At 41.3% G+C, this 72,089-nt stretch overlaps 3 protein-coding genes across 3 annotated transcripts in view; 2 read left to right on the forward strand and 1 right to left on the reverse strand.

The window, feature by feature from the left end:
- Positions 1-19,950: 19,950 nt before the first annotated feature.
- LOC134819043 (uncharacterized) lies at positions 19,951-59,659 on the forward strand. Its single transcript, XM_063828806.1, has 26 exons — positions 19,951-22,731; positions 23,400-23,458; positions 23,811-23,902; positions 24,890-24,988; positions 29,451-29,591; positions 30,394-30,549; positions 41,961-42,054; positions 42,794-42,886; positions 43,653-43,781; positions 43,886-43,992; positions 44,148-44,262; positions 44,398-44,601; positions 45,047-45,189; positions 45,300-45,362; positions 53,791-53,853; positions 54,019-54,126; positions 54,286-54,401; positions 54,660-54,746; positions 55,633-55,736; positions 56,200-56,309; positions 56,572-56,731; positions 57,358-57,548; positions 57,739-57,789; positions 58,110-58,194; positions 58,683-58,799; positions 59,232-59,659. Exons 1-26 carry the CDS (start codon positions 20,429-20,431, stop codon positions 59,333-59,335), a joined length of 5,094 nt encoding a protein of 1,697 aa, XP_063684876.1. The 5' UTR covers positions 19,951-20,428; the 3' UTR covers positions 59,336-59,659.
- Positions 47,868-50,479, reverse strand: LOC134819044 (tubulin alpha-3 chain). The gene is made up of 3 exons (XM_063828807.1): positions 50,327-50,479; positions 49,989-50,146; positions 47,868-49,276 (listed from the first exon to the last, which is right to left on the reverse strand). Exons 1-3 carry the CDS (start codon positions 50,327-50,329, stop codon positions 48,082-48,084), a joined length of 1,356 nt encoding a protein of 451 aa, XP_063684877.1. The 5' UTR covers positions 50,330-50,479; the 3' UTR covers positions 47,868-48,081.
- A 5,722-nt stretch (positions 59,660-65,381) lies between the features above and the next one.
- Positions 65,382-72,089, forward strand: part of LOC134818064 (integrin beta-1-like) — a 16,053-nt gene continuing 9,345 nt past the window's right edge. Inside the window, exons 1-9 of the mRNA XM_063827477.1 lie at positions 65,382-65,601; positions 66,902-66,999; positions 67,468-67,562; positions 67,778-67,854; positions 68,029-68,123; positions 69,055-69,216; positions 69,584-69,745; positions 70,394-70,956; positions 71,049-71,160. Coding sequence (XP_063683547.1) covers positions 65,465-65,601; positions 66,902-66,999; positions 67,468-67,562; positions 67,778-67,854; positions 68,029-68,123; positions 69,055-69,216; positions 69,584-69,745; positions 70,394-70,956; positions 71,049-71,160 — 1,501 coding nt within the window. The 5' untranslated portion in view covers positions 65,382-65,464. The remainder of the gene's footprint in view (positions 65,602-66,901; positions 67,000-67,467; positions 67,563-67,777; positions 67,855-68,028; positions 68,124-69,054; positions 69,217-69,583; positions 69,746-70,393; positions 70,957-71,048; positions 71,161-72,089) is intronic.

Genomic DNA, 72,089 nt, shown 5'->3' on the forward strand with positions numbered 1-72,089 from the left:
CAAGTACCGGCTATTTTCTCATCATTAACACGAAGCATTAGAAGGTCTAAAATTGCAAAAATGCGCTTTGAAATGTTGTTCCGACTTCCGTTCAACAGAATATTAGAATTAGATTGGCGTTCAGGCAGATAAATATAGTTCAGGGCAAATAAATATTCAACACCTATTTATGTAAGATAACATTCTGTTTGCAAACTGCAATAACATCGCCTCAATATTGCAACAAAATTAAAGCTTTAACTCGGCGAGTGGTAGCATGTATGTATGTGGTTAATCTGTCAGTCAATAAGCAAAATACTTATCCAAAAACGATTTCATAATAACTTATTAAAGCATGTTTTGTAATTAAATTTCGCGTGTCAAATATTTTTTGAGTGCGACAACTTTTAGGTCGCGTGCAGATTTTCTTCAGTGCAGTTAAATTTAACATGTCGAGATGGTATCCCAGAACTGATTACTAACCACGCAGTCAAAAACCTGTCATCATTACAGGCAGTCACTAACACACAAGGCTGTAGTCACTAACACACAAGGCGTGGATTGTAGTGTTGCTCTACGAGTACTCTACTACAACACTATACTCTAATCCTGTAATCTGGCAAACTACTAAGACATAAGAGTAGAATGTAAGAATGTTAGAGTGCAGACGTCCCGACGTCCGCGTAATGAATTTTGCCAGGAACAATCCAAGATGAAAATATTTAAAGAATGTCTCATAATTTTACTTTGGGTTGGATAACATAGCAGTAGTGGCTTTTCAGATCCTACGGACGTGAGGTTAGTGAGATTAGTGAGGTTAGTGAGGTTAGTGAGGTTAGTGAGGTTAGTGACACTAACATACTACTTCAAGTAGTCTTCACATATAATGATACTCAATGAGAACTATCGTATTATTATTATGAAGGGTCTCAATAAGGGGTCTCGACTGCCTAGGCGTCAAACCTTGGCAGTCGGTAGTTTTCCTCTGGCCCGGGATCAGCTGACCCTAGGGACCAGAGGGTAAAGGTGTAGAGACTATGTGTATCTACAAATCTTTCGAGGTTGTTTTTACAAGAGACAGGGCTTGCTACGCAAGGAAAGAAAACCGGGAGAAACAATCACAAATTATACAAATAAATATTATAAAACCTAGCAAAAAGAAATTCAAATAATCCTACACTACTACAAATGTTATTATTATTATTATGTAGAACCCTTTACAGTTCCGTGGAAGACTACAGGACACTAAACCTATTACAGAATGAATTATCAGTATCTTAACATAACATCGGCACTTTCTATCAGATTTAACAAAGTCGGCTTCTCAAATAATTACTCCGAAGAAAGCATATTTTATATTTAGAGAGTTTCCAAGTAACGCATAGACAGTGGAAACCTTTAAAAAAGAAACCTCTCATAAAATTGATAATGAAAATAAATACTTTTTCGGTATGTTTTTACCACGTTGACTGGAATTTTCACACATGTAAAAAAAGAAGTGATATATTGTGTCTCATGAGTTTGGTAGCCATGGTTACTACCCCGTACACTCTCCCGACCCTTCGTAGCTGTGATTATCAGCACTGTCTCCTTGAAATGGTGTTTACCAGAAGTAGTAGTGAAGTAATACCAGTGAAGTAGTAGCGAAGTAATACCAGTGGAGTTCTGCTGTTTTTAGTTTAAACTATTGTCGATAATTTAGAGGGCTTTTCTGATACGAACTGGCACAGAATTATATATTAGCACTTAGTAGTGTAGTAGAGTTATTCTGTACATTTCTGCAGTTTCTCTAAGTATCCAGGATGGATGGGTGATCACTACTTATAGGTACAGCTACTAATATTGTAAAATCCGGATTGGAGTATTATTTATGAGTCGCATTGTTGTAATGTATTCTGTGTAAAATTATCTTTATCCCGGTATCTACTAATATTGTTACAAAACTAAATACAGCCAACACGAGAAAAAAATAAATCAATCACGCATTCTTCATAACTACTATTACTACCCCATAATACTCTGACGTTGAGTTTGGTAACCATGGTTACTACCTCATTAGTCAATTTGAAAACTTTATTAGTAATCAATTTTCTCTTTAAAAGGTTAAAAGGTGCGATGAGCTCCTACTCTTCCTTTGTAGTCCTTACCAGGAACAAAAGGAAATCGCGGCATGTACGGAATCGCGATTTTTCCATTATTTGCGACAAATTTTATGTATAGTTTAATATACCGCGAAATGTAATTCGCGGTATCGCGATTTTTGGCCAAAATAATCGCGAAATCCTTTTGTTCCTGGTCCTTACACGTTAAGTCGTTAAACAGGCAAATCTGAATGATAGGTAGGCAGGGGTGCTTTCACCACTCCTCAGCTCGTGCCCTAACATTTTCCATCTAGCCTCCGCGATCCTCCCTGTCTGTTTCTACAGGTTCTCTTACTAATAATACTCACAACAAAGTATCAGTTTAAGAAGCTGATTAGGGTTAGTAACCATGGTTACTGGGGGGTGAGGAAGCGTCCTTGACTGCTCTGAATCTAAGACAACTGTAAAATCGGAGGAATAATAAAGACGGATAATTATGCAATCTTAGGAGAAATACTTCGATAAAACAAAAGCTTTGAGGTATTCCGGCAACACTTCCACTTGCCTAACTATTGTCAAAGTGTCAACACTTATTAGGACCTGTAACTGCAGGCTATACTTGTCACCTTCCCGGCTATTTCACTATTTCTGAGCAGAGTGTTCAGTAGTACCAACTGAACACTGAGCTGAGTGTTCAGTAGTGGACAACTACTCACAACTACTGTTGTTGGTCGTGCATAAAATGTAGTGTCGAATAACAGATACTAAAAGATGGAACTACAGCATTACCAAGTTACCAGTGTTTATCGGCAGTATCCGAGTAGCCTGACATGTGTTCGCGAACAGGTGTTCCCGAACCCTAACCCTAGCCCTAACTCTAACCCTAACTCTAACCCTAACCCTAACCCTAACCCTAACCCTAGCCCTAACTCTAACCCTAACCCTAACCCTAGCCCTAACCCTAACTCTAACCCTAACTCTAACCCTAACCCTAACCCTAACCCTAACTCTGTTCAGGAACACATGTCGGGCTACTTGGATACTGCCAGTGCCTATTTAATGTATTCACTCACTCTTCTACCAGAACTAGTTGTGTCAGTGACTTTATTGACGGGAATAAAAATAGAATTAATAAAACAAAACAATAGAAAAAGCAGCATTCCTGATAAATATTCTGGTCGTGTCAAGAATGCATAAGGAATCCCGCTGTGGTAAGTAACCATAGTAAGGTAGTTTAGCAAGCCAGTTCTCTCTTTTAGGTGGCTTCAACCCAGTTAGCTTTATTTATAGGATGATACCTACAAACCTAAATATCAAGTATACGCTCTCCTAATTGATGTGCTGTTATAAGTGTGATGATGAGCACCCACAACCCAGGTATCAATCAGGGTAAGCAGGTAAGCAGGTAAGCAGGTAAGCAGGTAAGCAGGTAACCAGGTAAGCAGGTAAGCAGGTAAGCAGGTAAGCAGGTAAGCAGGTAACCAGGTAACCAGGTAACCAGGTAATCAGGTAACCAGGCAACCAGGTAACCAGGTAACCAGGTAAGCAGGTAAGCAGGTAAGCAGGTAAGCAGGTAAGCAGGTAAGCAGGTAAGCAGGTAAGCAGGTAAGCAGGTAAGCAGGTAAGCAGGTAAGCAGGTAAGCAGGTAAGCAGGTAACCAGGTAACCAGGTAATCAGGTAACCAGGTAAGCAGGTAACCAGGTAAGCAGGTAAGCAGGTAAGCAGGTAAGCAGGTAAGCAGGTAAGCAGGTAAGCAGGTAACCAGGTAACCAGGTAACCAGGTAACCAGGTAATCAGGTAACCAGGCAACCAGGTAACCAGGTAACCAGGTAAGCAGGTAAGCAGGTAAGCAGGTAAGCAGGTAAGCAGGTAAGCAGGTAAGCAGGTAACCAGGTAACCAGGTAAGCAGGTAAGCAGGTAACCAGGTAAGCAGGTAAGCAGGTAAGCAGGTAAGCAGGTATCCAGGTAAGCAGGTAAGCAGGTAAGCAGGTAAGCAGGTAAACAGGTAACCAGGTAACCAGGTAACCAGGTAACCAGGTAACCAGGTAAGCAGGTAAGCAGGTAAGCAGGTAACCAGGTAACCAGGTAAGCAGGTAAGCAGGTAAGCAGGTAAGCAGGTAAGCAGGTAGAATACTTGATATTTAGGTTTTATATTCGCATTATATTCAGGTATTCGGATAAGAAATATATGTACACTTTATATAACCATAATAAATAGGTTATATCGTTATTACTTACTCGTTAATCGCCCAATAAAAGCAAAATAAAGTAATGTGTGCTGAGTTTTGCTATTGTGAGATGTTGTTTAACAGCGACTGTTAAAAGTATATATTGGGTTTTACTGATTACTTGACTACTACAGGTTACTGGGACTGGAGAAAACCAACCCCTTGTATCCTAGCAACCCCTTGTAACCTAGCAACCCCTCGTAGTGTAGAAACCCGCTAACTAAAAGTTCATGATGAGATTAAACCTAGCTTCAATAAGCCAGCTAGCTTCATTAAACCAGCTTACCTGCTAAGCTTTATTCGAGGAAAGTTAAAATCGGTTACTGTCATGAAGATGCCAGCGAGCTAATAGGTGAGACCGAGCTAATAGGTGAGACCGAGCTAATAGGTGAGATCAGTGCGCGGTTCTACTTATAGACTAATGGCAAAGCCGCGCACTGGTGACGACTATAATTAGCTCGGTCCCACCTAGTTACATCTTTTGTTCTAATTTATTTTCATCATTCCTTTTGCTCCGTACTGTAGAAAAGTAGAAATTATGGATTTTATTTGACTGCAAATTTTTAAGTATTTCCTAAACAATACTTAAACTGCATCAAAATAAATCAATCACGACCAAAGTTATGATTATTCATAGCGTGGGCATCACAGTTATAGGTTGATGAGTGCGGAACCGCGCCATAAATATTATTAGTCTCTTATCTTATCTTATCTTATGAGTAGTAGTATTGTTTATATTATGTAGATAAGATGCGTAATAAGAAATTATCATATTGACACACAATATTCTACTTTAAGCTCACTGATTTCTCATTTTGTTTATAAGGTCTATTTATAATTATAGGGAACTTATAACGAAAAGAAAGAATGGTTCCTAGGATCCGATCAATACCTAAGATGAGAAGTACATGTCATACCTGGTACGGACTTGTACGGTTAAAATAAAGGTACGGACTAGTACCGGTGTACGTACTTGTACGGTATTTTGAAAAGTACGAACAGTACGTATTTCTCATCTTAGATCAATATGTATCTCATATTTGAGAATCAATCTTTAAGACTATAACAATGAGAACCTCCTTTATACTGAGTCACTATTATTATAAATCACAAACCACTAATAATACAGTTATTACACTGTGATAAATCGCTGAAGTTCAATAAAATATTGGTGATTTATATGTGAGGTGTGGTCTCACAAGTGTTTTCAAGCTCATGGAAAATAATTAATTTGGACTAATTCATCCACTAATCACCTTCCAAGCTCAACTTAAAAAAACTTTAAAGGTTTACAAGGTTTACAAGGTTTACAAGGTTTACAAGGTTTACAAAAAATAGATCTATATTACAGAGAGATAATGTCAGATCAGCATAGCTAAAGGTCAAAGTCCGAAATCCAAATAGAAAATCCGTTACCATTAAGGTGTTTGATGAGTGTAAAGAAAAAGTGAAAATGAAGGGGCTGTGGAGGAGATGTGATATCCCGTACTGAGACACTAATGTTCGTGTTTCTTCTTTATAGGGAATCGTGTTCTGCATAGCTGAGCGACGAACTTGGTGAATTCCACTATGTGCTCCGGTAGAAAGAGGCTCTTCATGTCATGAAATAGTAATGACTTTGTGGGCTCCTTCATGTTAGTCCTACTGGAATGGTACCTGGGACATGTTCTAAGGAAGTGTTCTTCATCTTCTATTATCGGATCAACACAAGGAAGATTAACAAAGAGCTCCATCATGGACTTTTCGCTGCAGAATTCACAAATTCTGTGATGTTGACTTCCAGTTCTGCTCCCATATCTTCCAGTTTCTACGTTTAGCTTATGTCCGCTCATTCGGATCCTAGCCACTAAGTTGCTTCCAGTTCTCGACGGTAGCGTGAGGTACGGCTCCTGCTCGAAAGCACCTTTAACTTTATTATAGAACGTAAGCTTCTTATTGCTTTGTCTTTCTGTTTCCCATAGATTGATAAATCGGTTATGTGCCCTTTCCTGACATAACAATGGGTTGTAAAGTTGATGTTCAAGTTTGTTCTCGTCGAGTATCATTAGCATTGATTCCAGTGCTCTGAACCAACCTAAATCAAGTTTCTTCTGCTCAGCAAAAGCGTGCCTGGCTAGGGCTGGTGAGTCTTCTAGTTCAAGTCTTGCAAGACGATTATGGAAATCGGTGACTTGTTTAACATATCGAACTACAATAGGGGTTCTTCCGCAGTCTCCCCAAACAGCTGCGTTGGATGTAGATTTGCCAACTCCAAGGGTCCATTTAAGGATGGCGAGGTGCATTCTTTCGAATGGGTCAGCTGCAATGCCTGCCAGTGGGGATTGCTTCGTATTGTCAGTTGTGCTGGCAAAAGCCTTAATTCCTGAGCTACTGCTGATCCAGACTTCCACTCCGTACGATACAACTGGCAGTATGAGGGAGTCGAGCAGTTTAAGAACTGCGACCTTGGATATATTGTTAAGGTCTACTTCACTTTTCAGTCCAAAGTATGCCCGGAGAGCTTTTTGTCGCAGAAGGTTTAGTGCTGTCTTAAAGCTGCCCGACAGTGAGAAGGTGATCCCTAAATAGCAATATGTTTTCGCTGATGGGATTGTTGCTCCCATGTACTGAAAACCGTAACTCTCTTTGAGTTGCCTTCCACTTTTATTAAAAATCATGATGGCGGTTTTCTTGGTGTTCACCGTGAGCCCCCATTCTCTGCAGAATGACTCAAGTTCAGAGATCATGACCTGAAGACTTTCTTTCGAAAGTGCGAGGAGGACAAGATCATCTGCCCACAAGAGGTGGGTCAGAATAGTTTCATTCAGCAATGGACTTGAGATGTCTTGAACACTGTTCAGTCGTTCCGAAAGTTCGTGGATGTAAGTTTTGAATAGTTCGGGGCTCATTGGGTGGCCCTGCTCCGTACCTGCAAGAATATCAAATGAGTCTGATATTTTAGCGATCAGCTTGATCTTAGCTTTGGAATTCTTGTACATATGTTCTAGACATTTTAGGAATTTTCCATCTATACCAAGGGTTGAGAGCTTGTACAGAAGAGCTTCACGACTGATGGAGTCGAAAGCTTTGCGAAAATCCACAAAACAAGAATAGAGTCTTTGTCCTTTGTTATTCACGTATTTGTCTACACAAGTGGAAAGGGTGAACAGATGATCCACAGTTCTAGCATTCTTACAGAAGCCAAGCTGGTTTACTGTGTCCGGGCAATGTTCCTTCCTGAATTTTAGCAAACGGTCCAATAGGATTGTCGCGAAAAGTTTACCAAGGTTGCTCCCGATCGCAATGGCTCTGTAGTTATCGGGGTCGTAGATACATCCTTTCTTGTGGAGTGGGCTCACAATCGTAGTGTTCCATGGGTAGACACCAAGGTCCAAGCAACCATTAAAGAGCTTAACTAACACTGAGAGAGCGCAGTGGTTCTGGGCGGCAGACTTAAGCTGCTCATTGAGTAAACAATCTAGTCCAACTGCCTTACCGTTCTTAAGTGTTTTCACCGCATGTACAACCTCTTTCGATGATATCTCATCATTTAGTATGCTCATTATTTGTTCATTTGCTTTAGTCACTGTTCTATTCTGTGGGAAGTTTGTATCCTTCTTTTTGTAGAGATCCAGAAAGAATTGGTAGAACTTCGCCATGTCGAATATGTCCAGCTTGGAGGGTTTTTCGTTAAACTTCTTCAGTTTCTTCAAGTTCTTCCACGAAATCTTATTTTCCTGCAGAATTTCCTGGTTTAACTCTTGGAAGAAAACAGCCTTTTTCCTTTTTAACAATTTTTTATAGTCCTTCTTCCTAGAGTAGAAGCGGATTCGTAGAAGGGCGTCCGAGGGGTTTTTCCCGTACTTCTTGTTAGAATATTAAGCTCTCGCTTAGTTGTAATGCACTCAGCATCGAACCACTTTTGTTTTGGGCGGAGTTTACTGCGTCGTTTCTTTTTAGAAAAACACCTTATCTTTTGCTCACTATTGGCACAGTTTGAGGGTTGATCGGTGCAAAGTGCGCTTTCAAGAATGTGAACGAACTTCTTGTTCGTGGAGTAGATGTTTTCTACTGTATCAAGAGTTGAGGTCGAAATATCCAATAGCTGATTTGTTATTTCGGCCTTGTTAAGATTATCAGTAAACTGTTGGGCCGTTGCATCTCCATCCCATTTCGGTCTTTTAGGTGCATCTTGATGAAGCTCTTGAATTAATTCAGCGGCTATCATTTGGATTCTAACTGAGAGTTGACAGAGGATAGGTCTGTGATCTGATAGGTTAGTTAAGGAAAGAACTTTGAACCGTTTCACCATATTCCTGATGCTCGGTGAAACTGCTATGTAGTCAACGACACTTTGTCCGTTGTACTGATAGCAGGTGAGCTCACCAAAAATGTCACCAATGACATTGCCGTTCAATAGAGTGAGGTCACAGCTGCCCAGAAGGTCAAGGAATCTATTACCTCTTTCATTTAGTACAGAATCTTTACTGGCTCGGCAAGGTCTGGGTGCATTCGATTTCTTCTTTTTCATCCAGTCTTTTGTCACTGGGATGAAGTTGACACCACCTGTACGAGCATTTAGGTCACCTACTAGCATGATGTCAGAGTGACCAAGTTGCTCTCCGATAAAGTGGAGAAGAGCTTCAAGAGTATTCTCCTCAACTCCAAGACTCTTCATCCTGACTTTATAAGAGGAATTTTCGGGTGAGTCGTATATGTTTATCAGAGTGATGTTCTTTTCGGCCTTTGTGTACGTTTTCGAAATGGATACTGCTTGGATGTCTGTTGAACCTGTTTCGATTTGGGTAATGTACTTTTCGAGCGACCGTTGAACACCGATGCATAGGCCTCCTGATCTTGAGGATACCCTGTTTTTGTTAAAGCAGCGGTAGTTGGGCACCACTACTTCTCCCTTTGTTTCTTGTAGACAAAATATCGGTGACATCTCGATGATCTCACGAAACTCATCAATCTCGGTCTTGTTTCCTAGTGAGTGGTGAGATATGTTATTGATGTTCCATGACACAACTGAGAGGTCCTGATCATGGTTTTGTGCTGCGGTGTGGGATAGTTCATCAACTTTATACTGCTATTGTCTCTCTGCAGTTTTCCCACAATTACGCTCCCTGTATTATTCATTATGATCGTTGCTTCGGGTGAACTCATGTAAAGTTTGCCTAGTTAGGGTTGACGTTCTATTAAGGGTATCTCGGCATCTGAGCCATAGTTTAGCTAAACCCTTGGGCGAAAGTCTCAGTGCTTCACCGTCTTTTGTAAAATATCTCTCCAAGTAGCCGCTGAGGTTGTCATTACCGACTGTGCATATTCGGTCTTCATAGTAGTTCTCTTCTCTGAGCCATTTTATAAAGTCACCCATATATTGGTTGGCAGCTTGAATCCTTGTGTTGAGGTTAGGGTTACCTGGTGTTGGTATTATGAGCGAGTAACATATCTTGCAATTGGTTTCTTCTAAGGCCAATCGAAGGATACTTTTAAAGTTTCTTATGAAAGTGGGGAACGTTAGCCCCCTCTTGATGTCATTTATTCCCAAGTGAATAAAGATTATCTCAGGGTTGAAGCTTTTGATTTCGGATATGAGCTTCTGTTTTTCCACTAAGTCACTAACTGAGCTGTATTGCACTTTTTTAATATCATAACTTCTGGAGAATTTTCGCTGGTCGAAGTCTTCATGGTAAGAATCATACACTAGGAGTACTTTCTTTTTTCTTTGATACTCGTGACTTGACTTTGTTAGTGATGCTTGTTGTGGTTTATGAGTTACTTCGGGAGATGTTTCATGCAAATTCCCTTCAGCCTCGCCTGGAGGTTGGTCAATTATCGACGCCGTAGGTTCCGCATTAACCTCTATTATCTCCGAGTACAACGTGGTAGATGATGAGCACTTATGAATGGTTTCATCGTGATTTGACTCAACTTCCTTTGATATCGCCTTTTCTTTATCTCTAGTTGAGCTTAAGAGTTGTTGCAGACAATTGATGGTATCATTTTGATTTGGCTCACAAGTAAAGTTGCTTAGCTGATCCATTATCATCTTTTCTTTATCTTTAACTGACTCTATAAGTTGTTGCAGGCCAAAGGTGATTCTTTCAATGTCGTCAGCAGATGGTTCCTCCATATCGGCTGTTTCATTTGCACTGTTCAGAGAATGAGGGATCATTTCTTCGGTTCGAGTTGCAATCTCGTACACAGTTGTTTCTGTCTGGGCGCAACTATCCGTCGTCGACGGACTTGTAGATAAACTGTTTCTTAGGGTTTCTGTCTGGACGCCGATATCCACTGTAAATGGACCAGTTTCTTCATGGGTTAAAATTTCATTTGTTACAGTTTCTCGTTGAGAGTCGGCATCCTGTGAGCGGCAGATGGTTGCTGTTTTAAGGGGACTATTCATTTTTAAATCTCGGCTTTTTTCTGCATCACAGTGGCAAGAGCAGAGGACAGGCTTTGGAGAGATGTTAACCAAGGACTCCAACCTATCAACCGTTTGGGCTATTGAGTTAAATTTATTCAGGGTCTCTTCAGAGCACCGTTGACTATCCGTATTTAGCGCTTTGATATTGATGAATAGGGTCTTATCATTTTCTTCCAGAAGGTGGAAGCGTTCAGCGATTTCAGTGTTGTTTTTAAGTGGGTTTTGTATTATGGCATCCATCTTCTTCGATAGTGCTGCAACCATACTTTCTTGCTTTAGTAACCGATCATCTAGCTTCAGCATACAATTTTCCAGCGTTTTTAGGGGGCTTTCTACAACACTTAGTATTGTTGCGTTAATATCATGAGACTCAGGTGTTTGCTTAATTATGGTTGTCTTTATTCCCGGGCCAGGTTGTGCACAGACCGGTTCTGTACTAGTATAGTCGTCTTTGTGGTTCTGGCCCAACTTCGTCTTTCCTTTCTTCCCATGTTTCCCCTTCTTAGCATTTTTGTTTTTGACCGGGCTTTTATTGGCACCGTATAGATCAATGAACAGACCTGTGAGCTTGTTCTTTCTCTTTTCAGGCGTTCCGGCAATAGATGCACCTCGAGCGCTAAGTTCTTTCACTACTGCATCGTCTGTCAGGTATACGATCAGTTCTTTGATAACTTTCGGGTGAAGGGCATATCTATCACTTGTAACACTGTTTTGCAACGGAGAGTTACTTGATGCCACATTGCCCAGGTACTCAATGAAATACACTCGGCTCCAGTCTGCCGTTTTGTTGTAACATTTTATGTTGCACTCTTTTAGCCAACCTTTAACCACGGCCCCGTTCCTTAATCTGACAACTTCTTCGTGGGCGTTGTTTTGTAAGAATGGGGTCGGAATGGTAATGTTTGTAATCTTACTGTTATTGTCATTACTGCCAGGTAAAGAGTCAGATTGCGGAGGGTTACCAACTCCTGCTGTTTCCTGCTCTGTCTCCTCTGGCAGATTGGTCACCTCTACCTTACCCATCTTAAGTTCGTCATTGACCTGTTTCTCATTTGGGGCCACAGCAATCTCAGCAACACTTCCCTCTCCTTTATCCGTTTCTGTTTCTGTATTGACTGCGATACCAACATATGAAGAACGTTCTTGGGCGAGATATCCATCTTCATCATCTCTGTCTTTGGGTACATTGACATCATTTTCTGAAATAGAGTCAGTTTCAGAGTGATTCATAATTCCAACTTTTTCTGTTCCAGAGTCCTCTGGTTCTTGATCGCATGAATCGTACTCACTGTCAGAGTCGGCATGATCAGGAGCTGAGAGTTTCTTCTCGTGAAAAGGTTCAGAGTCTGTCTTCTTTTCTTCATCTTCTGTTGTGACGTTCTTGCTATTTTCAGCTATCACACACTTTTTGTTGTCTTCCGCCATTGTTTCTTCTTGATGGCATGTGGTCTCCTTCCCCTGATCGTCACTGGCATCATGTATTTTTCCATCTTCAACAACTACGCAATTTTGACAAGACTGTGACAAATTGCAGCCTTCATCACTGATGCATGGAATGATAACTATGTGGTAATCAGGTATATGCATTTCAAACTTCCTTTCGGGAGCAAAACTTGGTATCATAGTTGCCCGAGTTTTCGAAGATATAGTTAAGAACGACCAGTTTCTCATTTCGACATCATAGACGTTGAGTGATAAGCGGGCAGCACGTTTAGGTAGCAGGTCAAGTCCCCTGCTCCTACCGATATGCAAGATTCCAAGCGGGTAGCAATTATCATCATCTAGTTTCATTCGTTTTGCTCTGTCCGACATGCTGGTGATTTTTAGACCGTTAAAGTTCTGATTGCATGATGTTGTGCGGGACATGTGACGGTTTATTTGACCGAGCAGGTAGAGGAGAGACTTTTGTTCGATCAGGTCACGTGGGTGTTCGTCCAGTGAACTGATTCGTGTTACTCGATCAACCTCCTCTCGGCAGAACGTTATGGTAACTGTCGGGTTTGAGTTGTCAATCTGCATTAGGTCAGTTGACAGAGCTCTTTCCACCGCTTTAGAAATATTGCTCATATTCAAGCGGAATGGGTTATTCATGTTCAGTAAATCATTTTCCAAATGTATACCGGCACCGTCGGTGCCACAGTCGTGAGTGCCACTTTCCCTTATTCTAGTGCATCCAACACCTCCCTGTGAAAAGGAGAGATTATGTGAATCATTTGAGGAAATCGTAGTGGTGGCTGGTTCAGAGTTATGTCTCATCCTCGCGACTGGTGTTTCGTTGAAAGCCGCGGATCTTTCGAGCGCAATCTTTTCTTTGAGTCTTCGTTTCAAAAGAGCTGTTGGTGTTGGTTTGTGGTACGGATCACGTCTGTATGAGCTCTCAGATTTGGAGCGTGACCTGCTTTTGAAATTCGTCCTCACTGGGGATGTGTAGTCCAGTTCGACATGTTTCCTCGGGGGTGTTCCTCTGCTTGTTGGTACTTTCGAGGTCGGTGTCAGGTAAAGGGGGGAAGGTGAAGGACTGCCTGCAGGCTCTGATTTATCATCATCATCATATTCAGTTTCCTGAGAAATATCAGATAGATATGAGATGTCTCCGATAGTGTTCCCAACTGAGATGTTCAGGTTAACAGTGGTGTTGACTTGAGTGGCGTTAAACCCACTCACGTTACGTGCGATGTCCCATACTCTGGAAATGCCTCTAACGATTGACATATCTCTGATATTAATGAAGTTTACCGAACCTTGGTTGATATAGGTAGAATTAACAGGTAGTGGTAAAGGAGTCCACTGATCTCTTTTATCGTGAAGGTCGTTTGTCAACTCTACTTTTAAACTGTCATCATTTTCATCGATTCTTTCCTTCATTAATTCGGTTGAAGTACGGCAAGGGGCTACTGCATCGTTTTCGCACTGCGTTTTCAGCTTCTCCCGTCTAAATCCCTCGTCTTCATCGTAACGGTGCAGAGGTCAAACAATACTAAATTAAAAACGTTAAAATCTAAGCAATTTTTCAACATTTCTATACTCGTTTCCATAAATATAATTATCCAGGGTAAAACGATTCCCTGACAAATACCAGCTGCAGCTATTTTTCTGCCGTTACTGCAACGGTGCCAAGAAATTTGGCAAATGACATTTTTAATGTTTCATCAAAAGTTTTGCAGTTTCGCAAATTTCACAAAAACAAATACTTCAAAAATGCGTTGCTAAATGAAACTGAAAATATTTTTGTCATCTACAACTGATTGAGAGCTTACGAAAATATCATCCAATCAGGAATATTATATTCTTATAGTGCTGACAGATCACTAAACTTGCATTTCAGCTCCACGACAACCAGCGCCAAGCCCAATTACAACTAGTAGTGGAACACAGCTGTTGTCAGGTCATCCCTGACAACATCTGACAAGCTGGCTCCCATCCCCGGCATGTGAACTTAAAGTCTTCGCAACCAGTGACCGCTCAAAGTGGCCACGTGCATTATTACCACTATTAACTTGAGGGTGACCCTCGGGTCTTTAAAAATAAAAGGAAAGTACTATTACCACAGATTCTTACAAAATAAACGATGGTTTATGGACTCACTAATATCGGGAGGCTGTGAACAACCATCCAAACCAAAATTAACAACACTAACGACAACGTTGTTCTACCTGATCGGCCGACGTTATTTGACCGGACATAATCTTTAGCGGACATTAAAATGAACGCTCGAAGGCATTTATTGGATTTAACTACTTTATCTGATTTTGTTTGAATGGACATTGATTGAACGCTATCCTCTCGTTGGCCACCCAGGCCCAGCCTCTCTCTGTCAAAAAAGGACCTCAAGCGTCCAATTAATGTCTGTTCAAATAGGCTTGACCAGGAATTTCCACCTCAAGCGTTCAGGAATTCTGTGGAGTATGCACATCGAAACAACATGGTTACTGGGCGGTGCTCAGCCTGTCATTCCTGTCATTCTGCCGAATATCTATTTGTTGTTATTTTTTGAACATAATAGCACTAGCAACATGGATTTCATAGCAGCAACATGGATTTCATAGCAAACACTGACAAAAATGCACATAACTCACATGGAACGAATACAATAACCAATGTAAAAAAGCCAAAGGCATACTTATACAATGTTGATGGATGATACACGTTTAAATGTCTACCAAGAAGCGCGTGCCTTCTTCGCGCCGGGTCAGTTCATTAACAATGAGCAAATGCAATGCGGGAAAGCTGTAATATATTAATATTTAATTGGACGTGACTTGGGGTTCATTCCGAAGACCATGAATTATGGATAACAGCTGACAAGCTGACTCGATTAGTCTACCCAAAAACCAGAACTTAACGATCCTAAGCAATGTAGTTGTACAACGGTTACCTGGTTACCTGGTTACCTGGTTACCTTGCTACCTTGCTACCTGGTTACCTGGTTACATGGTTACCTGGTTACCTGGCTACCCGGTTACCCGGTTACCTGGTTACCTGGTTACCTGGTTACCTGGTTACCTGGTTACCTGGCTACCCGGTTACCTGGTTACCTGGCTACCCGGTTACCTGGTTACTTTGCTACCTGGTTACCTTGCTACAGGTTGCATATCCCTTGTATGGTTACTGTGTCACATGGTTTGACTACTAGTACTTTGTAAAAGAGGCCAATACCATTGTCTTGTCAATTAGCATTTAGCCTTGAATAAAATGTATAATAAACCGCTGCTCCTTAAGCTTTACGCGGTAAAGTAAGGATTCTGTAATTGAATCTTACTGTCGTACAAAAGGAAATTTTCAGATTTCCACGGGCTCGGTAAGTCTTGAAGTCCTCGTTCGTTATACAAAAGGAATCGTTACACAAGAAGATGAAGGCTTACAGTTATAAAGTTATAATATACAAGAGTTATAGACGTGTCCATTCTTCCTTTTCTAAGGGGCTGTGGTCAAGATGACCACTGTAAGATAAACTTAAAGCATTATGTGCTTACTTCGGTAAAACTTTTGAATGTGGAAATTTAAAGTTAAACTTTTAGTTTTTTCTTCGCGTTTATGAAACCGATAATCCTTGGGAGTTGGTAGATATCACACTGCCATGAAAGGAATCAAATAATGGATGGTTACCCTTGTTATGAAAATGTTCCCAGGGTCCAGAAGTTGTACATTGCTTAGGTAACCAGGTAACCGAGTAACCGAGTAACCAGGTAACCAGGTAACCAGGTAACCAGGTAACCAGGTAACCAGGTAACCAGGTAAAATATGCACTAGGCAATACTGTACCATTGCAAAATTATGTGAGCCGCGCATACAAAATATACTTAATTGTATTGTAGCTTAGGTAGCTAAGCAGCCCCCTTATATTATGCAATGTTAGTGTTTTGCCCCCCCCCCCCCCCCCAATGTTAGTGTTTTGCGCGCACAGGTAACAGAACGCGTGGAAACTAGTAGTGTTACCATGGTAACAGAACGCGTGGAAAGTTTATCCAAATTATAATCATCTTTTTTTCAGTGTGGCGGATAGATGGCAGATTCTGGACTACATTAACAACAGCAGGTAACTATGGCAAAGTTATTCTCATGTAGTATCGTGTAGCAGGTAACTAAAAATACAAAAGCAACGTTTAAATGCAGTGGATGTAAAATTGCACTTTTTACCAATTTCAAAACTGTTTCGTATCATTCGTGATTCAGTGTTATTCGCACTTTTCTCTATTTTACGAAATTTGCAAATTTTGTGACACAACTCTGCATAATTTGTGTCAATTATGTAATAGATCTGAAATGTATGGAAGCGTTTTGTAAAACATTTCCCTTGAACGTTTTTTATTATTCTTTGACATACGTTGCATGCCACTTTCCGCCACAACGTGTATCAAATTATTCTAAACTGAACAATCATGTGACTTGTGTGAGGCACGTTAACTTGGTAATTATGGCAACGTTATTAATATTATAAACAGAGCATCATGTCTGATTGAAGAAAATTCTTCAAACTTTGCCGCACATTTTGCGAAGAATGTTGCAATCAAGCCCCAATAATTGCTATATTTTCCGCACAGCTCACTCTTGCTGCACATAAAGCAAATGTAGGCAAATGCAGAATCACATTATTCGCAAACTTTTACCGCACATATTATTGCATTTGGACAGGAAGGGCCGGAAACAGACAATGTTAGAATCCTTCGTAAATAAACTATTGAGAGCCTCAAATTATTTGTTGTATATACTTATATAAGTATATGTTGTCTTTCGGTGACTAAAACAACACTACTACAATGTATAGTGTATTATACTGTATATATATCAGCGTAATTAATATATTAGTTATGCTATTGCTAACATCGATCTAAGATAGCAATGCTTTAACTCCATGCACCAGCATCAGTGCCCGATATAGTAGAAAAGGGCTACTTTTCTGCTACAGATTTGGCGCCCCAACAAATCATTGAACAGAATAGTATAATATAAAAGGATTCTGAATATGAATAGGGCCTTGTTAGCAACGTCCTATACAAATGCGTTACCATGGTTACAAGAGTCCTATACAAATGCGTGTTTTAAATATTGACTGCAGAGAATCCCTGTAACAGCATCTGCTAATAAGGACCTACTTGTTCATGTACTATAATCTTATAATGGTAACCAGGTAACCAGGTAACCAGGTAACCAGGTAACCAGGTAACCAGGTAACCAGGTAACCAGGTAACCAGGTAACCAAGTAACCAGGTAACCAGGTAACCAGGTAACCAGGTAACCAGGTAACCAAGTAACCAGGTAACCAGGTAACCAGGTAACCAAGTAACCAGGTAACCAAGTAACCAGGTAACCAGGTAACCAGGTAACCAGGTAACCAGGTAACCAGGTAACCAGGTAACCTACTTGTTCATGTACTATAATGGGCTCAAAGATTTGTTAAGTGGGTCCGTTGTGTCACATGGTTTGACTACTTATAAATAATATAACGTTAATATAACGTTGTACCTTTTTTACTTGCCTGAATTCCACAAAATTTTCAAAATATTTTAACAAAATTGTATTTTCAAAGCCTCTTCGATATGCAAATCAACTTTAAACATAATATTATAACAAAACCTCTCTTAACATATGATTACATAGCACTAGCCCCACACTGAATGTCAGAAAGGGAAACATTGTTTTAAAATGCTCAGATGCTTATTAGCTTATTGCATATGACAGAAATCTAGGGAATAAGTTTGTAAGGTTGGAATAATCTAAAATGATGTCCATTCCATTATATTTCTGGTTCTAGGTTTGATCAAATCTACTGAAGTGACCAGACTATCCCACGAATCATGTTTTTCTGTGATTTGAGATTTGAGATTACAGAACCACTCTACCAGTGGTTCTGATACCTAATTGTGTTATTAACTACTTAAGTACAATTATTGTGGTGTCAACAAAAACTCCGAAAGGTTGAAGCACGAACATGCGATTTAGAAACATAGTTGCAGATTTAAAACTGACCAAGTACAGACAAAATAAAAAACCACAAACAAGGTAGTGGTGACACCATGCACTATCACCATGGTGACACCATGCACTCTAGTAAAGTAGTAAACAAGTTCCCACCGTCGCGCCTACCTTTAGTAGTCTCCACAAAGTTGTCAGATTAAATTAATTGCAAAGAACAATTGGACTGTCTATCGTTTATTTTTCTCTAACAAAACTTGCTGATACTTTCTGTAGTCTGTAGTTTCTGTATCCCCCCCCCCCCCTTTCTGTTATAGTCCTGCAACATTCCACGAACGTACTCTCATGGAAATTTCACGTGCGACAGGTTGCTAGGTGACAGTTGGTTGCTAGGTGACACTTGTTTCCCGATACTACTCAAGTCAGGTTGCTAGGTGACAGAATGCTGACAGTTTAACTGTTTAAGAAATATAAAGTCTGAAAGAGAACGTTTAGCGTGTCCGCATAGTGAGGAGCGTTCAACGTTAACCTGGTAACTATGGCAACGTTAACCTGGTAACTTTGGCAACGGTAACCTGGTAACTATGGCAACGTTAACCTGGTAACTATGGCAACGTTAACCTGGTAACTATGGCAACGTTAACTTGTTTCACTTAATAACCTGAATCTTAAAGTCGCCGTTGTGAACAGCGCTATCATTATAACAATATGTTATTATGAGAGATGAGACCCTACAAGTACTTCACCTGGCACTAAACTGCATTCCGACTGGATTCCTCTCTTTCACAATAGTGAGAGAGAAAGAAGTCTGTTTAGCTTAGTCTTATAAAAGACTAACACCAGAAGAAGGTTGCTTTAATTGTTGGTGCTTACTAATCACCAAATATTTCGTAGCTTCTCGTCATATATTATACTCGTCACCATAGCAACCTCTCGTCATATATTATACTCGTCACCATAGCAACCTCTCGTCATATATTATACTCGTCACCTCAAATGAATAAAATATAAATACAACTGTATACTAAACTGTATAGTGTTTAACTATATAATAATATATATTGCCTGCGAGGAATGCCGTATTTTAAAATTCTAAAATTGGCTTCATTCTCCTTGAATAAATCAAACAGCCTGAAACTCTGCTGGTAATATCGAAGAATTTTAGGAGACAATTTTAAAATAATATTCTCTTTAGAATTCTTAATTCGCACGCTTGTTAGGATTCAGCTTATTGCACCTCGTTACCATGGTAGCAACCTCTCTTGAGTCTCTTCAGCTTATCATCGAGTTTCTCCTCTTTACTTCCACTGCCAAGACTCTCTAACAGCGTTTAACTGATATCATGCATGGAGCACGTGGTGTCTGGTAACCTAGTGACCAGTATTAGTAACCTAGTAACCAGTATCACCTAGAAACCACGTGCTGTCTGGATTAACAATACCTGAGATCACACATAACATCTACAGCTTGACTAAAATCTGTGAAGTTATATCACGGAATTTACGGTATATCCTCAGACGATAACGTCACGTCACGTGATCAAACATCCCTCCCTCCCTCCTCCCTCTCTCCCTCCCTCCCTCCCTCCCTCCCTCCCAGTCTTCACTAAGATATTAGATAACATCTCATTATCTGGACTGATTTGAAATCAGCCACCCATTATGTGTTCCAGCCAGCTGGACACGAAACTACCGGGTAATTGAGGAGTACTTGGGTCCATTAAAAGGCTGGTATTTTCTAGAAGTTACGTAGGCACAGTAGCTGGCGTACTTTTCAACGCCTTGTCAGGCCGCGTTGCTAGGCAACATTAACTCCAATATCTAACTGTGTCGTCACTTCCATTCTATCAGTGTTTATTCAGGGTTAGGTTCTTCTTTATTGTGGGCTTCAAGGCCAACTCTCTAATAATTAAAGAAGAAACAGTAGTTGAAACACTGACAGTAGTCACACAGAAGTCAGCACTTCCAGCTCCCCAGGTATTATACAGAATATCAGACCGCTAGAAATAATAAATATTGCCAGCGCTTACACACAGCTATACAACTTGTCAACACCACCAGTCAGCTCCAGATTCCAAAACTCGGGCTCGTATCCGACCTCACTTTCTCCCGCCTGAATCTTATTTACTTGCTCCGCTCCTTCACCTCTTGTTGCTTGGTTACCGATCTTGTTGCTTAGTTACCGTTCTTGTTGATACGTTTTTATTGCTCAGTTACAAGTATCGTTAACTGGTGTTTTGTAACGAGTGAGCTGCGAGATCCCACAAAATCTCAGAGATCAGGGACTCTTGTAACCATGGTAACCATGACTCGCGGTTAATGACGGAGGAGGAAAGCACGCAACATGTGGTAGTATTTGCACGGCGGTTCTCAGTAAACTCCCTGAGCTCACCACCATGTGTAGTAGCGACCCCTCCCACCCTCCCTCCCCTTCAAGTAGCTACAATACCACTAAAGGACCCAATATCAGTGGAATTAGTGAACATAAACAGGCTCTACTCATCCAGTGATTTACAGAAGAGGAGAGAGGACTTTAGGAGGAAGTATGAGACTAAAGGCCTGGCTATAGATGTTGATGTTTGTAAGTTAAACCCTCCCCCTCCTCCTCCTAAAGAAGATGGCTTCAAGCCTAAGAAATCCTCGGCTCACAGTAGCAAGAGAATGTCACAGACTATTTCATTTGACGAGTACGGCAGAGTAATCCGTCAGGAGTTTGTGCAGTCAGAATCAGCTGTATCCGAGGACTCCTCTGTGTATGACGAAGATGATGATCCTTTTAACGACGACTTTGATTTCGGAGATGCGTTCAGACTGTCAGAATCACCAGAACCTCAGGATAAGGAATGCCAGACCCACTTTGTAAATCTCACAATATCAGTGCTGACCCAGACGCCTACTAACGATCTGTCCACCACGTCGTGTCAGACTGCTAAAATAAAACAGGTTGACAGCGGTATCCAGGTGGATCCTCCTCCACAGAACGATCTGAACAAGTTTCCTAACATTGTAGTTACCCCTCCAGCTGGCAAACTCAACAACTTCATCGTCAAACCCCCCTCTATATTCGCTCACAAAACTGATTCTACCGGACAAAACTCCTTCACCCCTCAAAAGAACGAGGCTGTAGGTGGTAATGGGAAAAAGAGTCGCCTTAAAAAGATGGTCAGTGACTTTCACTCTAAGTACGTGGACAAAACCACCCCTGAGAAGCAACTCAATCATAATAATGTAGATAAACCTTCTAAACCGACCGATCTTCCCAACAAGAAGTCTACTAAAAGTATCAAGCAGTTGTTCGAGTCGAAGAAGAAGAACGTCGAGACGAGTTCAAGCAAACTGGAGTTATCAGATAAACTGAAACACGAGCTGAGGAACTCTAAAACTAGTGTGAAGAATCAGATAGGTGCTATATCAGCAAAAGAGGAGGAGGAGATTCCTCTGCTGGAACAGCTGCTCAAAGAGATCGCTAACCTCCCTCTCTATAAACTCATAGAGTTTGAGAAGGGTTTTGTTAAAAGCATTACCGACCGAGAACTGCTGGAGATCGTGAAGACGCGGTTCAGAAACAAGAGTGACCAGCAACTGATTGATATTATGAAGGAGCTTGTCAAGAACATAGATGTAGACGATATGTACGATATCTTTGAACAATACGTCAACGAACGACCGTACAGCGAGTGCAAGATATTATCAATGAAGATCTGCGAGAACTTGCTAAACAAGAAGGACATGACAGAGCTGATGATGAGGAACTTCAGCTCAATGTCAGAGAACAACAAGAAAGTGTTGGCTACAAGTCTGCTGGAAGACCTCCCTTACGAGTCCATGAAGAAAGTGATAGAACTCCAGCTACCTAAACTGAAAGAGAAAGATATCCCGAACGTTCTGAACAACATACAGACAGATCCCAACAAGAGAGAGTTCGAGAAAGCTGTCAGTATCCTCTCCAGTAAGTTATCTGGAGACGAGACTCAGAAACTGATCCGGGATCTGGGAAGAGGGATGAAACACGAGGAGATATCTAAAGCTATAAAGCATTTGTTCGACTACCTCCCCAAGCGTGAGAGCGAGAGTTTAGCAAGACGTTATGTGGAGGTTAAGAAGGTAATGGTGGAAAGGTGGACTGAGACTAAAGCTATAGAAGTAAGAAGTAAGCTAGTGTCTAAACAAACGGGCACTGACCCTCCCAAGCAGGAGATCAAGGAAGCTAGGGCAGAGAAATCCAGGAAAGTAGTGGTTCTGCAGGGAGAGAGTTGGTTCGCTAACGACAGGAGATGTGTCAACAGGATGACCCAAACAGACGCGGTGAACAGACTGCTCTTCAAGGACAAGACAGACCTACAGAACGCAGCTGAAACCATGAACAAAGCAAAGAAGAGGTTCCTTGAGAAGTCTAAAGACACTAACAGCAGGTCTAAGAGAGAGGACGTAATGATCGGGGGCTCCAGGACCCCCACTCCCAACTCTCTAGCTCTCAGCTCAGTAGAGACTGATGGTTGTAGGAGGAGTAGTCCGGCCAGTCCCGCTCTTATGAGTCCGGGTCTGATGAGTCCTGGTCTGATGAGTCCTGGATTAATCAGTCCCTCTGTTACGAGTCCTGCTTCTGTCACTGTCTCTACCAGGTATATACACTCACATTTTATATAGAATATGATAGATATTATCTTTCAGTACCTAAAACTTTGGCTAATTCAGCACCGTCAAACCCTGATGTAAATCCCGTCTTAGTGGAATTCCAGCAGTTTGAGGCGTGGCTGTGATTAAAAACACTGTCATCCTTTATCATATCATAGTATGACCAGAACTGTACGGTGACCTAAACTAAATCTAGTTAACAGGGATGAACTGTGCGGTGACCTAAACTAAATCTAGTTAACTGGGATGAAATCAGGCTTTAAAATACACGAACTTTTGTGTGCAAGAGAAAATAAATGATATAGTGAATATCACTTCGGACCTACTGATGACTTAAAGTTAAAGTTTGACTGTAAAACAAGTAAAATATATTGCACGTGTAAAGATAAGCCCCCTCAAAATAAGAAACCGGGTTAGCAAACTTAAAGTGTCGACAAGTTAAATTACCAAACTTATTATATGTTTGTCAGGCAGGAACATATCAACAACTAAATAACATATTAACAAATAAATAACGTTACAATTTACGTATTACATTTATCTGCAAACAATCTGCAACAGCTGCTGTCAGAAACAACTATTTGTATTAGTTATTATTAGGGAAATTAACAATATTCCATAAAGTTCTAGGTAAATAACATATGTTTCATTTCAGAAAGAACCTTCTGGAAGAAATAGAACGATTGAAGCAAGAAAAGCATAGTATATACGATGGTGAGTTTGGACTATGAGCTTATAAGGAAGGTGCAGGCTTTTAATGTTGTAACTAAGCTGGCAGCATAGAGCTCAAGCTGGGAAACATGCTGTTTTTGGTTCTTTTGCGATAGTGTAATTGCGACAACTAGCGCTGGATGGCGACAACTAGCGCTATCCAAGTATCCAGTTGTCGCAATTACACTATCGCAAAAGAACCCTGTTTTTAAATGATAATCCTATGTTTAGATCATATTATGATGTAGTGTTACCATGGTAACAAACCATTTAAAGTCATGTGACCATGATAACATATATACCATATAAGGTAGTGTTACCATGGTAATACACCATAAAATATAGAACATTTCAGACTACCAAGAGTACTTCAATCTGGCTCTGGACCAGGAAGAAGAAATACATTACTTGGAGGATGAACTGGAACGAACTAAGCGACAAATAAACGTAAGTTACCATGGTAACTAATGCTTACTCTAATGAAAGAAAAAGCATGATTAGTGTTACTTTTAGACCAGGCAAGAAGTAAACAAAATGAAATTTTACTGCAAATAACACGCCGGAATGGAACACAAATTATTGAAGCTGCAACCAATATGTTTATCAGATACCTACATTATTTAGATATTTGAAACAATTGAAAGTTATTCGCTCTAATTCATCAAAGACACCGGGATGTGAGTTTAACGACAGGTTACATATACTGCTACTAGGTTACTAGCTGGTTACTAGGTTACTAGCTGGTTACTAGGTTACTAGCTGGTTACTAGGTTACTAGCTGGTTACTAGGTTACTAGCTGGTTACTAGGTTACTAACTGGTTATTATGTTACTAGCTGGTTACTAGGTTACTAGCTGGTTACTAGCTGGTTACTAGGTTACTAACTGGTTATCATGTTACTAGCTGGTCACTAGGTTACCAGCTGGTTACCAGGTTACTAACTGGTTCCTAGGCTACTAACTGGTTACTAAGTAACTAGCTGGTTACTAGGTTACTAACTGGTTACTATGTTACTAGCTGGTTACTAGATTACTAGCTGGTCACTAGGTTACCAGCTGGTTACTAGGTTACTAACTGGTTACTATGTTACTAGCTGGTCATTAGGTTACCAGCTGGTTACCAGGTTACTAGCTGGTCACCAGGTTACTAGCTGGTCACCAGGTTACTAGCTGGTCACTACGTTACTAGCTGGTCACCAGGTTACTAGCTGGTCACTAGGTTACTAGCTGGTCACCAGGTTACTAGCTGGTCACTAGGTTACTAGCTGGTCACCAGGTTACTAGCTGGTTACTAGGTTACTAGCTGGTCACTAGGTTACTAGCTGGTCACCAGGTTACTAGCTGGTCACTAAGTTACCAGCTGGTTACCAGGTTACTAGCTGGTTACTAGATTACTAGCTGGTTACTATGTTACCGGTGACTAATAACATTTCAGGATCAAGAACTGGAGCTACATTACCTGAAGGAGGAGCGAGAAGTGGCCTACAAGGACATCAGGGATCTGGAGGATGAACTAGCAGACTCCAGACTCATGGTAATGTCACGTGATTTAGCACGTGTTACTATGGTTACTTAGATTAGCACGTGGGTTACTATGAGCATAATAGGTCGGGTCAGCGTGTTCCTGTTAATACCCTCTTTTCAACAGGATCAAAGACCATGTCAATGAAACAAGGGGTTACAAATATTCCTGTCTCTTAGATTAATATTACCTTGTTGAATTACTGTATTAGAGCTGTTCAACAGTCCATTATTATATAGTCCTGAGATGGACGGTCAGTGCGCATGTCACGTGTTACTATGGTTACTTGTTCATAGTGCACATGTTTATAATTCGTAATGAAGCTACCTTGATGCTACTTCACAATGTGAATGAAGTTTCTTTGATGCATAATCAAGCTGCAATCATTAATTAAAATGCCCTCATTGTCGGCATTGGTTTAGGGAATTATGGAATTCTATAATTCCCCAAACCACGAAGACTGACAATGCAAGTATTTTAATTAAGGAATGAACGGTTACAATAAAGTAAATCCTCCATCCTTATTATTCATAACAAAAGCTTCGCAGAATGGCATATTAAAGGTATAGCATCTTCATGTTACCCACAATCCATCCATGATATTAACTATCCGCCCTACTAGTCGTAATAGAGTTAGAAAGTAATTGTTAGTAGATCAGGGTAGAATGCTGATAAGAATGGAACTAGGGGGAGGAAGGACTAGGAGGGCTAGAGAGGGGACTATGAGGTCAAGAGAGGGGACTAGGAGGGCTAGAGGGGTGACTAGGAGGGCTAGAGAGAGGGGACTAGGAGGGCTAGAGGGGGACTAGGAGGGCTAGAGAGTAGAGGGGGACTAGGAGGGCTAGAGGGGTGACTAGGAGGACTAGAGAGGGGACTAGGAGGACTAGAGGGGGAACTAGGAGGGCTAGAGGGGGAACTAGGAGGGCTAGAGAGGGGACTAAGAGGGCTAGAGGGGGGACTAGGAGGGCTAGAGGGGGGACTAGGAGGGCTAGAGAGTAGAGGGGGACTAGGAGGGCTAGAGGGGGGACTAGGAGGGCTAGAGGGGTGACTAGGAGGGCTAGAGGGGGGACTAGGAGGGCTAGAGGGGGGACTAGGAGGGCTAGAGGGTGACTAGGAGGACTAGAGGGGGAACTAGGAGGGCTAGAGGGGGACTAGGAGGGCTAGAGGGGGGACTAGGAGGGCTAGAGGGGGGACTAGGAGGGCTAGAGAGTAGAGGGGGACTAGGAGGGCTAGAGGGGGGACTAAGAGGGCTAGAGAGAGGGGACTAGGAGGGCTAGAGGGGGGACTAGGAGGGCTAGAGAGTAGAGGGGGACTAGGAGGGCTAGAGGAGGACTAGGAGGGCTAGAGGGGGGACTAGGAGGGCTAGAGGGGTGACTAGGAGGGCTAGAGGGGGGACTAGGAGGGCTAGAGGGGGGACTAGGAGGGCTAGAGGGGGGACTAGGAGGACTAGAGGGGGGACTAGGAGGGCTAGAGGGGGGACTAGGAGAGCTAGAGGGGGACTAGGAGGGCTAGAGGGGGGACTAGGAGAGCTAGAGGGGGACTAGGAGGGCTAGAGGGGGGACTAGAAGGGCTAGAGAGGGGACTATGAGGGCTAGAGGAGGGACTAGGAGGGATAGAGGGGGACTAGGAGGGCTAGAGGGGGACTAGGAGGGCTAGAGGGGGGACTAGGAGGGCTAGAGGGGCTAGGAGGGCTAGAGAGAGGGGACTAGGAGGGCTAGAGGGGGGGGACTAACCAATCATAATATTTATTGATATTGTTCGAGTATATGATTATCATTATATACTTTTATGTAATATCCCATTGAGGCCCTTGGGTGGCCCCCATCGCGGGTTTACTACTAGTAAGAAAAATATCAAAAGATTAAATCAATCTTCGTCGAACTTCCTTCACGGTAACAGTAGAAAGTGGATTTATCGGCCAACATTCTGTTAAATGAGAGATCCTTCCTCTGTTTAAGGGGGCCGGGGGGTCTTCCTCTATTTAAATTATCACAGCTGTTAGCAGTAGGATCAAATTAGCTCACATTTTTAGAGAAAAGTGATTTTTATCGTACGTGATTGGAAGATTCTGGCCGATTACCGACCGATTATCGGCACTAGGCCGGTAATCGGCACTAGAGCATTAGTCAAGTAATAAGCAAAACTGTAAAAGAGCAAGTATATATACTTGCTCTTTTACAGTTTTGCTTATTACTTGACTAATGCTCTAGTGCCGATTACCGGCCGATAATCGGTCGGTAATCGGCCTGCAAACCTTTTTTGAATAACCCTGTAAGTGTATATATACACTTACAGGGTTATTCAAAAAAGGTTTGCAGGTTTGGTTCTTAAATACCTTAATAGAGCCCGGCATTGCAGTGATTAATAATAATCTAGGAGGGATATAGGGGGGACTAGGAGGGCTAAAGGGGGGACTAGGAGGGCTAGAGACGGGACTAGGAGGGCTAGAGACGGGACTAGGAGGGCTAGAGAGGGGACTAGAAAGGCTAGAGGGGGGACTAGAAGGGCTAGAGGGGGGACTAGGAGGGCTAGAGAGGGGACTAGGAGGGCTAGAGAGGGGACTAGGAGGGCTAGAGAGGGGACTAGGAGGGCTAGAGGGGGGACTAGGAGGGCTAGAGAGGGGACTAGGAGGGCTAGAGAGGGGACTAGGAGGGCTAGAGAGGGGACTAGGAGGGCTAGAGAGGGGACTAGGAGGGCTAGAGGCGGGACTAGGAGGGCTAGAGGCGGGACTAGGAGGACTAGAGAGGGGACTAGGAGGGCTAGAGGGGGGACTAGGAGGGCTAGAGGGGGACTAGGAGGGCTAGAGGGGTGACTAGGAGGGCTAGAGGGGGGACTAGGAGTGCTAGAGGGGGATTAGTAGGGCTAGAGGGGGGACTAAGAGGGCTAGAGGGGGGACTAGGAGTGCTAGAGGGGGATTAGTAGGGCTAGAGAGGGGACTAGAAGGGCTAGAGGGGGACTAGGAGGGCTAGAGGGGGGTTAGGAGGGCTAGAGAGGGGACTAGGAGGGCTAGAGAGGAGACTAGGAGGGCTAGAGGGGGGACTAGGAGGGCTAGAGAGGGGACTAGGAGGGCTAGAGAGGGGACTAGGAGGGCTAGAGGGGGGACTAGGAGGGCTAGAGAGGGGACTAGGAGGGCTAGAGGGGTGACTAGGAGGGCTAGAGGGGGGACTAGGAGTGCTAGAGGGGGATTAGTAGGGCTAGAGGGGGGACTAAGAGGGCTAGAGGGGGGACTAGGAGTGCTAGAGGGGGATTAGTAGGGCTAGAGAGGGGACTAGAAGGGCTAGAGGGGGACTAGGAGGGCTAGAGGGGGGTTAGGAGGGCTAGAGAGGGGACTAGGAGGGCTAGAGAGGAGACTAGGAGGGCTAGAGGGGGGACTAGGAGGGCTAGAGAGGGGACTAGGAGGACTAGAGAGTAGAGGGGGACTAGGAGGGCTAGAGGGGGGACTATGAGGGCTAGAGGGGGACTAGGAGGGCTAGAGAGGGGACTAGGAGGGCTAGAGGGGGACTAGGAGGGCTAGAGAGGGGACTAGGAGGGCTAGAGGGGGGACTAGGAGGGCTAGAGAGGGGACTAGGAGGGCTAGAGAGGGGACTAGGAGGGCTAGAGGGGGGACTAAGAGGGCTAGAGAGGGGACTAGGAGGGCTAGAGAGGGGACTAGGAGGGCTAGAGGGGGACTAGGAGGGCTAGAGAGGGGGACTAGGAGGACTAGAGAGTAGAGGGGGACTAGGAGGGCTAGAGGGGGGACTATGAGGGCTAGAGGGGGACTAGGAGGGCTAGAGAGGGGACTAGGAGGGCTAGAGGGGGACTAGGAGGGCTAGAGAGGGGACTAGGAGGGCTAGAGGGGGGACTAAGAGGGCTAGAGAGGGGACTAGGAGGGCTAGAGAGGGGACTAGGAGGGCTAGAGGGGGGACTAGGAGGGCTAGAGAGGGGACTAGGAGGGCTAGAGAGGGGACTAGGAGGGCTAGAGGGGGGACTAAGAGGGCTAGAGAGGGGACTAGGAGGGCTAGAGAGGGGACTAGGAGGACTAGAGGGGGGACTAGGAGGGCTAGAGAGGGGGACTAGGAGGACTAGAGAGTAGAGGGGGACTAGGAGGGCTAGAGGGGGGACTATGAGGGCTAGAGGGGGACTAGGAGGGCTAGAGAGGGGACTAGGAGGGCTAGAGGGGGACTAGGAGGGCTAGAGAGGGGACTAGGAGGGCTAGAGGGGGGACTAAGAGGGCTAGAGAGGGGACTAGGAGGGCTAGAGAGGGGACTAGGAGGGCTAGAGGGGGGACTAGGAGGGCTAGAGAGGGGACTAGGAGGGCTAGAGAGGGGACTAGGAGGGCTAGAGGGGGGACTAAGAGGGCTAGAGAGGGGACTAGGAGGGCTAGAGAGGGGACTAGGAGGGCTAGAGAGGGGACTAGGAGGGCTAGAGGGGGGACTAAGAGGGCTAGAGAGGGGAGGGGGTTTAAAATAATAATATTGAATAAATAACTCCCTAGATTCACGATCTCCGTAACAGACCTCTGACAGTTCTCACCACTAATCAAGATGGAAAGAAAGTGAACATAGCCAACACAGACAGACTCACGAAGGAGCTGGAGAAATTCCAGGGTCTGGACGAGGAGCTGGCTTTACTGCAGGTAATATGGTTATTAGGTTACTAGCTGGTTACTAGGTTACTAGCTGGTTACTAGGTTACTGGCTGGTTACTAGGTTACTAGATGGTTACTAGGTTACTGCCTGGTTACTAGGTTACTGCCTGGTTACTAGGTTACTAGCTGGTTACTAGGTTACTGGCTGGTTACTAGGTTACTAGCTGGTTACTAGGTTACTAGCTGGTTACTAGGTTACTGGCTGGTTACTAGGTTACTGGCTGGTTACTAGGTTACTAGCTGGTTACTAGGTTACTGGCTGGTTACTAGGTTACTAGCTGGTTACTAGGTTATTCCAGGCTTTACTGCAGGTAATATTATTTAACATTTATAAAAAGTTGAAGTAATTAATATATTAATTATGTATTAAGTTTTGTCACATAATAATAGCTGTAATATTAAATAAAGATCTCTTAAATTTGATATTTATCTCCGTAATTTAGCTAATGACAAGAGTGAAGAGATATTGGCATAAACCTCAGTGAAGTTTTGACATTTAGTTGTTTGTTTTAGGGAAAGATAAGACTTGTTTAGAACTTTTATTAACGTTTTTAAAATAAAAAATTCAACCTCCTCATCCTCTTCATAAAGTTTGTATTTTAATCTTTACAAAAGAAACTTTTGTAAAAATTAAAACTTACGAGGACCCTCTGCTGCATTATAAAGTGCTTGTCACTATATAGTGTTGTCACTATATAGTGTTGTCACTATATAGTGTTGTCACTATATAGTGTGATTACCCCCTCTGCTGTTACCGAATATCGCACTACCATAACCAAATCTCCATCAGGAAGACTTCCTGTTGATGGAACAAAAGTGGCTTGCAGAGCAAAAAAGGAAGAAGTATTTCGAGGATCAAGCTCTGATAGAAGAAAAGAAGACGAAAGAGATATCTCAACAACTCTACATGATAATGACTAACGAGCTAACTCCTGCTAGTTTCAAGGTTGGGACCATACTTACTAGTTACCATGGTAACACTGCTAGTTACCATAGTAACACTACTAGTTACCATGGTAACACTGCTAGTTACCATAGTAACCTGCTAGTTAACATGGTAACACTGCTAGTTACCATGCTAGTTACCATGGTAACACTGCTAGTTACCATGGCAACACTGCTAGTTACCATGGCAACACTGCTAGTTACCATGGTAACACTGCTAGTTACCATGGCAACACTGCTAGTTACCATCGCAACACTGCTAGTTACCATGGCAACACTGCTAGTTACCATGGCAACACTGCTAGTTACCATGGCAACACTGCTAGTTACCATGGCAACACTGCTAGTTACCATGGCAACACTGCTAGTTACCATGGTAACACTGCTAGTTACCATAGTAACCTGCTAGTTAACATGGTAACACTGCTAGTTACCATGCTAGTTACCATGGTAACACTGCTAGTTACCATGGCAACACTGCTAGTTACCATGGCAACACTGCTAGTTACCATGGTAACACTGCTAGTTACCATGGCAACACTGCTAGTTACCATCGCAACACTGCTAGTTACCATCGCAACACTGCTAGTTACCATGGCAACACTGCTAGTTACCATGGCAACACTGCTAGTTACCATGGCAACACTGCTAGTTACCATGGCAACACTGCTAGTTACCATGGCAACACTGCTAGTTACCATGGCAACACTGCTAGTTACCATGGCAACACTGCTAGTTACCATGGCAACACTGCTAGTTACCATGGCAACACTGCTAGTTACCATGGCAACACTGCTAGTTACCATGGCAACACTGCTAGTTACCATGGCAACACTGCTAGTTACCATGGCAACACTGCTAGTTACCATGGCAACACTGCTAGTTACCATGGCAACACTGCTAGTTACCATGGCAACACTGCTAGTTACCATGGCAACACTGCTAGTTACCATGGCAACACTGCTAGTTACCATGGCAACACTGCTAGTTACCATGGCAACACTGCTAGTTACCATGGCAACACTGCTAGTTACCATAAAGCTTCCTTACTAATCAGCTCTATATAATGGTAAGTGTTATTACGTATTACGTATTAAATCTAATATTAATCCCATGAATAATTTAGCGATGCATCAACGAACAGTGTGCAAAAAGAAATGATAAGAAAAGGCTAATTCTAAATTATGCATCACACTTCACAGTGTCATGTTACCACAATTACTAGCGTAATAATTTGATGAGTCGATAAAAGAGACAAAACACTACAGAATACTGTACAGCATTTTCCTGTGTAGTTGAATGAAATCAAGATTTAAGTTGAGTAGTTGGAGCGGATACCGTTGCCTTTCTCGTTTAAAGCGAAAGGCGGTAAATCGCCGGTAAATTGTCGATAGGACGCTGGTAAAGTGCCGGTAAAGCAAATAATTAGGATTAACTATGATCTGGTCGTGTGTTGGAGATCATATCTTTGTTTGGAGATTTGCTGCTCGCTAGCGCTACCAAGCGTCTGATAAAGTAAACCATTATTAAGCCTCTGTTCAGGGAGGAGCCAGTTCTATGATAAAGTGAGGAGCTATGAACCATGAAATATATTTTATTGTTATTTGGAGCAATGAGTATTAGAGATAATACAGTGCAACATATCTTTCTTTGGATAAAGTAAACCATCAAGCTATGAAATATATTGTATTGTTATTTGGAGCAATGAGCATGGGATTAGTACAATTCACCTTAGTGTGCCTTATCTAACATACACCTCATAATTGCATATATCTAAACTACTCTTTGTGCCTCCCCCTTGTAACTACCAATCTTTAGACATTGATTATCTGACTAGACGAACACAATATTAAACTTTAAACTATAATTATAACTCCTTTGTTAAGTGTGTTATCACGTACAGAGGTCAATCTGTTGTATTGGTTCCCCGACAAATACAGTCTGAATATTAGAGATAATATAAGTATTAGAGATAATACAACATTTCCCCGGTACCCCGACAAATGCAGTCTCAATATTAGAGATAATATAAATATTAGAGATAATACAACATTTCCCCGGTACCCCGACAAATGCAGTCTGAATATTAGAGATAATATAAATATTAGAGATAATATAAATATTAGAGATAATATAAATATTAGAGATAATATAAATATTAGAGATAATACAACATTTCCCCGGTACCCCGACAAACAGGATTAAACAGGATTAAACATAAATTAAACAGGATTAAACAGGATTAAACATAAATTTGTCAATGAGAGCCCTAACACTCACGTCTTGACTATACATCAATATAATAGAAATAAATAAATAAATAATGTGCAAGAGTATTCTTAAAATAAAAATTTAAAAATCATAAAAATTTAACTTCGTCACATCTTTTGTTGAAAGAGAAACAAGTGCAAATAAAATAATTTAATTCCCATGAACATGTTCCAAAATGATATGATATGTTGATCGTAATATGAAATGAAATGAAGCCCGACTTGACCGTCACGTGTCCGCAGAGGAGTTCCGTTGAGGTGTAGCGGGGACTTTACAGCTGGACTTCAGCAGATCCTTCTTAGTGACTTCCTTCTTCGGGAAACGCCTGTTGTTTGCTCTCACCAAGAACCTCGCTGTCTCTCTTATGAGGCTGGTATCTGTGAATAGCCCCTCTAAGTTAGCGAAAAGACAGGTTTTGGCTCTCTGACTAAAGCGGTGTCGGTAGGAGGTGTTGGAGCAATATTTCATCTTTCCTAACTAGTTGTCAGTATAAACAACAACGTAACGTGAAAAAATCTACCTGCTCTCAACTTAAAACATTTTCTATGAACATAAGATCCCTTATTAAGAATATAGATCAACTACGTGATGATATTGAGACTTATGATAAGTATGATATATTGTGTTTTAACGAAACTAATTGCACTTTAGGGAAATTACCGAACGGAATAAACGACGTTACCTTAGATGGATTTCATGAACCATTTATCCAGGATCCAATTCGCCCATCTGGAAAAGGTGGGGGGCTAGCCACTTATGTACACAAACGTGTAGTCGATTATGATAAAATTGATATTTTCACTCCAAACCCTGAACCAACTAATACTAGTGGCGAATTCCAATTTATCAAGCTCCATCAGTGCAAAGGATACAACAGAACGAAAATAATTGGCAATGTTTACCGTTCTCCCGCTAGGAGACCTGAAGCGTTTCTAGAAATTTTCAAAAATACGCTGCACAACCTAGGGAGACACACCCGTAAACATATGACGCTTCATGGAGATTTCAACCTTGATTTACTGAAGCACAGCAGCAACCAAGCATGTCAGAACATTATAGATATTGCGTCCTCTTACGGTTTTATTCAAATTGTATCACGCCCAACTCGCCTAACGGACCATAGTGCCACGCTTATTGACCACATCTACACAAACAATCTTGAGGATACAATAAGCTGTAACGTCTTAACGACAGATATGTCTGATCACTTAGCAATAGTCACTACAATAAATCTTGATAACACGCCAACCAGCAGCTACCGCTCTGCGTCTAACTCACAAAATGTATCTCAAACTGAAACACGTAGATTTAACGACACCAACAATCAAAAATTCAGAGACTTAATTACAGATGAAAGTTGGTCAGAAATTTTTAACAATACCAATGATGCCAACGAACAGTTCAATAATTTAAATACGGCTTATAATAAGATTTACGAGTCTGCCTATCCCACAAAAAGACAATCACGAAGACAAAATGAACGTGTTAATCCGAAACCATGGATGCTGCCCTGGCTCGAAGAAGCTATAGAACGTAAAAATGAGTCATATTACGATTTTGTTAAGGAACCATCTGATAGTAACCGCAGTAAATATGACCGTCTGAAGAAGTTTTGTAATAAACACATCGATAAAGCTAAAAACAAGCACTTCAAAAAATTTTTTGAGCAAAACAAAGAAAATTCTAAGAAGCAGTGGCAAATGATAAACAGTCTTCTTAATAGGAAAAAATCTAAACCTACTTCAATTAAACTGACTGACGAAGACGGCTCAATCAGCACTCCGGCAGCTGTAGCAGAAAAATTTAACGATTACTTCTCAAACATCGCTCCTAAAATTAAGTCTGAAATTAGTAGTAGGACCACTTTTGATCCTGGTGGAACCCATAGCACACTTCGCAACGCCACTCCAAGTAGTATTTACTTAAAGCCAGTCACTGCCACAGAAATTCAGGACGTCATAAACCTGCTTAAGAATAAAGCCACACTAGACACTAAAATTGAACCTCTAAAAATCGCTAACAGCTGTCCCAGTTTTACTAGTGTACTAGCCCACGTTGTCAACAGTTCTTTTGAACAGGGGATCTTTCCACAGGCTTTGAAAGAAGCGAAGGTGGTCCCAATTCACAAAGGTGGATCTAAATCTGACATAAAAAATTACAGGCCAATATCTCTTCTTGCTTCTTTCTCTAAAGTATTTGAAAAGCTAATGCATAACCGAGTTATAAGTTTTTTAGATAAATACAGCATACTATGTGAAAACCAATACGGTTTTCGCCCGGGTAGGTCTTGTGAACATGCTCTTCTCAACGCAAAAGACACCATTCTTAATTCAATGTCCAAAAAGCAGGTAACTTTACTTCTTTTAATCGACTTCAGCAAAGCTTTCGACCTTGTGGATCATTCCATACTCTTGCGCAAGCTGGACCATTACGGCATAAGGGGTCAAGCCTTAAACTGGTTTAAGTCATATCTCACTAACAGGAAACAGTTTGTATCAATTGGCTCGTCAAAATCTTCAACCAACCAAATTTTATACGGCGTGCCTCAAGGGTCAATATTAGGACCTTTACTTTTTATAATCTACATAAACGACCTACCTCAAATATCAGATATAGCAAATTTCATTATGTACGCAGATGATGCCAACATCTTCCTGATAGGAGAAAATCTTAATGAAGTTTACGATAAACTAATAACTCTTAGCGATGCTTTAGTTAAATGGGTAGATAATAATGGTTTAGCTCTAAATCTTAAAAAAACGAATTATATGATCTTCTCTCGACAAAGAAATCTTAATTATCGTGATGTGGCAATTTCTGGTGTCACAATTGAGAGAAAAACAGAAGCCCGTTTTTTAGGAGTTATAATAGATGATAAACTAAACTGGTCCCATCATATTTCTGCCATGAAAATGAAAATGTCCAGATACATAGGAGTCATGTACAAACTTAAAAAATATCTGCCTCTCGAAGCACGTCTTCAAATTTATCAAAGTTTTGTGCAGTCACACCTTAATTATTGCAGCCTTGTATGGGGTTTTGCTGCCAAGTCTCATATTGAATCGCTTTTTGTAAAACAGAAAATGGGCCTTCGAGCAGTATTACCTGGTTTCGTCAATTACTGGTACAAGGACGGTATCCCCCCAGCAAGTACCAAGTCTGGCTTTTATTCACATAAAATATTGACAGTACACAGTATCATTGTAAAGAACGCACTCATTTTAATGCATAAATTGAAAAACTTTCCTAATCTAGTACCATTGTCTCTCAAGAAAACAATTCCCAAAAGTGCACCATTATTTAATACTAACCTGGATTCTATTCTCACTACACAATGGTCAGAAAAGTATGGTCAACACCCTTACAACAACTCAGTATTTTTTAAAGGTCCATTATTAGCAATAAACCGATATAATGTTGCAGCAACTTCCCCGCCGAGTCTATTTAACCTGAACATTTACAAAACTTGTATAAAAACTATGCTCATCGATCAGCAAAATGAAAACATCGAAGACGATTGGCCTAATTTCATGTTATATTGTATAACAGGACTAAGAAAATCAAAGCGTAACATAAACCAAAATGCCGATAATAACCTTGTCTCTACATCTTAGATTATATGCACACACTTATGCATCACTCAATAAACGTCGCATATCTCATCAATTACACTGCCAACATAGGACATTCTTTTTTATCGCCGCGATTTCAAATCAAGTTACAAATTCTACAAATTTTGAAGTGCTCAGTCTTGTTTTACTTTTCTTATCTTTACCTATTAACCATTGGAAAATAAAACTTTAAATTATAAACCTTCATTGCATACTTTACCGGTAGAATCTAAATTGAATAGTTTGAGATTTCCTTTACATTTTATATTTATGCATGTGCCCCACGGGGATGAATTTCTTATTACCATTGATATTATATATATTTTTTTTGAGTAAACATTGGCTGGTACCACGGGCCAGTCCCCAACAAAAAAAAAGTCTTCATACAGGGAGCAGGTCCGGAGGACGTGTACCTCATCTTCGATGATGGGGTCGAAGAATGGCATTTCTGCGAAATTTTCGAGCATGTCCATGTCCTCTGTTGAGCAAGCTTTACATATCCGAGGTACGATCTGGTTTCTTTTGTGGGTTCCATGACGTCCTGTCTCAATATTGAAATTGTGTGAGCTTGATCTGAATTGAGCCAGCTTTTTGGATTCAGCGTGCGACAGATTCATATTGAGGTACTGCTCATAGCCAAAACTCATCTTTATGGTGTTGTAGAACGTTAGTTTCTTGTTGTTCCATCTCTCAGTGTTCCATATCTGCCTGAAGTTGGAACGCATCGCTTCTTTGATTTGTGAAGGTGAGAGTTTTAGATGATGTCCATTGGGTTGGTTTAGAACCGACCGTGCGGTCTCGATGTTGGTGTTCCAAGAAAGACTGAGGCTGCGTTGCTCTTTGAAGGCATGTCGCACAAGACTGTTAGATCCAGCTTTCTCCATTTTATCTAATCTTTCCCAGTAGTTATACACTTGGGATGATAGCTCTATCGCCAAAGGGTAGCGTCCTGTGTCACCCCAAATTGCCGCATTTGATGTTTGTTTATTGACGTTGAGAGTCCACTTGAGAAACGAGATGTGAAGTTTTTCTATTGGATCTTGCCTGATCTGTTTTAGGTTGGGAAAGTTACCCGATGAGAAGGCACCCATGAAGTATGTCTGAGGGAGCCAAATCTGGCATCCATAAGAGACTACTGGGACAATAAGTGCATCGAAGAGTTTAAATATTATCTCTTTCCTTATGTGTCGTAAGTCTATCATGCTTTTAAGCGAAAAATAACTCCGAAGTCCTTTCTGCCTAAGTTTGGACTGTGCGACCTTCAGGGATCCTGTCAGAGTGAAAGTCATTCCTAGGTACGTGTACTCACGAACTGAGTCGATCGGTGTTAAACCAAAAGCGAAGGTCTTGCTGTCTTTGAGTATACGACCAGCGCGGTTGAACACCATGATAGCGGTTTTAGACATGTTGACCACTAGGCCCCACTCCTGACAGTAGGCGTACAGAACAGAGAGCATTTTATGCAGACTTTCAGGATTCAAAGCCAGAAGTACTAAGTCATCAGCCCAGAGCAGATGTGTCACCTTGATGGAGTTAATGATGGGCACTTCGATGTTATCTAGCTCGTTCAGTTCTTCGGAGAGGGCATGTACGAAGCATTTGAACAGTTCCGGGGACATGGGATGCCCTTGTTCAGTCCACAGAGGACGTCAATCTTCTCAGAGAGCTTGTTGAGGAGTTTTATTTTTGCAGATGAATGGGTGTACATGTGTTCCATACAATTGAAAAATCGCCCTTGAACTCCTAGTTTCCAAAGTTTGTAGAGTAGCGCTTCCCTACAAACAGTGTCAAAAGCCTTTGCATAGTCTACAAAGCAAGAGAAGACTCGTTTCTTTTCGACTTTAACATATTTTTCAATGCATGTTGAGAGCGTTAGTATGTGATCTGCTGTTTGAGCACCCTTGCAGAAACCCAATTGGTTTGGAGTATCAGGGTTCACTACGGATCTAAATTCAATTAGTCGGTTGAGCAAAATTCCCGCAAAGAGTTTTCCCAAGTTGCTGGCCACTGCTATCGCACGGTAGTTGTTTGGGTCATAAACATTACCCTTTTTATGTAGCGGAGTCACGACAGATGTGCTCCACGGGTAGACACCAAATGACAGACATTGGTTGAATAGGTGCAACACAGCTGATTGCATGTTATTTCCCGATGATTTTAGGAACTCATTAGATATCATATCTTCGGACACTGCCTTATTTTTTTTAAGCGTCCTGATGTTGTTACACAGCTCTTCAGAAGAGATATCATGGTCGAGAATTTCCGTAATGCTTGATTGCGTGGTGTCTTTTACCATCTCGTTTTGTAGCCCTGTGATTTTTAGGTTGTCCATAGATGGTTTGCTGTAAAGATCTTTGAAGAATTTACAGAAATTGAACATATCAAACACGTCCAGCGTACTGTCTTTAGTTTTCATCTGTTTGAGTCTCTTGAATCTCCCCCAGTTGACATTTTTGCCTGACTCAATGTCTCTGCAGAGTTCTTCAATGAAGGCAGACCTCTTCGACTTGATGAGTTTCCTATAAGATCGACGCGTATCGTAGTACAATTCCCTGAGATATTGACTTGATGGGTTTTTCCCGTATGATTTAGCCAGCCTATTAAGCTCCCGTTTGCTGTTGATGCATGACCCATCAAACCATGGGGATTTTGGCTTCATCCGGTGCCTTTTGACTCTGTTCTTACTTCCTGGTTTCGGTTTGGTTTGCGAGTTGGATTTTTTCGGCAAAACCGTGCCCGCTAATTCCTGGTACAGAGAGACGAGATTACTATTAAGTTCGAGTACGTCGTTTTTATTGTTGCAACGGGTTGCCGATATCCTGGTTATCTTCGTTTGGAATTCCGGAGAATTTTGAGCAGCCAGAAAGTTGAAGTGAGTCCCTTCGTCTTCGTTGTTCCATTTGTATTTAGTGGGCGCATCTTCAAGAGAATCGAGAAGATCTGACGTATCAATTGTGGAGTTAGTACACTTCAAGTCACAAATGTAGGGTTTGTGATCAGAGTGCTTGTTCAGCTCAAGGATTTTAAAAGAAAGTACCGCTTCTTTGAGGTCAGGGGTAGCTGCCATGTAGTCAACTACACTGCATCCATTATAGTTGACAGATGTGAACTCTCCAAAGATGTCCCCTAAAGTACATCCATTGAGAATTTGGAGTTTGTTACACGCCAGGAAGTCCAGTAAAAGAGATCCCCTGGCATTGACTATTTGGTCCTTACTGGCTCTTTCAGTGGTTCCAGGGTAACTTGCTGTATTGAAGTCTTCAGGATCTGAATCGGGCTCGAGTTCTTCTGCAGCAACGTTACGGTTCCCTGTACGAGCATTCAGGTCTCCAACCAGCAGGATCTCACCCATATTTGGATTCTGTGCTCTGAACTCCATGATTTGCTCTAGAGTGGTCATTTGGGGGTTTGGTCCACTCCCTTTGGCTTTACGTTTGGCTTTGTATGAAGACTGTTCCGGAGAGTCGTACACATTAATAATGGTGAATTTGCAGTCGTCTTGCGGAAAAATTGTCACGGCTTGGAAGTCAGGGCAACCTGTATTTAACCTTTTCACTTTTCCTGAGAGTGAGCGGTGAATTCCGATACAGATACCTCCTGAGCGAGAGTCCTTTCTAGTGCTATTGAAGCATTCATAGTTAGGTAGGAAAAATTCTCGCTTCGTTTCCTGGAGACAAAATATTGAGCTCTGCAGCAGCACGTCTACAAAATCCTTGTCATCCGTTTTTGGTCCCTCCTTACTTGTCATAGAATCGTGGACATTCCATGATAGTATTGGGAGATCCTTGAAGACGGTCACGTGGTCTCTAAAATGTGCAGATGCGTTTTCACTCATTTGTGTTTTTTTTATTTGTGCGTCGAGATAGGTTAAGTTTAGTTTCGCGGTCTCGGTTCAAACCAAGGGATCTTTGTAGCGCATCTTTAAGGAGGAGCCAAGCTTTCCTTTTGCCTCCTTCGGACAGGAAGATGGTCACACCGTGACTATCAGTTCCTCTAGTTATGTATCCGCCTAACTGATCGTTGCTTGAGGTGAAAATGCGGTCGCCGTACTTTATCCTTGAATCTCTTCTCAAGTTCGAAATGAAGGATGATAGACGATCATTGACGATTCGGATCGTCTCGTTAAGGTTAGGATAACCAGGGACAGGGATAATAAGGGATATACAGATCTTTGCTTCTGTTGATTCCAGGAGTTTGTATATGACTTGTTTGTATTTAGAAAGCAGATCATCGGCACTGGTCCTCTGCCAGAAGATGTCCTGGTGTCCTACATGTAGGAGTACAATCTCAGGTTTTAAGTTCCGCACTTTGGATAGTAGACTGCCCTTTGTAAGGATGTCGTCAACTGAGAACGCTCTGTACTTGTTTATGTCAAACTGTCCACTGAATCTGTCGCTATCGAAATCATCGAAGAGGTCGTCGTATACAATTAGGCACTTCCTCTTGTGGGGTGCTTGGGTAGCACCTGACCGCCGGGGCTGAAGAACATTGGTATTCACGCGCACGGGGTGATTGGTATTTAGTTTTACTTTAAGAGGTGCTTTGTCGTTGACTTTAGCTTTGTTTTCGATCATAACACTGACCTCTGTCGGAGTGGGTGTACAATGTTGAACTTGCTGCGCTATTTCTTGGTCTTTGAGTATTTCATTCATCTCAGGGTTTAGATTACCTTTTATGGGTATTGTGAGAGTGTCAGGGGATGGTGTTTTTAACACCGGTATCGCTTGAGGAGGCACTTCAATCACGTCATCACATTCCCACACATCAGTTGTCTCACATATCTCTATTTCTTCTTCGCTAAAAATAGTATTGCTTGGCGGTGGCAAAACAGTTGCCTCCTCCGTTTCTTCCTCAACCACGTGAACATTCGACTTTTTATCTCTAGCTTTTGAGTACCTATGATCAAGGTTGATGGTAGATCTTTGGATGTTTGCTAACCAGCAATTTTTCCTAACAAATGCAGTCTGAATATTAGAGATAATATAAATATTAGAGATAATACAACATTTCCCCGGTACCCCGACAAATGCAGTCTGAATATTAGAGATAATATAAATATTAGAGATAATACAACATTTCCCCGGTACCCCGACAAATGCAGTCTCAATATTAGAGATAATATAAATATTAGAGATAATACAACATTTCCCCGGTACCCCGACAAATGCAGTCTGAATATTAGAGATAATATAAATATTAGAGATAATATAAATATTAGAGATAATATAAATATTAGAGATAATATAAATATTAGAGATAATATAAATATTAGAGATAATATAAATATTAGAGATAATATAAATATTAGAGATAATATAAATATTAGAGATAATACAACATTTCCCTTCAGATCAGAGGGTTCAGTCATGAGGGTCTGACAAAAACAAAACCATTAATAATGGAGGAACGCTCCATGACTGTTGCCTTACTCTTTCCTATTAGCGAGGATATTACCTGCTTATATTCTAATGATATGTTTGATGAAGGAGAAGGTGATACACATGCAAATAACACGTGATACTATTTGCAGGAGAAGGTGATGAAGCAAGACCCATCCTCTCTAGCTGAGCTCCCTCAACTAACTGGCTCCCAACTAAACGCTCTCCTCACTCTCTTCGTGGCAGGTAACGTGAACTAAACACTACTACTGGTACTAGTACTACTCTGTTATTAGACCAGCACGTGAATTACTGAACACTACTACCTTGCTACTACTCGTAGCAGGGTACTACTACCTTGCTACTACTCTGTGAACTGAACACTACTACCTTGCTATGTTATTAGACCAGCACGTGAACTGAACACTACTACCTTGCTACTACTCTGTTATTAGACCAGCACGTGAACTGAACACTACTACCTTGCTAATACTCTGTTATTAGACCAGCACGTGAACTGAACACTACTACCTTGCTACCACTCTGTTATTAGACCAGCACGTGAACTGAACACTACTACCTTGCTATTACTCTGTGAACTGAACACGTATTACTGTATAAGTATTAAACCAGCGCACTGCCGATAGTTTCTCGTGGGAAAATGAAAATTAGGCTAAGTCGAAGACAAGGTATCACTCAATAAACTACCCCGGGTTGAGTGAATATGGGGCGGTATTCTAGAGGTGTTTATACTTTTATAAACTGATAAACCCATAAACTTCTTCAGTTTCAAACAAAAACATATTACGTTTAGGCATTTAAAATCAAGCTGAGTTTGAACGAATTGAATTAGCAGCTAAGCAGCTTTCAAACTGATTCGTGAATAATGAGTTTCCGGATCGCGAATTATAGGACTGCACCCGATATTAGCCAAGTTTGTTATTAAGTAAAGTAAAGTAAAATTAATTAATTAAATTAATTACAGCTGGAGCTCTACCAGAAGATAAAGTCCCGAAGAGCAGTGAGATCTTCACTCTGGAGGAACTGCAGAAGTCGGGACAGTATACTAGCGACCAAGGTAATACAATTTACTGTAATTAATTAATGATAAATTTAAATAAAGTCAGCTGTCTGACTTTTAAAACTATTCAGTAAGGTTCATTGATTCAAACTTACCCCCTAAAATATTCAGTAAATATTCAGTTAACTTATGTTCCCTCTGCTAACCCCTGTGTTACCATAGTAACCAGTTCCCCGTGTTACCATAGTAACCAGTTCCCCGTGTTACCATAGTAACCAGTTCCCCGTGTTACCATAGTAACCAGTTCCCCGTGTTACCATAGTAACTATAGTTCCCCGTGTTACCATAGTAACCAGTTCCCCGTGTTACCATAGTAACCAGTTCCCCGTGTTACCATAGTAACCAGTTCCCCGTGTTACCATAGTAACCAGTTCCCTGTGTTACCATAGTAACCAGTTCCCCGTGTTACGGTAGTAACCAGTTCCCCGTGTTACCATAGTAACCAGTTCCCCGTGTTACCATAGTAACCAGTTCCCCGTGTTACCATAGTAACTATAGTTCCCCGTGTTACCATAGTAACCAGTTCCCCGTGTTACCATAGTAACTATAGTTCCCCGTGTTACCATAGTAACTAGTTCCCCGTGTTACCATAGTAACCAGTTCCCCGTGTTACCATAGTAACCAGTTCCCCGTGTTACCATAGTAACTAGTTCCCCGTGTTACCATAGTAACCAGTTCCCCGTGTTACCATAGTAACCAGTTCCCCGTGTTACCATAGTAACTAGTTCCCCGTGTTACCATAGTAACCAGTTCCTTCTCCCAGCTGCAAGTCTGCTGACAGGAAATATATCTTTCCACCCTAACGCTGGACTATACGGAGGAGTACCTGGAGGGGTACCTGGCGGGGTACATGGCGGAGTGCCAGGGACACATCAAACATCTCTCGCGCCAGGTTACCATAGCAACTTGTTCATGATACTATTTGTTAAATAATGCAAATCTTTAAGAATTCTGATGCTCTAGTAGTAATTTATAATAACAATAAAACCCTAACAGGGTTGGTGTACACCAACAAACAGGGAGGCTCTCCTCTGGGACCCGCTCAACAAGGGGGCTCCCCCCTGAGTCCTGGTCAAACTGCCCCTCCAGCCCCTCCCGCGCCAGTTAGTTCACTTCTACTCCCTCCAGCCCCTCCCGCGCCAGTTAGTTCACTTCTTACTGTCTTGTAATATCTTAGCATTAGCTTAATTACACTTAAATAAGTAATGTTATCAAGCAACGTGTCCGTATAACCTCTCTAACCAGATAACTCTCCTAGAATGCGCCTAGAGCGCCTCTTCCACCACCTGCCCCTCCAGCTCCCAGACCACCTAATGCGCCTCCTCCACCGACCGCTCCACCCGCTCCTCGCCCTCCCAACGCACCTGCCATAGGTAGGTAACCACTAACCATGAGACCATGGTAACATAAGTTACGTAAACAACGTAAACTAACTTTTACATTTACAGCAAAGTTTTCTTTATTTGATTATATTATATTATATTATTAAAGTACTATTCTAATTGCAGGTCGGACAGCGCCCCCTGCGCCTCCTCCACCTAATGCACCTCCTAATGCGCCTCCCCCGCCGCCCCCTCCACCCGCAGCACCCCCCGTCCTGGATTCACGTATGATGGCTGGCAAACAGACTCCTGGAGGACCACCACCCCCTCCAGCACCCCCGGGAGCTTTTGTACCCAGAGGCAGATTGGAGGACCTCAAGAACAGAAAAGGTAGGTAGCCATTTAAAAAACTGTAAACAAAGGCTGGTAGCTGCAGTACTAAATAATGAATGTTTTGGATGATAGTAAAGGGGGTTGCACAGAGACAATAATCTTAGGGCCAAGGATGAAGGATTTAGGTTGTCTATGATTCTGGTTCTTTGCGGAAAAGTATAATAGTATTACAAGGTCTACAAGGTTTATAAGGTTTACAGTAGGATTAAGTAACCTAAATAGTTAGCTACTGCAATTGAAGCGGCTTTAAGCAACGCTATACAGTACTATGCAGACTACCATTGTAAAATGAATTGTACCAAGCGAGTCGTAACCAGGCAACCAAAACCAAATTCTAATCCTCTAAATCATAAAGCAGCTCAAAGTGAATTTATTCTGAGTTCGTCACATTATCGTCAATGAAGGGTTCTATAAAAGAGGTTTAAACTTGTGTAACCGTCAGGAAGGAAAGCCAGAAACAACACGGTGATAAAAAAGAAAACTCTAACATTCGGTCCTACCAAGCCTTTAAAGGTATTTAATTGGGCAAAGCTGCCCGATGCTAAAGCTGCTAACTGTATCTGGAAAGATATCGACGAAATCGATGTGAGTGTTTTATAATTATAGGGGTTATACTCTGAAATTTTGTGTGCTTTATTATTCGGTTTATTTCAACTTATCAAAGTTTAACGTTTACTAATAAGGGCTATTCTCAGATGGTTACGATGTTGAATTTAGATGAGATTGATGAACTTTTCCAGTCCAAAAAATCTGTTAAGGTAAGATTTTAATTGTTATCGTTATTTAACTTGCTGTCCGTTAATACTTAATACTTTAATATAACGTATTAATATCTCTAGTCGTATTGTATTTTGTTGCTATTTTTGTGATAAATGAAACTACAAGTTAGAAGTTAAGTTATCAAGCATCTTAAATAGTCTCAAATATGAATACCATGCAATTCAGGTTCAAATATCATTAAATAACACTTCTCAAATAGATACAGTCGATATATTACAAAATAAATAACACCATAAAAACGTTAACTAAAATGGAACAATGTCTTCCGGAAACCCTTTCCTTCTTAATAAAAGTTCACAAACGATAAAAACAATCAACAACGCAACATACATAAATAACATTACCTTAATGGTAGTACTACTATGGCAAAGTCACCATGGTAACCTTACTGCTAAGTTACCATGGTAACCTTACTGGTAAGTCCACAGTTAAAAGAAACCTGAGCATCACATCGCACGGCGACAAAAATGAATTTACAGCCGTTCAGGCTGTATTCTCGGAATAAATGAGCTAAACTAGAACTAAAGCTGGAACTAGAACTAAACAAGAGCTAAAATAGAACTAGATCGTCCTTATAACTTAACCAGCCCGCGGTCTGAAGAAGAATCCTGCTAACTCGTCCTGTGTGCTCTCAGTTCCATGTTCCACTGCACGTTTAACGTTGTCATGGTAACTCTCGGCGTTGTCATGGTAACTGTTATAGAGCTCAGCAGATCGTTTTCCGCCAGGTTTGAAGAAGAATCCAGCTGCTGCATCTTCAGAAGATTCTGTTCCTTGCTCACTTACACCGCGTTTGATGTTGTTATGGTAACGTCTCAGCGTTGTTATGGTAACGGTTCTCCGCGCTTCTCCCTCCCCTCGGTCTGAAGAAGAAAGCATCCTGGGGTCCCTCAGTTGCACTTTCAGCTACCGCTCTCTTTGCTTTGATCAAATGTAGGGGGTTTTTCGGCTTCATGAAGAAGCCTCTTGCAGCAGCAGCAGCTTGCAGCTTGTCAACCACTTGTTGAAGTGAGTTAGGTAGCTCAGCAGCTGGTTGAAGTGGTAGCTCAGCGGATCTCTTGCCGTATTTTTCTGGTTTGAAGAAGAAAGCTGCAGCTCTGTCCTCTGAAGTCTCCGTCCCCTCCTCTCCGGCTGCTCTCTTGTGTTCAGGTTTCCAGAAGAATCCAGACTGGTTGTCTATCGCTAGAATGCTTCCAGCTGAACTGATCGGAGCAGCATCTAGCTGTGAGATGAGGGCTAGGAGGAAAGCAGGAATCAGGAACATGTCGTCAATATATCCAGTAGAGATAGTAAAGTTGCTTGATAGTTGTTATCGAAACTGATGGTTTTCCATCCTGCCCCCTCATACTTATACCTTCCCGCACGGCTGGACGGGCCAGTGCCCTGCCCAATGGGCCGTCTCTTTGTAATGCACGAAAATACCCCGCCTCTCCGAGGCCCAGTTCCCGGACCTGCAGCTGCAGCTAATTGATTGCAACAACCTGGATGGTGCATGTTCATTAGCACTACGTCAAGTTTACTATAATTAGCAGCGTCGTAATGTCAACTGATAGGCGCGGATACAGACTATCCAACATGATCACATGCCAACTCACGTTGTTATGGTTACAAACTCACGTTGAGCGCAACACATGCAGCTCCTGGAAACAAACTCGCTACATCCGGACCAGTACATGATGAAAACAATTCTGAAAAGGTGCTAATGAGCACAAAGGAACACTGCTCCTTCATAATATCATCAGCTGGGCTGTATCCAGGGGAACGGTGATTAGCTTCAACAATGAGACACCTCATCTTGATACACAGTTTTCATGGTAACCTCATCTTGATACGGAGTGGAGACTGCTCCTTCATAATATCTTAAACTGTAGACAGCTCATAAAAAGAGGGTTAGGACCCAAATGAGCTCTCAGTCCGTCACAATGCTCCCCAAATCACGTCACCGTGTCCCTTACAAACCCACAGATGCGTCATTTTATCAGACTCCCATATGTTGTTACCATAGCAACTAGACTCTCACATGTTCGACAGCTCACCGGTTCGCTCTGTTACTCACCTTATTTCAGTATTGTTTCTAAGTGCCGCCCGCCCCATTATAGGGTGAAGGTAGGATTACTAACTGCTCAGACACGCTCCCTGTACTGCAACTGAATTAGCTCCCTTCCGCCAACCGCCACATTCCGGAAACATGCCGTTCTGAGCAGTACGTTACCATAGCAACTAGACTCTCACATGCTGTTCTGAGCAGACAGCCACTTATCACTGATTTCATCAAAACAAACCAACTTGGTGCCCTACCCCAGCACCCAACAATTTGGAACATTCTAATCCTATTATGAAGTACGAACCATGTGGCGAACTTTAAGGTTTCCGCATTAGTTTCCGCATTAATATTAATGGTTCATTTTATGGCTGCAATATCTTTTGGAGGAAATAACTTGCTTCATGAAATAAAACGTATGTATACAAAGAAAAGACAGGAATAAGTTTTGTTTTTAATTCATTTTTCGACTTTGTACAAGTATGTATTTACAAATTATTTACAAATTATTTACAAATTCCGGTAAAATCCGGGGCCGGACCGAGGTCCGTATTCTGAAAATCCAATTCTGAGTCCGTTGTCTGAAAGTTTGTAGTTTTAAAGTCCGTAGTCTGAAAACAGCATCTGAAAGTTTAGTAACCATGGTAACTGAAAGTTTAGTATTCCTCTTCTCCCTCTTCTCCTTCTGCTTCAATAGAGTCAACACCAACCTCTTCGTAGTCCTTCTCCAGAGCAGCCAGATCCTCCCTCGCCTCGGAGAACTCTCCCTCTTCCATTCCCTCTCCTACATACCAGTGGACAAAGGCTCTCTTGGCATACATGAGATCGAACTTGTGATCCAGACGGGCCCAGGCCTCAGCGATGGCAGTGGTGTTGGACAACATACACACAGCTCTCTGAACCTTGGCAAGATCACCTCCGGGAACAACTGTTGGGGGCTGGTAGTTGATGCCAACCTTGAATCCAGTGGGACACCAGTCGACGAATTGGATGGTTCTCTTGGTCTTGATGGTAGCAATGGCAGCGTTGACGTCCTTGGGGACAACATCTCCTCTGTAAAGGAGACAACAAGCCATGTACTTGCCGTGTCGGGGATCACACTTCACCATCTGGTTGGCAGGCTCAAAGCAGGCGTTGGTGATCTCAGCAACAGAGAGTTGCTCGTGGTAGGCCTTCTCAGCTGAGATAACTGGAGCATAGGTCACCAGAGGGAAGTGGATCCTGGGGTAGGGAACCAAGTTGGTCTGGAACTCTGTCAGGTCAACATTCAGGGCACCGTCAAATCGGAGGGAAGCAGTAATGGAGGAGACAATCTGTCCCATGAGCCTGTTGAGGTTGGTGTAGGTGGGTCTCTCAATGTCCAGGTTCCTGCGGCAAATGTCGTAGACAGCCTCGTTGTCGACCATGAAAGCACAGTCTGAGTGCTCGAGAGTGGTGTGGGTGGTGAGGACAGAGTTGTAGGGTTCCACGATAGCAGTGGAAACTTGAGGGGAGGGGTAGATGGCGAACTCGAGCTTGCTTTTCTTGCCGTAGTCCACACTCAGTCTTTCCAGTAGAAGAGAGGTGAACCCGGATCCGGTACCTCCACCGAAGGAGTGGAAGACAAGGAATCCCTGGAGTCCAGTACACTGGTCAGCTAGTTTTCTGATCCTATCCAGGCAGAGATCAACAATCTCCTTTCCAATAGTATAGTGACCACGAGCGTAGTTGTTAGCAGCATCCTCCTTGCCAGTGATGAGCTGCTCGGGATGGAAGAGCTGTCTGTAGGTTCCAGTCCTCACTTCGTCTACAACAGTTGGCTCCAGATCAAGGAACACCGCCCTAGGGACGTGCTTACCAGCTCCGGTCTCACTGAAGAAGAGAATATTGTTAATTATGAGCGATTAACTTAGCAAAGATGTCAAAATTAGTATTATTTGAAAACAAAACAATTCTATCAATGAAAAGTTGCAAGAACAGGAGAATCCATGATAATCTTATTTTCGAGCCACATGTACTTAGAATCCGATCTGACTGAGCTGCGATATATTGAGGCCCAAGGTTGTTAAATACGTATTAGGAGGGAATACGTATTGGAATACGAATACGTATTAATCCTCGAAAATTGACGTATTACGAAAAGGTGTGGCTTGAAGTTGAAATTGATCGCGGACGGTCTTTAAATTCTGAACATCAAAATCATTAAATATGTATTAATATGTAATTGATAATTTCGCAAAAAATGTTAGCTTATCGAATTATCCATGAAATTTTATTACAAATTTAAGTTATCATGTATAACTGCACTCCTTTAATGCATGATCAATGATGAGGGTGGCGCGCAGCTGTATAAATGTTTAATTTTGACAAATCAGCGTATTACGGCGTATTATGGCGTATTCGTGGACGTATTTAACAATCCATAGAAATTACCGTATTACGGCGTATTACGACGTATTCTTTATTAGAACCGAATACGTCGTATTCTTTCACGAAAATTTGACGTATTTAACAACCTTGTTGAGGCCGAGCAAATTGTTATGAGTTAAACTATGGGACGTAGATCTACTAAACTATTAATTACCTAAAGAAAGTGTTAAAAGAGTCGTCCCCTCCGCCGATGGTCTTGTCAGAAGGCATCTGACCATCAGGCTGGATACCGTGCTCCAGGCAGTAGAGTTCCCAGCAAGCATTACCAATCTGTACTCCAGCTTGACCGAGATGAACTGAGATGCACTCACGCTGAAATAACACGTGTTAGTTGCCATGGTAACAGCACGGACGAGTATGATATGGTTTACAAGTCAAGTGTAAGTTTAGCTGGAATCGCAAAGTTAAATTCTTTAAAACTAAAAGTCTAAAATATCGGTAGAAAGACGGACATTATAGATTTAATTTAAGAAAGAAGCAAATATAACTTACCATTTTGAATTAAGAAATCGTTTCTTGCTTAGAGTAAGGAATAGCAAATGTCAGAAATGAATACTCCCTCAACTCCATCCCAGCTTAAGTACGAACACAGAGTTTGTTTGCGTGCAATCATTGCCATAGTAACGGCAACTACTGTCATGCATTATTGAATCCTCTCCCTGGATCACAGGACGATAAGAGGCAGCGTGGCAAGCACTGAGTGCAGCAGAACTGCGTCACGTGACCAGCATGCAGCTCTCTGATTGGTCAGTTTGAGTCACGTGACAGGAGAACTGCTTGCCTGGCCGTTCTAACGTTACTTGTAATTTGAGCGCAGTGTCTAGTAACGGTCAGTAAGCACTGTTTTGCTTGTCCAACTGTCAATATAGCTGGGAACAGTCTCTCTTCCAGAAAAACTATCTATTAATAACTTGATATAAAGAAACACTGTCGTTACCATGACAACTGTACAGTTCTCCATTTTGACCCATTTCTCGAAAACACGTACCGAATCAATATTGTGCGGTGAGCACTTAAGCTAGTGTAATGAGTGACATGATAAATTGAGGTAAGAGAACCTAGTGGCCAGTCATGTGGAAACAAGTCACTTCATCCACAATAATTAACAGCAGCAGCAGCCAATAATTGAAACAGTGAACCGTTGTCATGGTAACGACAGTGTTGTCATGGTAATAGTTAACCACATTACTAATGCAGCTATCCAACCAAACGCATCTCAACCTAATAACGATGTGGTTTAGGCGCTAATCAACAATCAGATTATAAAACGGTGATAGATGTGATTGCGCTCTGCATTTACTGCATTCAACATTTTATTGGGTTTGTTTTTATTCGGGTATTATTGAATTCTACGCTTTTTTTTTACAAGAAACCAGTTACCAAGTGACCAGTTTCCTAGTGACCAGTAACCTAGCTACCAGTTACCTAGCAACTCTCTAGTAACTGTACGACATGTTTTGTATCCTCCTCCTTCTCTCCTCCTTCCTTCTAGTTGACTGTAGATCTCTTTCTCACTCTTCTATTTCAACTGAACACAGAGCCTTCTTCTACGCTCCTACTCACGGACCAAGACAATATCGCAGTGTTAGCAACCTGTCACCTAGCAACCAGTTACCTAGCAGCAATGATATCGTTCTGAGAAAGAGAAGTGTGGAGAAGGAATCAACTCGTCACAGCTTCTTCTTTAAACCTCCTCGTGTGAGAGACAATAAAAAGAGAGCTAACAATAAAGTTTATAAAGGAGCCATTTTACCTGCTCGCAGAAAGTTCAGACTTGTATCAGTTGATTTGTCGCTAAGCAACCAGTTACCTAGTAACGATAATGATAGCCAGCCTTCCTCAGAGCTCCAAACATTAGGAGATGTTGTGTTGGAGATGACGAACTCTCCCTCTCCTCCCTCTCCTACCCCTTCTACTGACTCACAGCAATCACACACACTTACAGTGGTGTACTGAGATATTGTCGGGAATACTACCTTATAAGGTAATGTTACCTTGACAACACTTCCATATAAGGTAATGTTACCTTGACAACACTTCCATATAAGGTAATGTTACCTTGACAACACTTCCATATAAGGTAATGTTACCTTGACAACACTACCATATAAGGTGTTACCTGCTAGTCAGGGGTTTGTGTATGTTTGGGGTTTCTTCTGCGGCTGGACTTCATACAGACATTATAATCAGAGAGGGTTTTTTATTGAATTATTGAGATTTTGGATAAGAGTTGTTTTATTGTTGGTTTGTGTTTGATTTTCTTTTTTTCTTCTTTTTAGTTATATTAATGATGATTTTGCGTGACATTTGTTTTTAGTACGGTGTTTTTAAGAGTGAGTTATGGGTTGATTTATTTTAGATTCTTCATAGTGTTCTATAAAACTTAGCAATTTTCATGGTAGAGACTTCAACAATAAGATTTTAGAGTATATTGTTTTTATTTGTTCCACATAAACAATTTCCACGCTAAATAGATAAATATTACTTTATTTTCCATGACGACTTGCATGATCAAAGTTTTCATAGTCCTGAGTTAGACGGTTGCGTAATACTCTGTAACCATGGCAACACGTAATACTCTATTCCAGTCACTGCAAAATAGTGTTAATCGATAATCAGCGGAACAAATTATCTAAAATAAAACCCAAAATAAGAAGCACGTCACTAGATTAATACCAGAATACAGCACGAAATTCGCTGTTTTAACATTTGCAGTACTACCAGCGTGTTAATTAATCCGTCAATTAGATTCGCCGTGAAACTAGTAATGCTATGTAACCATGGTAACACGTGTAATAACATTTAACTTGGTGACGCTATGGAAAAACGTGAGGTATAAATTTAGAAATCCATCGCCGGAACCATCATTTTATTTCTCTATCAAATAGATGTAGAGAATATGATTGGTCACCTTTGCAATTCAGTTATCACGGTCAGCTTTATTGTCAGTCCCACTATCAAAGTAGTGATGCTCTGTAACCATGGTAACAGTCCCACTATCAAAGTAGTGATCTGTAACCATGGTAACAGTCCCACTATCAAAGTAGTGATCTGTAACCATGGTAACAGTCCCACTATCAATTATTAATGCTCTGTAACCATGGTAACAGTCCCACTATCAAAGTAGTGATCTGTAACCATGGTAACAGTCCCACTATCAAAGTAGTGATATGTAACCATGGTAACAGTCCCACTATCAAAGTAGTGATATGTAACCATGGTAACAGTCCCACTATCAAAGTAGTGATCTGTAACCATGGTAACAGTCCCACTATCAAAGTAGTGATATGTAACCATGGTAACAGTCCCACTATCAATTATTAATGCTCTGTAACCATGGTAACAGTCCCACTATCAAAGTAGTGATATGTAACCATGGTAACAGTCCCACTATCAAAGTAGTGCTCTGTAACCATGGTAACAGTCCCACTATCAAAGTAGTGATATGTAACCATGGTAACAGTCCCACTATCAAAGTAGTGCTCTGTAACCATGGTAACAGTCCCACTATCAAAGTAGTGATATGTAACCATGGTAACAGTCCCACTATCAAAGTAGTGCTCTGTAACCATGGTAACAGTCCCACTATCAAAGTAGTGCTCTGTAACCATGGTAACAGTCCCACTATCAAAGTAGTGATCTGACGTTCTTTGCGGTAAAATGCACATAAACAAGAATTGAGAAATACTCGTCATGGCAGAAATGAAGGGGAAATTTATTATTAAATGTTCGGTTCCAAGTTGAGAACTGAGTACTGACAACGGTCTCCTTTGCAAATCTAAATGAGACAGAATTTTGACAGGAAGTCCGTGCTTACACAACGGTAAAATAAACCATTAATTTAATTAGTAAATCTAATAAGTTCTGTTGTATTTTGTAACTTCACCTGTAAACACCTGTTACCATGGTTACCTGTAAACACCTTGTAAACATGTAACTTATCCATCAACTTACAGAAAGACGGTCCGGGAGACGGCAAGAAGAAATCAATCAAAATTATTGATGCTAAGCGTGCACAGGTTAGTCTTGTTATTATAAAGTTATAAGGTTATTGAACCCTCCGTCCCTCCGTCCCTCCGTCCCTCCGTCCCTCCGTCCCTCCTTCCCTGCCATGTCAGCTAAAATATATTTTTAAAAGTTTGCTATCTATCATTCGGTACAAATATAACGAGGGCTATCTACAGAACTTTACGATTCTGATAAAGAAGTTTAAGAAGACGAACGAGGAATTGCTAAGTATTGTAATGAACTGTGATAAAGGAGACGAGATCTCTCTTGACATGTGGGAGCAGGTAATAATAACAAGTTTATTTACTGAGAAAGTTGAAACAAGGATACAGTTTTACCCACCTGATATAAAGATGTAACGATTGTATTTATTGTTGCACGTATTAACTGTAACATGTAACTTGTTGTAAATACTGTTTCATTAACTAAGGTTCTACTCGCAGTTGTTACGGTATGTCCCTACTAAAGAAGAAATACAGTTGCTGACTGATTTAGAAACAGATGAACAAACCCTATCCTCCCTAAGCAGAGCGGACCGGTACTTCCATGGTGCAGCCAGGTAACTGTCACCATGGTTACACGTTGCCATTGTTACATGGCACACCTTACCACGGTTACATGGCGCAACTATATCTTTCAATTTGTCGTGGTCAGCAGTAACTTATAAGAATTACATTTGCATAACTGCAACTGGCAGGGCCAAGCGAAATGTATTTCATGGATCTCAAAATAGTGGCACTGTAATTAAAGTGCTTCTTCATGGAAACTAAATATTGTATCTTCAATATTCATGTTCTTACAAAAGCTTCCACTTCAGTATTTATCACTACGAAGAACGAATCAAAGCTGTAAATTTCAAGAAGAAATTTGATGAGCGGATAAAGAACATATCTCCCAAAATCAGGTGAGATTGGAGTTACCATGGTAACCATTGGCGAGCTATAAAATGTATCCTTGTGTTTGACAAATAGTGTACTATCTGCGTCATTTGTAGGTGACATTTCACAGTCACACTGTTGTCCAGTTATCCTCTGTTGTAGTAACATCTTGACCTATATTGTGGCCCTTAAAGCTATCTTTTTCTTATTTATTATTCTTATTATTTATAAGTTAAACTTAAGTAAAAAGTAAAAAGTATGTAGTAATAATAGCTCTTTGATTTCAACAGCTCAAGTTTTGACATTTCAAAGGCTTATAATATCTACAAGTATTTATATAACAAAGTTAGTGTAACCATGGAAACGTGTTGACACAACATATTATGAAGCTTAACAAGCACATTCCAACTGCTTACTCCTTACTAAATACTTTAGTTTACTAATACGATTCTAGCAACTATTCTGATGAACTGAGACAGAGCTATTTGTCTATTTTATTGAATCAAGTTGGGACAAACTCTAAAGCGAGGGGGTTATCTGAATAGTAGTAGTATTATTGCGATTAAACTACATATTGATTATTAAAACTGCTCAATTTCAGAGCACTAATAAAGGCTTCCACTGAAGTAACATGTAACCATATTAACATATTGTAACCATGGTAACATGTAACCATAGTAACATATTGATTATTAAAACCGCTCAATTTCAGAGCACTGATAAATGCTTCCACTGAAGTAACATGTAACCATGGTAACATGTTACCATAGTAACATATTGATTATTAAAACTGCTCAATTTCAGAGCACTGATAAAGGCTTCCACTGAAGTAACATGTAACCATGGTAACATGTAACCATGGTAACATGTAACCATAGTAACATATTAATTATTAAAACCGCTCAATTTCAGAGCACTGATAAAGGCTTCCACTGAAGTTGTTAAAAGTGAGAAGCTGAAAGAAATGTTAACTTTGATTCTAGGATTCGGCAACTACTTTAACTTCGGAAAACGTGGTAAGCTCTAATTGAAATATTTGAAAAGTTTGACTTGCTCTTTGTAGGAACATATGGTCGTACCTGTAAATTGAAATGCAACGAGTTTAAAGTATTATATTTAGTATCTTACTGCATAAAGCGAGACGATATTATGTACATAATATATAATTTTAACAATACATTCCGCGAAAGCCGTGCGAGATATATTGCAACCTTTTTGGCTGGGTCGAATACTTTTATGGCCATTCGACCAGTATAAAGAAATAAGAAATTGGCCCGAGGAATAAATAATACAGGTGTTATCAACAACGCAAAATAAGTAAATATCGTTGTCTCTTGTAAGTTGTAACCACGGTAACATGTCTCTTGACATAATACATAAGTATTAAAAGTATTGTTAGGAACTGATAAAATAGCCAATATTCTAGGTTTTCTTCACTTCATTGTTACAATTTCAGCTACAATAACCTCCTTCTTTCAGGAAATGCCGTGGGATTCAAACTGGAGACCTTAACTAAAATATGCGATACAAAATCAGCTGATAATCAACTCACATTGCTAGTTTACATTGTGGAGACTGTGGAAATGATTGTGAGTATATAATTATTGAATCTTTAACGTGTAACCATGGTAACATGTGGCCATGGTAACATGTAACCATAGTAACATGTAACCATGGTAACATGTAACCATAGTAACATGTAACCATGGTAACGTTTAACCACAGGAGTTTGTAACCATGCTAACGTGTAACCATGGTAACATGAAACATTGGCAACATGAAGCCTTGGTAATTTGTTACCATGGTAACGGTTAACCACAGTAGCTTGTGACGTCATGGCAACATTTTCAGTTCCCAGATTTGGACACGTTTATGGATGAAATAGCGCATGTTCCTGTAGCAGCTAAAGTAGCCTTGGCGGAACTAAAAGCAGATGTTAATGATCTGCAAGGTGGTAACAGACTTCTGATCAAAGAAGTGGATCACATGCAGAAGAACCCGTCTCTTAAAGGTTACTTTAACCTTTGTAACCATAGTAACATGTAACCATGGTAACATGAACTTTAACCTTTGCTGTAACTAACACTACTCTTAATATTTATTAGATTGCTTATCTTGCATCTTCTGATTTTCTTAAATTGTGGCCTGGAATCGTGAATTAATCCATTTATTCTTAATGCAAATTTTCCAAATTATTTCTCCAAACCCCTAGTTTCCTAGTTAAGATATAGTGCGATACCTTAAAAGCTAAAATCTATTCCGCGTCACAGTAAATTATTTCTCGCCTATCCAGTAGCCATAAAACAATGAGACAGCTAATGAGAACTCTCATCATCGTAACCATGGTAATGAGACAGCTAATAAGAACTCTCATCATTGTAATCAGATAAAGACTTAAAATAACTGGTTAAACTTGTTAACTACGTATATTAAGAGATAATAATGACTACCTTATTAACAGTTAATAATGACTACCTTATTAACAATGACTACCTTATTAACACCGGTATAAACCACCTCAGGTGCATCAGTGTTCCAGCAGCAGTTTAAAGGTTTCCTAAAGGACATTGCGTGTAACCATGGTAACATGTAACCATGGTAACATGTAACCATAGTAACCAGTATAAACCACCTCAGGTGCCTCGGTGTTCCAGCAGCAGTTTAAAGGCTTCCTAAAGGACATTGCGGACACCATGACGGATCTGGAGCAGATGATGGGTGCTATGAAGAAGAAGTACACCATAGCAACCAGTCACTTTGCTGAGAGTTCTAATGTGGAGCCTGAAACTTTCTTCGGATATTTTAACAGTTTCATCATGCAGTACACGGTAATCAGATGCACTAGCACATTTGAAATTTCACACTACCACACCTTTGATTTTAGTTTTTGATTTCGCTTTCACTTTCACTTAATTTTGCTTTAATTCCAGCACGCTTTCTAAAAATCATTTGTAGTCATGATGAAAATACCAATTTCAATTTTGCAACGACGTTTATAATTCTATCCAATTCTTCCAGGACGCAAAAGATATTCTCGCGAAGAAGAGAGAGGAAGAAGAAAAGAAAAAGGTTTTCAAGCCGTTACTTTAATATTTATACTAATACAGCAAAATCCAAAAAATCAAACGTTCATGAATGACTCCTTCGGTGAAGGCGCTATTTTTTATCTAACCCTAAAATAGTACCAGTTTGGATCCCTTTAGATTTGTTTGGAGAGGCGAATCATACACAGTTTAGGCTCTAAAATCTTCGAATTAAAAATCATCAGTTTGAATCCCGGCTGAAGAGATTCCAACAAGGGAGAAAAAGCGGCTACCGTGTAACCATAGTAACATAACCCCTTCTCAGTGTAACCATGGTAACATGTAACTAACATAACCCCTTCTCAGAGGAAGCAGTTAGCAGCAGAAGCTCTCCCCTCCGGAGCCTCGTCCCCCACCAGCCGGTCCCGACCCCTGTCGCCTCACATGCAGAGTATGTTACACGTCACACACCACTCATTATTTACACCACTCCATCATATTAAACAAGGATTAAACATAAATTTGTCAATGAGAGCCCTAACACTCACGTCTTGACTATACATCAATATAAAAAAAAATAAATAAATAATGTGCAAGAGTGTTCTTAAAATAAAAATTTAAAAAATCATAAAAATTTAACTTCGTCACATCTTTGTTGAAAGAGAAACAAGTGCGAATAAAATAATTTAATTCCCATGAGAAAATCACCCTTTACTTCACAACATCATCCCCAGCTGAAGACGATTTACACATGTATTTTGAAAGCTCCTGCTAATACAATCTTTTCGTATCACTTATATATAAAACCTCCAGGATATATAGAGGTTATGTGTGTACCTCCTATCACATACATTATTTAGTACTTAGTTTCGACTGATAACAATTCTTGTTTAAATTTCCAGGTATTCTTGTTTAAACCTTATATTTTAAAACCTCCAGGTACCTCCACCTCTCCTCTACCTCCGGAGCTTATTGTGGACTTGCTTCCTTCTTTAGAGACGTTAGAACAGCAGGACCACAACCTTCTCATGAACGATCTCTTCTCACCTCAAACAGGTTACCTTTCACTTTCACTTTCACTTTCACTTTCACTTTCACTTTCACTTTCACTTCTCGGTGTTTAGAGTTATTGGCCTGCAGAAAGCTAACATTTTAATGTTTTTGTCGAAAGCAAAGTTTTTAATATGGTACTACAATGGGGCAAAAATAAGTGCCAATATTTGTTAACACTGCAGCTAACTAACTCATATATTCGTTAGACACGGTAACATGTAACCATGGTAACATGTAACCATTAACACTGCAGCTAACTAACTCATATATTCGTTAGACACGGTAACATGTAACCATGGTAACATGTAACCATTAACACTGCAGCTAACTAACTCATATATTCGTTAGACACGGTAACATGTAACCATGGTAACATGTAACCATGGTAACATGTAACCATTAACACTGCAGCTAACTAACTCATGTATTCGTTAGACACGAACGATAATACCGTATCACTCAACGCTGGGTCTATGAGGAGGAGGAAAAAGAAGAGGCAACAATCTTCAAGTGTCTCCAATATGGAGCGAGAGCGCTGACAATTCTAAATAGTTATCAGTATTGTTACCATGGCAATATGTGGTTTACAAATTATAATTGGTAACACAATCGTTGGACTTTAATTTTTAATTTGATTATTTAAAGATACGTTTTTTTCGTTAACCTTTTAATTGAAAGAGCTGTCGAGCAACTCAATTGTCGATCAATAATACAATATTAAGTTATGAAAAAATTTTCAGAGGACTATATACAATTATACAGGTTAAGATAGGTTAACAAATTTTCTACTGTTTTATTTGTTGTTTTGTAGTTTATATTTGATTTATAATTTGAGTCGGGATCTTGTGCAAATTTAGTATTATTTGTTTTGTAAAACCTTATGATTGATTGCTTTATGAGTTGGTTCAATTGTGTTCAATAATACAACTGCAATAATTTGCGGCTAATTAATTTTAAATTAAAGACCATAGCTTACTCTTATAAAATTGGCACAACACAACCTTACTCCTTCATAAACAATACAACCGTCGAGAATTATTTGAGCGATTTGCTGCTCAATAATTTGGGTGGCTCACAGTTAGCCAGCACCTTCTCAAAATCCCGCTTCCAGCTGTGGCAGTATTGATTTATTGATATTCTGCAATTTAATTCAGGATTCGGGTCGATTAGTTTTGATTTTCATTGGCTCTCTTCGTTTAATATTCATGGGAAATGCACGGAAATTAGTTTCTCTCTAAATGATGTTGAGCTTCTCTTGATTCACTGTAATTTGTAATATTCGCCATTTTCCGCAACAGTTTGCTTATTGATCAGCTTTCTTCAAATTTAACACCGCCAGCCGGTTCATTTGAGGCCATACGCCGCTGTCGACTGATAGGAGACTGGTGTAAGTGTGGTTAAACAGCAAGTAGAGAGTAAACAATGGTTACCCTGGTTACCCTGGTTACACAGCACTAATAAACACATGTTTGCTTCATTTCCGGAGACTTGTTTATATCGGAGCTACTTGTAATTGTATATTCGCATACTGTCACTGTAACCAGGTAACCAGGATAAGGAGAACCAGGGTAACCAGGGTAACCAGGGTAACCAGGGTAACCAGGGGGGGGGGCCAATGACTACCAATGGAGACTTTTGGGGACTAATGGGGACTAAAAATCATGGGGACTAGAGGTCAACTCGTTGACGTAATTCACCATTTGTCCCCATAAGTCCCCAGAATTTTTGACAGTTATTTATGGTTTTCAAGTTAGTTTAATAACGATACGATCGAGATGTTTTGTCCAAGATAAGAGTAGGATAAATCTGACTTAAAAGTAAAATGATAAGCCCGGTTGTAATGTGTTCTACCACTGTACAAGTCAAAAACAAAAGAAACCAACGCCAATTTCAAATTACTGAGCATATCATTTCAGACAAATCAATACAAAAGTAATAAGAAAAATTGATAATGCGTTTATTTTCCTTGCGCTACAACTCGTGTTACTAGATCAATCTGATAAAATAAGCGTATATATGCAATATGTCTCCTCAATGTTGTCATTGGTAGTCGCCCCCGCCCCCTCCCTTAATTTACCTGAGGTACTCTAAGTTCAGCCCTCAAGTAGCTCCCAAGAAGTCAGGAATGTCCAGTGACCATTTATAAATATTCTAGACTTCAGTCTTGAGAAGTTTACGATCTGGTTTGGAGAAGCCAGATTTTTTGAAATCTAAATGGGGACTAATGGAGACTTTTGGGGACTAATGGGGACTAAAAATCATGGGGACTCGGGGTAAAATCGTTGACGTAATTCCCCAAGTCCCCAAAAGTAGTCATTGGCCCCCCCCCCCCCAGGGTAACCAGGGTAACCAGGGTAACAAGGGTAACCAGGGTAACCAGCATAACCAGGGTAACCAGGGTAACCAGGGTAACCAGGGTAACCAGGGTAACCAGGGTAACCAGGGTAACAAGGGTAACCAGGGTAACAAGGGTAACCAGGGTAACCAGCATAACCAGGGTAACCAGGGTAATCAGGGTAACCAGGGTAACCAGGGTAACAAGGGTAACCAGGGTAACCAGCATAACCAGGGTAACCAGGGTAACCAGGGTAATCAGGGTAACCAGCATAACCAGAGTAACAAGGGTAACCAGGGTAACCAGGATAACCAGGGTAACCAGAGTAACCAGGGTAACAAGGGTAACCAGGATAACCAGCTGTACATTCACTGTCAGTATGTTACCCTGACATACGGTGGAACTAAATTGAATAGCGCCGCGCTATTTTCTATTCCGTTCGGTCGCATAACAGTTAATTTATTCTTGAATATCATGTGAAACTTGGAATTTGTTTTGTTGTTTCACAATGGGTTTATAGACGAAACTCAAATTGTTAGTGTGCTGTTACCAACTAGTGGATTATGCTATTTTATCAGGTATTATATAGCAACCTATATATATTGCCTAGCAACCTATAAATGACTGTGAAGTGTGAGTGTGGAAGTAGCTGCCTAGCAACCTATATATTATGACAGTAGCTGCCAAGGCACAATCAGGAAATGAGTGCACCAAAATAGCATATACTCATGTGCATTACTCCGCGTGTATATTTGGCATTGCTTTGTGGTTGTGTGTGTTACTATAGCAACGTGTGTGGCTATAACACTGCAGCTACCTGCCACAGGTACACATTACATGTTTATCAGACATGATCCACTCATTCAGAGTACGTTTGATCCTGCAGCGCTGTACTCTGCAGTTACGACTTCTGAAAAGTGATTTTTAGAGGGATCGCATTTGTTGAGGCTTTTGAAATTTGTTATTCATTGCTCACGCTCTAACGTATCGTCTGCGTTGTTGTTGCCTAAAAGAATCAAGACCCCCCTAGATATGACAATATGTTTCCTACTACTTTACTCGGACTACTAACCCTGATCAGTCTGGCACTCTGCCAGGACTCGTGCACACTCCAGACCACGTGTGACACCTGCTTCCAAACCTTCCCTGAGTGCGCCTGGTGTGCTGATATCAGCTGGAGCGAACACAGGTCAGTTACCTAGCAACCAGTTACCTAGCAACCGAAGCCCTTTTTACTTTTAAGATAAACGTTACGTTCAGGTGTATCAGCGTTTTAACCTTAGGGATAGGCTTAAATGGCCGTCATTGTAAGGACTGGCGATGGAATGAGGCTTAACATCATAGTGATATGGATTCTGGATAGTGTGAAAGTCATTATTCTTATTTTCGGTTGCTAGGTAACTTATTGTTGGTTGACTTATTCCCCATCTCAGATGCTTCTCCAAGGAGCTTTCTACATTAAAAACACGTGCAAAGATCTGAGGTATCCAGAGAGCACTGTTAAGATAACGAGTGGGCAGCCCCTTGACAACACAGTTCAGGTAATGCAGCCCCTTGACAACACAGTTCAGGTAATGCAGCCCCTTGACAACACAGTTCAGGTAATGCAGCCCCTTGACAACACAGTTCAGGCAATGCAGCCCCTTGACAACACAGTTCAGGTAATGCAGCCCCTTGACAACACAGTTCAGGTAATGCAGCCCCTTGACAACACAGTTCAGGTAATGCAGCCCCTTGACAACACAGTTCAGGTAATGCAGCCCCTTGACAACACAGTTCAGGTAATGCAGCCCCTTGACAACACAGTTCAGGTAATGCAGCCCCTTGACAACACAGTTCAGGTAATGCAGCCCCTTGACAACACAGTTCAGGTAATGCAGCCCCTTGACAACACAGTTCAGGTGATGCAGCCCCTTGACAACACAGTTCAGGTAATACAGCCCCTTGACAACACAGTTCATGTAATGCAGCCCCTTGACAACACAGTTCAGGTAATGCAGCCCCTTAACAACACAGTTCAGGTAATGCAGCCCCTTAACAACACAGTTCAGGTAATGCAGCCCCTTGACAACACAGTTCAGGTAATGCAGCCCCTTGACAACACAGTTCAGGTAATGCAGCCCCTTGACAACACAGTTCAGGTAATGCAGCCCCTTGACAACACAGTTCAGGTAATGCAGCCCCTTGACAACACAGTTCAGGTAATGCAGCCCCTTGACAACACAGTTCAGGTAATGCAGCCCCTTGACAACACAGTTCAGGTAATACAGCCCCTTGACAACACAGTTCATGTAATGCAGCCCCTTGACAACACAGTTCAGGTAATGCAGCCCCTTAACAACACAGTTCAGGTAATGCAGCCCCTTAACAACACAGTTCAGGTAATGCAGCCCCTTGACAACACAGTTCAGGTAATGCAGCCCCTTGACAACACAGTTCAGGTAATACAGCCCCTTGACAACACAGTTCATGTAATGCAGCCCCTTGACAACACAGTTCAGGTAATGCAGCCCCTTAACAACACAGTTCAGGTAATGCAGCCCCTTAACAACACAGTTCAGGTAATGCAGCCCCTTGACAACACAGTTCAGGTAATGCAGCCCCTTGACAACACAGTTCAGGTAATGCAGCCCCTTGACAACACAGTTCAGGTAATGCAGCCCCTTGACAACACAGTTCAGGTAATGCAGCCCCTTGACAACACAGTTCAGGTAATGCAGCCCCTTGACAACACAGTTCAGGTAATGCAGCCCCTTGACAACACAGTTCAGGTAATACAGCCCCTTGACAACACAGTTCATGTAATGCAGCCCCTTGACAACACAGTTCAGGTAATGCAGCCCCTTAACAACACAGTTCAGGTAATGCAGCCCCTTAACAACACAGTTCAGGTAATGCAGCCCCTTGACAACACAGTTCAGGTAATGCAGCCCCTTAACAACACAGTTCATGTAATGCAGCCCCTTAACAACACAGTTCAGGTAATGCAGCCCCTTGACAACACAGTTCAGGTAATGCAGCCCCTTGACAACACAGTTCAGGTAATGCAGCCCCTTGACAACACAGTTCAGGTAATGCAGCCCCTTGACAACACAGTTCAGGTAATGCAGCCCCTTGACAACACAGTTCAGGTAATGCAGCCCCTTGACAACACAGTTCAGGTAATGCAGCCCCTTGACAACACAGTTCAGGTGATGCAGCCCCTTGACAACACAGTTCAGGTAATACAGCCCCTTGACAACACAGTTCATGTAATGCAGCCCCTTGACAACACAGTTCAGGTAATGCAGCCCCTTAACAACACAGTTCAGGTAATGCAGCCCCTTGACAACACATTTCAGGTAATGCAGCCCCTTGACAACACAGTTCAGGTAATGCAGCCCCTTGACAACACAGTTCAGGTAATGCAGCCCCTTGACAACACAGTTCAGGTAATGCAGCCCCTTGACAACACAGTTCAGGTAATGCAGCCCCTTGACAACACAGTTCAGGTAATGCAGCCCCTTGACAACACAGTTCAGGTAATGCAGCCCCTTGACAACACAGTTCAGGTAATGCAGCCCCTTGACAACACAGTTCAGGTAATGCAGCCCCTTGACAACACAGTTCAGGTAATACAGCCCCTTGACAACACAGTTCATGTAATGCAGCCCCTTGACAACACAGTTCAGGTAATGCAGCCCCTTAACAACACAGTTCAGGTAATGCAGCCCCTTAACAACACAGTTCAGGTAATGCAGCCCCTTGACAACACAGTTCAGGTAATGCAGCCCCTTGACAACACAGTTCAGGTAATGCAGCCCCTTGACAACACAGTTCAGGTAATGCAGCCCCTTGACAACACAGTTCAGGTGATGCAGCCCCTTGACAACACAGTTCAGGTAATACAGCCCCTTGACAACACAGTTCAGGTGATGCAGCCCCTTGACAACACAGTTCAGGTAATACAGCCCCTTGACAACACAGTTCACTGTTCAGGTGATACAGCTTCTTTTTACGAGCACATGATCCCGATCCCTGTCGGATCTGGGAGATCTTCTGAAAGTAGATGATATTTAACCATGCATTTATAAACTTATAAAGGGAACCCAATACAACTGATGTTTAGGTATACCCACAACAACTATACGTTACTATAGCAACGTGTGTTGTTCAGGTATACCCACAACATCTAGACGTTACTATAGCAACGTGTGTTGTTCAGGTATACCCACAACATCTAGACGTTACTATAGCAACGTGTGTTGTTCAGGTATACCCACAACAACTATACGTTACTATAGCAACGTGTGTTGTTCAGGTATACCCACAACAACTAGACGTTGCTATAGCAATGTGTGTTGTTCAGGTATACCCACAACAACTAGACGTCCACTTGAGACCTAAGATGCCGGTAACTCAGACTATTGAAGTGCGGCCTCAGAGCAGCTACCCGATAGACACTTATTATCTCATGGACTTCTCTTTCAGGTAACGTTTATCATCTGACCTTATATTCAACTTGTGTTACTATAGCAACGTGTGTTCTGCCGTTTTCTCAGAAAAGGCAGTAAGTCCAATTTTTCGAAATATGATAATATTGGTATCAAAATTTTCAGTAGAAAATTCTCTACAATATGAGCTACATATTAATGTATAGAAACATTGTTGCATGCAATTTCTAAGGAAGTAATTCCCAGTTGAGAAACATTATGTTCGGTTTTGGCCAATTATTTTCTGAGAGAAGGACGTAAGTCCGGACTTACTGCCTTTTCTGAGAAAATCTTGGAAATCTTCTGAGATAAGGAAGTAATTCCGTGGACTTACTGCCTTTTCTGAGATAAATTATCTGTGATAGGAAGAAGTAGCTGGACTTACTTCCTATAAAAGCATGCTAAAAGCGGAATTTTAGAAAGCGATTTCCCAAAAAGAACATAACTTTACTGCCGATTGATATTTTCGCTTGAAATTTTCAGAATCGATGTATAATTACATTTCAACTTTACCTAAGTGATCAAAATTTTCATTTAGGCCTCAAAAAAATTTGGTGGCCGATTTTCAAAAACGCCGGATGTATTTTAGTCGCAAAACATAAACTTTGGAGCAGTTATTGAGCTGTTATAATCGCAGAGAATGTTTAGTTTAGGTATATCTTTTAGATCAAGTTCATTTTCATCAAAATATCGATAAGATATCATTTAATGCACTGAAATCTTTCAAAATTGGCGAGTTTGTCTAAATAATGGCATACTATTATTCAAAAACATTTATTATATGATATGGAGCAATTTAGATTTACCTAATTGTTTATATTTTACAATATAATCCAAAATACATAGATCCAAACCTCAAAAATTTAGTAAAAAGCTTGGACTTACTTCCTTCTCAGAAAAATATTGAACAGAGATTTTTCTCAGAAAAGGAAGTAAGTCCATCCAGTATGAAAAATAAGCTTGATTATTTGGCATAAAAATGGTTATATCTAAGCTTATGGACGGCTCAAAGCTTTAATTTTTTTGACTAATTAAAATTTGACTAATTATTGATAACTCAACGTGTTTACTTTCGATCTTACGCAAAAAGTAAGCGGAGAAAAAACCATAAACGCAAAAGTCGCAATATCTCGAAATGGCAAATATGGACTTACTGCCTTTTCTGAGAAAACGGCAGTGTTACTGTAGCAACGTATGTTACTATTGCAACGTCTGTTACTATAGCAACGTGTGTTACACGCTATCCTTGATATTATCTTAACAGATTTTATAATACAAATCTAAGTTCACTTTTCCAGTATGTTAGACGATTTGCAGAATTTACGTAAACTAGCGTCAAATCTCACCGAAGAGTTTAAACTCGTTTCAGAGGACTTCCTCATAGGTAATATTATGTGTTAAATGTATCATTAATCCATTAGTATTTTATAACTTTTTTTGTCGATTTTGCAGATTAAAATTCATTGAAGAGTAAGTGTTGGGGTTTTTGAGCCAAAAATCTGGGCCAAAGATCTAACCAGAAAGCCAAAAGAACCGACTAGAGGTTTATAGAAATAAAGGAAAAGAACAATAGATCTTTGTACAACCAATGTATAATTCTTTAGCTTAAGAGCACCCATACCATGGGTGCTAACTGCTAATATGGGTCTGATAATAATTAGTTTTAACTCATCTTGTCTCAGGTTTGGGGACGTTTGTGGACAAAGTAGTGTTACCTTAGTTTTAACTCATCTTGTCTCAGGTTTGGCCTTGGGGACGTTTGTGGACAAAGTAGTGTTACCTTAGTTTTAACTCATTGCTATAGTAACACACGTTGCTATAGTAACACACGTCGCTATAGTAACACACGTCCATCTTGTTTCAGGTTTGGGGACGTTTGTGGACAAAGTAGTGTTACCTTATTCTTACACGGACAAGTTCAGATTAGAGGACCCTTGCAGTGATCCTGCAGTTAAAAATGTAACTGAAGTGATATCCTATGTTTTTTTAATTGACAGTACAGTTCTATTGCTTGCAGTGATTAGATGTACCCGGTATCCGTGTAAGAAGGGACATCTGTCCGACAGATGTCGTGTTACCGTAAAGAGGCACGGTAAAGAAAGGTTTTACTGTAGTATTTATGAAGCCAAGATGTTGTTGCACACACAATTAATTTAAATTTGTTATCAATTTAGGCTCAGCCAGTTTGCAAACCAGCCTACTCCTTCAAAAACGAAATGAAGATGTCTAGCCAGTTGTTAGATTTCACCAAGTAAGTTTTATATTGAATTTTAGAAAGTTTTTAAACATAAATTTCACAGTTCTGATGCACCTACACAGCGTGGGTAGGGTTCCCTAGCCACAGTCTGTAATACCCTTCTTATCTCTGACCTGGTTGCTAGGTAACTGGTTGCTAGGTTACTGTCTGTAATACCCTTCTTATCAGTACATTGGACAGACTGAATGTAAGTGGGAATATTGATAAGGACGAGGGAGGGTTGGATGCGTTAATGCAGGTGGCAGCTTGTAACCAGCAATTCGGTAGGTTCTTTACTACTACTACTATATAGTTAATGCAGGTGGCAGCTTGTAACCAGCAATTCGGTAGGTTCTTTACTACTACTACTATATAGTTAATGCAGGTGGCAGCTTGTAATCAGCAATTCGGTAGGTTCTTTACTACTACTACTACTATATAGTTAATGCAGGTGGCAGCTTGTAATCAGCAATTCGGTAGGTTCTTTACTACTGCTACTACTATATAGTTAATGCAGGTGGCAGCTTGTAATCAGCAATTCGGTAGGTTCTTTACTACTGCTACTACTAATGCAGGTGGCAGCTTGTAATCAGCAATTCGGTAGGTTCTTTACTACTGCTACTACTAATGCAGGTGGCAGCTTGTAATCAGCAATTCGGTAGGTCCTTAACTACTGCTACTACTATATACGTTGATGCAGGTGGCAGCTTGTAACCAGCAATTCGGTAGGTTTAAAGTACTCCAGTATATAAATAACATAATATACTATAATATTTGAAAGAATTAAATGGCTTAATTGATCACGAATCAGCAATTTCCATCCCCCCAGGATTTAGAGACAAATTCCGGAAGATAGTGATCAATTACCATCCCCCAGGATTTAGAGACAACTCCCGGAAGATAGTGCTCAATTTCCATCCCCCAGGATTTAGAAACAACTCCCGGAAGATAGTGATCAATTTCCATCCCCCCAGGATTTAGAGACAACTCCCGGAAGATAGTGATCAATTTCCATCCCCCAGGATTTAGAGACAACTCCCGGAAGATAGTGCTCAATTTCCATCCCCCAGGATTTAGAGACAACTCCCGGAAGATAGTGCTCAATTTCCATCCCCCAGGATTTAGAAACAACTCCCGGAAGATAGTGATCAATTTCCATCCCCCCAGGATTTAGAGACAACTCCCGGAAGATAGTGATCAATTTCCATCCCCCAGGATTTAGAGACAACTCCCGGAAGATAGTGCTCAATTTCCATCCCCCAGGATTTAGAGACAACTCCCGGAAGATAGTGATATATTTCTACCCCCCAGGATTTAGAGACAACTCCCGGAAGATAGTGATATATTTCTACCCCCCAGGATTTAGAGACAACTCCCGTAAGATAGTGATAAATTTCCATACCCCAGGATTTAGAGACAACTCCCGGAAGATAGTGCTCAATTTCCATCCCCCCAGGATTTAGAGACAACTCCCGGAAGATAGTGATATATTACCATCCCCCAGGATTTAGAGACAAATCCCGGGAGATAGTGATCAATTTCCATCCCCCAGGATTGAGACACAACTCCCGGAAGATAGTGATCAATTTCCACCCCCATGATTTAGAAACAACTCCCGGAAGATAGTGATCAATTTCCATCCCCCAGGATTTAGAGACGACTCCCGGAAGATAGTGATCAATTTCCATCCCCCCAGGATTTAGAAACAACTCCCGTAAGATAGTGCTCAATTTCCATCCCCCAGGATTTAGAGACAACTCCCGGAAGATAGTGATCAATTACCATCCCCCAGGATTTAGAGACAACTCCCGGAAGATAGTGATATATTACCACCCCCCAGGATTTAGAGACAACTCCCGGAAGATAGTGATCAATTACCATCCCCCAGGATTTAGAGACAACTCCCGTAAGATAGTGATATATTTCCACCCCCAGGATTTAGAAACAACTCCCGGAAGATAGTGATCAATTTCCACCCCCACGATTTAGAGACAACTCCCGGAAGATAATGATCTATTTCCACCCCCCAGGATTTAGAGACAACTCCCAGAAGATAGTGATCAATTACCATCGCCCAGGATTAAGAGACAACTCCCGGAAGATAGTGATCAATTACCATCCCCCAGGATTTAGAGACAACTCCCGGAAGATAGTGATCAATTTCCATCCCCCAGGATTTAGAGACAACTCCCGGAAGATAGTGATCAATTACCACCCCCCAGGATTTAGAGACAACTCCCGGAAGATAGTGATCAATTTCCACCCCAGGATTTAGAGACAACTCCCGGAAGATAGTGATCAATTTCCACCCCCCAGGATTTAGAGACAACTCCCGGAAGATAGTGATCAATTTCCATCCCCCAGGATTTAGAGACAACTCCCGGAAGATAGTGATCAATTTCCATCCCCCAGGATTTAGAGACAACTCCCGGAAGATAGTGATCAATAACCATCCCCAGGATTTAGAGACAACTCCCGGAAGATAGTGATCAATTTCCATACCCCCAGGATTTAGAGACAACTCCCGGAAGATAGTGATCAATTTCCACCCCAGGATTTAGAGACAACTCCCGGAAGATAGTGATCAATTACCATCCCCCAGGATTTAGAGACAACTCCCGGAAGATAGTGATCAATTACCGTCCCCCAGGATTTAGAGACAACTCCCGGAAGATAGTGATCTACATGACAGATCAGGGGTCCCACATTGCTGGAGACGGGAGGTTAGGGGGGATATTCACTCCGAATGACGGAGAGTGTCACACGGGGACGGAGTATCCCGGACAGTATACTAAGAGTCTGGATATGGACTATCCCTCTATTGAACAGGTTAGATATTACAGTAGAGGCAACATGGACTATCCTTCTATTGAACAGGTTATATATTACAGTAGAGGCAACATGGACTATCCTTCTATTGAACAGGTTATATATTACAGTAGAGGCAACATGGACTATCCCTCTATTGAACAGGTTATATATTACAGTAGAGGCAACATGGACTATCCCTCTATTGAACAGGTTATATATTACAGTAGAGGCAACATGGACTATCCCTCTATTGAACAGGTTATATATTACAGTAGAGGCAACATGGACTATCCCTCTATTGAACAGGTTTGGAAATTCGTTGGGTTGTTGAAACCAGGGTGACATACACCATACTGAGGCAAGCTAAAGCTGTGTTGTGCTAATTGAACTTGTTTCAGGTAAACAGAAGGTTGATAGAGAACGATATAATCCCGATATTCGCTGTGGGAGAGAGGGTTTTGGAAATGTACAAGCAAATATCAGACCATCTCACCCAGCTATCTAGTGTGGGTACGTAACCATGGTAACCATGGTAACGTGTAACCATGGTAACGTGTAACCATGGTAACGTGTAACCATGGTAACGTGTAACTATGGTAACGTGTAACCATGGTAACGTGTAACCATGGTAACGTGTAACCATGGTAACGTGTAACCATGGTAACGTGTAACCATGGTAACGTGTAACCATGGTAACGTGTAACCATGGTAACGTGTAACCATGGTAACGTGTAACCATGGTAACGTGTAACCATGGTAACGTGTAACTATGGTAACGTGTAACCATGGGAACAACTTTAAATACTCTGAGCTTTAATATATTGAGTCCAAATACTGAACTGTTGAGCTGAAAGCACAATCCAATGTCCTTCATGTGTTACTAAACAGAGTTCACTCCAAGTCTGTTGTTACCATGGTTACACACTCACATGGTTACTGAGTTCACTCCAAGGATTAACTTTTTAATGTTTTGGACACGGTGTATCAACAAGAAAGATGATATGGAAATCAACGTATTTATAAACCCCCAAGAAGAAGGATGGTGTTCAAATGTTTAATTATATAATATCTCAGGGCAGTTGAGTGAAGATGGTTCCAATTTAGTCGACGTCGTCAGAACTTCTCTTGATAGGATCACGACCACTATAAACCTTGGTATGTTTTATAGGTTGCTATGGTGATAGTATATATATATGGTATAGGTATATTATATTACTATATTACAAATTTTGCCTCAGATATATGTTTTTTACGTTTTGAGTTTTGAACACCTGTTTTTTAGATCATGAATACGATGTAGTTACATTGAAACGTCGAGTAAACTCCTTTTCCCTAATAAGAGCATTTTCACTTGTCGCAGTAACCGGGATAAATATAATTTTACACAGAATACATTGCAACAATGCGACTCATAAAGAATACTCCAATCCGGATTTTAC

The sequence above is a fragment of the Bolinopsis microptera genome, chromosome 7 (genome assembly GCF_026151205.1).
Source record: "Bolinopsis microptera isolate Bmic1 chromosome 7, MBARI_Bmic_1.0, whole genome shotgun sequence".
NCBI classification, from domain to species: Eukaryota; Metazoa; Ctenophora; class Tentaculata; order Lobata; family Bolinopsidae; genus Bolinopsis; species Bolinopsis microptera.

Excerpts from the sequence above, each read along its gene's own strand:
- LOC134819043 (XM_063828806.1), top strand. The coding sequence starts at position 20,429 with ATGACGGAGGAGGAAAGCACGCAACATGTGGTAGTATTTGCACGGCGG. Across the intron at positions 22,732-23,399 it reads TCTGTCACTGTCTCTACCAG|AAAGAACCTTCTGGAAGAAA; the intron begins GTATATACACTC and ends GTTTCATTTCAG. Across the intron at positions 56,310-56,571 it reads TGGAGACTGTGGAAATGATT|TTCCCAGATTTGGACACGTT; the intron begins GTGAGTATATAA and ends CAACATTTTCAG.
- LOC134819044 (XM_063828807.1), bottom strand. Across the intron at positions 49,277-49,988 it reads TCTTTTAACACTTTCTTTAG|TGAGACCGGAGCTGGTAAGC; the intron begins GTAATTAATAGT and ends TCTCTTCTTCAG.